The following is a 60,948-nucleotide window of genomic DNA, read 5'->3' on the forward strand; positions in this document are numbered from 1 at the left end:
GTGAAAATTGTTACACGTTTTAAGTAGATCACATTCCGATTTAGTTTTTTAGTGTTTAGTTTATATATGAATTTGGAATTATTTCAAAAGAAGAAAATGAGCAAGAGAAATCACATTAGACTTGCTTGTCCCACAGACACTGTAAAACAAGGAGCATGGGGTGGTTAAGTAATGATCTACCGTGTCTCAGATTAAGTCACTGTGAGGAAAGAGAGAAGACAATAGCAGAGACCACTGTAAAAGCAAAGTGTGAGAAGATTGAAAAGCTTGGAATCTTCACTGAAGTCATAAAAAGTAAATCTGGCAAAAGTAATAAAACTTGTGCAGCCTTTTTACCCAGTAATAATAAGATTATATATTGTTTAGCATTACAGAATCTGAAACATTATTTGAGGAAACTTGTGCAGAAAGGATACCCATGAATCACATCAAATAATAATTAGTATTCACACATCATACTCATACATCAAACTCATACACGCATGTTCATACAAGTTAACTTTCTAAACTCTTTTATTTGTCTCTGTACCTAATAATATACAAATTTATTTACTTTTTCAGATATGTTCCTGTCTACAAACCATATTTGAGTACACTACTCTCAGACAAATCTACACATTAATATGCAGACTGACCTTAGGGATTAATCTAGGGTTAGGTTTAGGCTTGCATGATCAGATTGCTATTGCTTAGAAATGAACTTGCAAAAATGATGCAATGTAGTGTTTCCATATAATTAACCCTTTACCAATTTACCAAGTGTATTTCTATATATTTGTTGCCAGGATTATGTATTAAGACTACATTTCCAGCAGCCACTGATTCCATGTCTTGATCATCTTGATTAGCACATGTATATAGTTTCACAGAACTCTTTGTCTTCATGTTTGTCCCCCATAGTTGTGATTCTTGTTCGATAGTTAAGGTTATGGTTTTTGTTTTTGTTTCTTTGTCTTTTTATTTTGTGTTTGCATTACGATTGTTTCAAACTTTTGTACCTTATTAAAATGTATCTGCACTTATTGCGTTACAAAAAGTGAGACCAAATAAAATCTTAAGAATTATCCCAAAATATCAATTTTCTCTGAGCTTTTTTATAAGATTGCTGGCCATGTTTAAATTTTTTTTTTTTGTAAAGCTGTAACAATTAGCAAATATTACTCCTCTCAGTCAATATGCTAAAAATAGCATAAACAAAAATAGTAACATAAGCATGAACTCTTTAAAGTCTTCAAGGATCTCCTTGGATACATGGATGGATTTGTAGTCAGCTAATGATGTGAATCCCTGCAAATAAGTCCATTTCAGCACCATTTATTTATTTATTTATTTTTAATTTCTCCAGCAGTGTGCAGCAATTGGGTTAAAAAAAGGGTTTTAGAAAAATCTCTTCAATGTTGTGTAGTACCTTGTTTAGCACAAAACATTCATTATCATGCTAACAGAGAATAAAAAAAATCACAGTAATAAAATGATGTGCTTTGATTTACATATATTATAAAGTAAATCTTGTCCTTGAATGCAACTTTTCTACAGCTAATTTGTTGGGTTATCAGGTTTGTTTCTCCATTCCAACCAACCTGTCTACTGCATTAACACCTCTGATAGCACAAACACAACCTTTAGAACAGAAATGTATTTTCAAGCCAAATTGATCTGCTTGTCAAATTTGAAGAAGCACAAGCTCGTTCCTGACAAGGTCAAAAGAAATGTTAATGTAAAAGAAATCACCAATAAAGTTTATGATTTATACACTGGCTTTTCTGAAATGTTCAGTAGCAGTTAACCTTGACAAAGTATTAAATAGGCAGCAAATACTTTGTTGTAGGAACTGATCAAATGCCCATGTGAGAATGTGCACAGAATGTACAACCAAAAAACACACACAAATATGCGCACACTGTTAGTGAGCTGCAGATTAAAACAGAGGAAAGAGAGAAGAAAACAATAGTTCTGTCCCTGACTGGCACCCTACATAGAGGCTATCATTGTTTTCACAGCATTCAGCACAATTCTGTTGAGATCTGAAAGAGGAGCAGTTTCTACTGGTGATTAGTAAAAAAATAAATAAAAGACTGCATTGTCACCATTACACAAATCTGACGGCTAGCAGACGTGATAACAGATTCTTATTCACTATTATCTTTCCTCATTGGCAATTGATCTTGTTTGCGATGCCTCCAAATGCGTCTTCTGTCTCAGCTCAATTACTGCAACTGAATATAACAGATCCTTGTCACCAAAATCGAGATTAAGGTCAACTTCATGCAATTAATACTGGTTGAGAAGTGGTTTATTTCCATTCGTGTTTGAGTTGTGTGCTTGCTGATAATTAGCTTAACCGGAGTAGGCAAGCAGTTGCCACAGCTGTCATAATTAGTCAGAGAATCTTATTCTTTCAAAGGAGCACTTTGTCAAGCGAGAGCTTTGAACATGAGTTCTGCCTTTGTACTCATTAAACACCCTCTGTGAACTTCCATTAATTGTATAATAATCTGTATAAATCAGACCTATCTTAACACACAAAAATCATCTATCAGGCAAAAACAAGCACTAACTAGGCATCATGTTAAATTTTTGTAGTGGAATCGTACTAACACACTTTATATCATTACACATATTGACTCAAATAATATCAAAGCAGTCTGTATAATGCTGAATTTTTAGATAGACAGTCTTTTTCCATTTTATTAGTTTTATTCTTCATTAAGCAGCAATCTCATTTGACATTGTGAAGTGCGAATGTCTGTGTTCCTAAAGGAGTAGTGTAAGGAAGATGGAAGACATGCTTTATAGAGCATTTGCCTTACACTCATCAGTCAAGCCAGTGTGTGCTGTAGGAGATGGCTGCCCAAGCACATTAAGCATGTCACTCCCTATTCCACCAAAAGAACTAAAAAAAAAACAAGAACCTGACAGAAAGGGAAGCAGAGTGAAAACAGTCATATGCTACATTTCAGTGCTTAAATTAGAGCAATTGTTTCAAACCAAATCTTTCAATTCATTATTTAATACACTAGAATTCAATTTATATTTATCCTAATGGAAATATTTAGTCAGTAATAGAACTATAACAAAAACAAATCTCTACAGAAGCCACATTAATTAAACATTTCACAGAAATATCTTCAGAAATCCCCATTAGTCAAAAATAAAAATAAAAACTTTTACAAAAAACATTCATTTTTATTTTTTTACTTGCATTATTGTTGAATTAAGTAAAATCAGAGTGGGATCTATTATAAAACCTAACTGAGCAGAATACACACAAGTATTAAATGAAAGAAGAAAAACAGTAAAACATTTGATTTTGTATTCTGTACACAAACAATTGCACCATGTCCCAAGATTAATATTGTTTTGATATTAAAAGTAAGCCTTCATGATTGCACATATTTTGCTGTGATTTTCATTGACAAGAGACCTGTACCATAAATAATAACCTTTGCTAAACTTGGTTATCTCTATTGCCAGGGTACCCAAAGACCCAAACAGGACCCAATGGGTGAAGCTAGACAAACCAAATGCTAGTGATTGTGGAGTTTGTTTACTTTATTTAGTTTCATTCTATTTTATACAGCATGATTTATTTATTAGTGCTTGTTGGATTTAATTGTCTTTCTTATCAAGCAACTTTGTTACGATGGCTTTAGGAGTAATATTACAAAATGATAATGAAATGACATGTTAAGAGTGACACTAAATTTATTATTCACAATCCATATGAAAACGATACATGACTCAATAAAATATTATTCACTCCCAATGCCTTCTTAAAGAAGTAATAAAATAGCAATAATGTAGTGTTTTTTTAATGCCTGACATAATCCTATTAGTAAATTAAAAAGTGGGCTCTGTCAAGACTGCATTTCTCAAGGACCATTGTCTGCACACCTAATTCACGTTAATGTTAATTTGCACTTGTATTTAAACACACTGTTCAAGCACTTTTTTGTCACTAGTTTGCCTTTTCCTGATGTCTATTTTGTCTACTTTCAGGTCTTGTTATCATGTGTTTAGTATCAAATGCCTTATTTCTTCTCTTATGTGTTTGTTTTCGATTTGCACTTTGTTGATAAATTCCACACAGCTGCATCCGATTTTCCACTTTATTACATGACAGTCTGACAATTTTTGTCCACAACATGTCGTTTTTATTTTCAGTTATTTTAGAGTAGTGCCACACTTTGGTATATTTATATCACTTGTCGCTTTCGAGGCAGGCCAACAGACTTACAATGTCTCCGCTTTCATATTACCTTTGTAAGGTCTCCACTTGTAAATATATTATACATTTGAAATATACAGTATACATTATGTGAAATTTTTCCCAGCTCATCCATCTTCACAGAACTCCTCCCACCTCCACAGATTCTGTGATACTTGAACAGGGTATGGATATAAATGTCCTGCACTGCTGGGTAGAAAAGCACAATTTGTTCCTGTAAACCAAGCCACTTTTGGATGGGTGCTGCCACTTTTTATTGCCTTTGAAGCACATAAAGAGACAGCTGAGATGTAAGGATTGCTCACAGGAAGTAAAAAAAAACCTTTCTATAAAGCAGTGACTTTTGTCTGACTTTTAAGCATGTATCTGTGAAAGTCTGGGTAAGAGCATATCTCAGGCATCAAAGGATACTTTAAAAGAAAATATTGATTGACAGTCTTGTTTTATGTGGACGTTGAGTGTAGATATACATATCTGTAAATCTGAGAGTCCCTGAACTGATCCAGATTAATAGAGGGACGTGCCATTTTGACTTGCAGCTACCTATAAGACATGGCTTTTCTCATTATCCTGACATCAGCCTCCCTACGGCCACAGTGCCAGATCTTTGATTGCAGGGATTTAGTGCGTCAGAGTAGGCTAGACAGAGCATGTGTGGCAACAAGAAAACCTGATCCATGTCTGACTATTTTGTGTTATTGTGAAGTCCTTTTCACCATGTTTTCCAGACTTGCTCTAAAAATTTAAAATAAAATATTAAGAAAGTCTTTATGCACCCCTACTGATCAGTTCTGCTGAATAAAGTATGTCAGCAATGTCTATCAAACAAATCGTTTGTCTGTGCACCCCGAATTACAGAACACACTATTATGCCAACCATAACTCCTTTTAAACTCACCAGCACTAGACAGAAATTAAACATTCGAGTGCCATACTCATTTAGTTGTGATTTAAGTAAATAGTAATCCAGTTAATTAGCCTAGCAGAGTAATTATGATAAACATTGGGTTGAATCAATACATAACTGTGTTCATGTGTTTAGAGTGTTTTTTGAAATACAATAGGAAACTGCTGGTGATCAGTTCTTGCTGAGAATGTGTGAGAGAGAGAGATAGAGGAGGAGGATAGTTGAAATAAAGGGTTTCACCAGCTACTCATTAAGCTGTACGTTTCAGGACTCTGTATGCTTTAATTACAATAATCAATATGTTGAAATGCTTTGCCTGTTTATTTTCACTCCATGGCTGTTTAGTGCTCCAAAGCAATATTTTCCCAACAAGAAATCCTGTAAAGCCTCGAAAATAAAGCATTATTCTGTTTAACCTGAAGGAATCAGTGCACAGTTTTCTCCAAGATATTGCTCTCTCATTATTTTCCTATCTGAATTTCATCTTCCACACTTCTTCATGAATCTCTCTCTCACAAACACACACACACACACACACACACACACACACACACACACACACAGTAGAAGAAAAGGTTCAGCTTGAGTGGACAACCTGAAACTGGCTTTTCTGCAGTGACGGTCCAGCTTGTTACAGATATGTCATAACAGCATCATCTCACACGCACGCACGCACGCACGCACGCATGCGCACACACACACACACACACACACACACACACACACACACACACACACACATCAGAAAATGAATCCACCCACTCAAACTTAAACATGATTCACAATGAAGGCTTTACATTTGCTGTAGCTTTAGTTCTTTCATTTTTGTGTGTGTGTGTTCTTCTCAACATAATTTCAACAACAAAAAAATTCTTAGTAGAGGGAAGTCCAGCTTCTGACATCTATCTAGTATCTAGAAATAATGTCCCACATGGGAAATCCAAAGCTTAGCATGCTGATTAATTGTCCAAACGAAGTGTGTAAAAGGGTCCATTATGAAGGAAACCAGCTGAAGTGTCCAACATATAAATCATCCTAGGGCTTGAAAGTATAAATTGCAGAGCTTGTTATGGACCAGTGGAAGCATACAGTACAAATAAGCACATTTTTATACTTTTTCATATTTCTTTTCTTTTCTCTAGTGGATATATACAGTATAATGACAGATACATTGTTACTTGCCTTGACTTGCAATCTTATAAACCATTACTTGATATAACCCAGCAAATAATCAAAGATTGTTTATACTGACTGAATAAAAAAGTAAAAATTTCTATAAAAAGGGGGCATAATCACATATCTATAGCATGATGTAAAAAAAGAAAAGTACATACTTTTAATCTAAAAATGGGTCTAATACATCAGGTTGTTTAAATTTAAAAGAAATACATCTCTTCTTCTTCTTCTTCTTCTTCTTCTTCTTCTTCTTCTGGCTGCTCTCATTAGGGGTCGCCACAGAGGATCATCCATTTCCATACTACTCTGTCCTCTACATCTGCCTCTTTCAAACCAACTACCTGTATGTCTGCGGTCACCACATCCATAAACCTCCTCCTTGTTCTTCCTCTTTTCCATCTTCCCGGTGGCTCAGAGTGCATCACAGACACTGTAAATGAATCTCTGCATGTCTTATAACTGTTTTAAAATAAATCAGTGGGGTTGTGGGGGCATGTGGCTCTAAATTCTCTCTGATAAGGACAAAACACGCTTAGCACTCCTGTTGTGTCTCTGCTACTGTGCCACTCTGCATGATGTCAAATGTCGGTGCTGTGCTGCTAACATAAGACCAGCGGGGGGCACGGGTGCAGTCAGACACTGAGGTTTGGTGGTTTTATCACACAGTAATACAGTGCACTCCTTAACCTGTTAGCAGCACAACACTCCAGTGGCTTCCGTCACTTTATGTCTTTACTAACATAGTTTTATGACCCAGCTGCGATTAAAGCAACCACAAACTCTTTCCTAAAGCTGAGATTTTTATTTTATTTTTTTAATTTGATTTCTAATTGAAGTGCTGAAACTTGAAACAGGGGGTTTTTGCTTGAGGAAAATTGTTACTTCACCAATTTACTCAGCCTGGAAGACTGATTTATTTGTCTTCCTGACGTCTGCTGACACTCCATTGACAGCCATGTACACATCTGGATGACACTGAATCTCTTCCATGCTGGGCTTTCCCCTTGGGACACAGGCAATCAGAGTAAACCCATGATGGTTCTCTTGAGACAAGTGTACTATTTCAATCAATTAGACTGCCATACAGAAGTATAGAAGAATAAAAATAGAATGAACTACACTGGATAAACAATCTTTTTAGCAGGTAGATATTTTTCTTTATCTGTTAAGTATTAAATTATTACCACCCTGTTAACCCATAGTGCTCTGATGCCTTTATTTAACCATTTTATTTGATTGCATGAATGAAATTATAATTGATATTATCTATGCACTTGTTTTTTTTCTGTGAAGAATGCCAAAATATTCTGCAGATTCATACTGTGCGATTTAATTTACATTGGCTGTCCTTCATTTCAGACGAGTATTGTCAGGGGACCGAATGCCGAATTTCATTGCATAGCTTTATCGATTTGAGTCAGAAACTATTCTCTTCGAAAGTTATTTGTACGGTGGCCGAGAATGCAAAACACATTAACAAATTAACAAATTAGCAAACACTAATAAATCCGAAAACAAAATAACAAACGCAAAAACAAAATAACAAATCCGAATACACAAAGACAATGTAGACAAACCGGAAACGGTAGGTATAGTTTGTGAATGCAACACTTACCGATCTTTGGACGGGACACCTGTCATTCAAGATATACAGGAAGTATGAAATCTTAAAACTTTGTTTCTTGTACATGTGTAAAGATCTCCGTTTACTTAAAACTATTTTTTATTTCGATTAGTGCACCTTTAAATATAACCTTAAGTAATAAAAGTAAACATAAGCAAGCAAGGAGTAACTGTTGTACTTCCTGTATATCTTGAATGACAGGTGTCTCGTCCAATGACTGATAAGTGTTCCATTCATGTACTATACCTACCGTTTCCAGTTTTTCTAAATTGCTGTTGTGTTTTCGGATTTGTTATTTTGCTTTCGGATTTGTTATTTTGTTTTCGGATTTGTTAGTGTTTTCTAATTTGTTAATTTGTTTTCGGATTTGTTAATGTGTTTTGCACTTCTCAGCCACCGTATATTTGTGCTAATGTCAAAAACAAAACTGTTACATCAAAATATATTAATGAACAGATCATTTCTGATACATTAGTGTTTTAGTGTATGTTCCACCCTCAAATAACTGGAAGAAAACAAACACATTGTCCATTTCCAACATGTCAAATTATTTAGATTTTATAGTGGAGAGGATGTAAAAATGGATAGCCAGACTAGCATCTTAATTAGTTCATGTAAACTCAGTGGTCTCAGGACATGGCATGAAACATTCCCAGCACAGTGGGATTGCAACCACTATTGCTTTTTGCACATTCCATCTCCCAAGCTTTGCCACATACATTATTCATTTGAATTGAGTGTCTGTAGTGTTTTACACCTCATAAAGTAACAAATGGTTATTTGGATAACTCCCCCCAGGCACACATTTATATCTTCCCAACTGCACCCTCACTACTTGTATGATGCAGAAATAAACATTCATTATGGAATTCCTGTATACAACACATTTACTTATATTCAAATAGTTAAAGTTAACTAATCTTTGGTAAATAAATGAATGGATCACCAAAAAGTAAGGGGTGACCTGAATCAGATGAGGTTGTGTACCAGTTCAAATAGGGTTTAGGGTAATTAAAATAGATTTTTCTTATTTAATATGAAATGGAAAAACATGCAGTTTTCTGAATTCAATAAATGATATCAAACAAAACAAACAAAAAAACAAAAAAAACATTCTTCTAGTTCTGTATTTATTTGTCTTAATAAAATATCTTGCATATTTTGTTGTCTTGCAGTTCATTTCATTTTAAGGCACAAGCTGCATGCCTCTTTAATCATGCACTTGTCTAATACATGTAACAGTTTGGCATAACCACAGCAGTACATATAATTTTACATTACTTTCCAACTTTCCACTTATCAATTATATGCAGTCTCCAGTTAAGCTGTTAAGCTGCTTAACATAAATCATGACAGTTCTCGTTTTAGATGCATCAAATATATATATATATATATATATATATATATATATATATATATATATATATATATATATAGGCATTGCTGTTCAAATATACACTATATAAAATATACACTCACAATATCTTACATATATTCTATTATATTTGTGATATTTGTGTATGTGTCAGATTAATATGGACTTGACTGTGTTAACTCTATTTGTGCCCTGACCAGGTTCATGTTTTATTCTTTTTTTTTTAATAATTAGTGGTTCACAAATTGTCTACACTGCCTAGGATCTACTGCCTTAGTGTATTTTGAGTATATATTCCATTACCTCCAGGGACTGTTGTGTTTGCAGCATGTGTTTGTTTGCGCCATGTGCACCTTCATTGCCATGGAGCTCCCACTTGCTACAAGCCTAAAGCCTATAGCCTTTACAATAGGAGCAAAACAAACATTCCCTGTATCTTGCAGATCCCAGAATATTGTGTAATATTTAACGTAAGATGTTAGATCAGAATTATGAGACTGATGGTGAATTTATACACTTTAAGATTGATATTAGGATATTCTTCAAAATGTCATAATCCTTAAAATGTGGCTGCCTCATTTATGTGTCTTTATTCAAGTTATTTGTATCTTCAATAAAAGGTCTAATCTAAGGTCTCATACACACGCAAATAGACTGCCAGTGTTTAATCTTTTATAAGCACCATATTAATTCCTGTTTTACACATAATTTTACTGCACTGCAATGAGCAATCCACATTTAAAAAGAATTATGCTTGCCCCAGTTATGTTACAATTGGAATAATAACCCTGTCACTATACCAGTCAGTTACAGAATAAAAACTACTATCATACGTTTAGGGCACTGATATAATGCCTGACCAAAGGTTTGGTTATACTGTAGCAGCCTGACTATAAATAATGATTCTGATTCTGTGGAGATGAACAGAATCCCACTGAACAGTTGGATGCAATCCGGGTTAGTATCTGGACATTCCTTTCAGACAGCTTCCACTTGTTAATCTCACAGAAAGCTTCAGTATCAACCATGTGAAAAAAGTATTACATAAAACAAATTTAAACCTAAACAAACTTCCGTCCTTAAATAAAAAAAATACTTCTAGTAGTATCCGATTTTCACAATATCTGTTTTTTCCCAACAGCGAAATCTTGCCTTTACATTCCTGATCTGTAATAGAGACTATTAATATTTAGCCTCTTTTATTAATTACAAATAGATAAAATAATAATTGTTGTTCTAAATATTGCAGCAAATATGTATTAAAATGCCTCCCTTTTATTAGTTATGCTTTGTTTAAAGAGGTGGAAAAATCAAGAGAGGACATTATTCCACTATTCCACCACAGTAAGCACTTATCCGGTCACATTTGTCAGCACATACTCTGCCTAAACTACTGTTGTGGGCACAGATCATGAAAGATTTCTGAATGTCTTTTAAATTTCTGGGTATCTGAAATGGCACTATACTGTTTAAAATGTGTATAAAGATCAATACATCACCCATGACTAATATTAAATACTGTCCAGTTTATTCAGTTCATGCATGTATTTTATCTTTTATCGATTGGCTTAAGGCCATAATTCCCATATCCCATTTGGAGTGTTCGTTCCCATTTGAAGTGTTGGAGTGCTCGTGTGTAGGTATGCTCTGCATTCACAACCAGATTCATCAGAAGTTTAAGTGGGAGATTCATCAAAACAGCCAGACAAGAAAAATGCCAGGGTGTGGAGATTACACTGTTTACTGTAACAGATAAGTCCTTTTTCTTCTTTACCATGCAGGCCTTATTTAGTACCTGTCATAACACTCCATCATTCAGCCACCTGGGAGTTTCATAGGCTCACACCTACACTTGAACATACAAACAGAAGTTCCTATCTTGTCAGGATGTTGTTTTCCATTGCTACACCAGGCTAGAGCGTGCATGTATCAGTGGCCTTTTCACTTATTAGAGTGCCAGATGCCTTAGAAAAAAAAAATTTGTTCCATTTTAGATTAGCTGGTTGTGATTTTCTCCAGTCAGTCATTTTATGCACACACTGAACAATGGTGCTAAATGTCTAGTGTTCTATATTATAGTTGAAAAGAAAAGGAAAAATATGATCTGCTGCATAAATCATATACAATATACAATCATATACAAACATGCAAAAGACAAATAAAAAATAAATAGATACATGGGACAAAGTTAGTTGCATCAAAACCTAAAAAATTTCAACATTTTATTGTCCTTTCAAGACTAAATCAAGCTTGTAATGTGATTGTCTATAAACAGCCACTCTCACACTTGTCAATATATTATGTCAGTATATTAAATATTTCTAATTTACTTGCACTTGACTTATACTTGACTTGCTGTTATATTGAACACTTTAAATTCAGAGAAAGTTACCTAGCTACAGATCTAAGATGATAAAGTCTAGTAGTCACTGTAGATTCTGGGAGCGGGGCTTGTGTACTTGGGAATGGATGGCAAACAGATCACTTCAATGTTTTTCATAGTTTATATTCTAACCTCTAAAAACGAAATGCTCCCTAATGCACATTTTAGTGAGTATTCTGTAAGGCAATGGACAAGGGTTTCCCAGCAATCCAACAGTGCAACAGTGAATGTGTATGGATTGGCTTTTACATTGTTTGGAGTCACTCTTCCTGTCTCAATATCTGCAAGAAAATCTTCCGAGATTAAAAATGAAAGCAATAAATTTGTGATTAAGAAAATCATGTCTACATCCCATCTATTCAATATATCTTATATTAGACTTACAGTATATATTATCTTTAAATTTCTCTCTGATTAGTAAACACCAAAGGCCTTTACACGATTCAAATAGGACATTAGCACATTATGTGTTTGATTGCTATCTCCTATTAGATCTGCTAATCTTTACCCCTGCACATGAAAAAGTATATAATCAGAGTAAACAATTAATTAAACACAAAATTACGTTAATAATACTGCATTTTTAAAATTACAATGTATACAATGCAATGTATTATGATTTATAGAAGAAGATCCCTGTTCACCTTGAATCTAAATGTAGGTCATAACTGATCTCATGCCATATTGCAGGTACAGCTATATTAGAATGAATATAGCTGTACCTGCAATATGGCATGAGATCAGTTATGACCTACATTTAGATGTGTCAGTTGTGAATTTCAATTTGCAACATCAAGGCCCACAATTAAGGATTTTGTAAGGTGAACTGCCTGATATCTGCTTAAAAACATAAAGTTTGTTTTAATCATCAGATCTGTGTGCACCTGTGTCTCTTTTTGTTTGCAAGTGTGTGTGAGAGTGACAATGATACAAAGAACCAGCTTGTTGAATGAGAATATAAAGTGAGGACACATGACCTCTGCTTTGCACATGAAACAGCGGCTAATTTAGAGACATCAAAGAAGCTTTTAATCGAATGTGCACTGTATTGTATCATGTGGCTTCCATAATTAAAGTTGACGCACTGCTCTATTCAGCACCCTTTCAACATAGCATGGAACACTTTTAAGCAAAGGCCTGGCTTTTAATATTATATCAGGACATCAGCATTTGATCACTATGTATTTACTTGCTGCTTTTTTGAATATTAATCTTTAGTTGTTTGTGATCATTTTTGGCAAAATTGCCCTAACAAGATTTTATTGCCTCTTCCTAATTTTCATGAATAATATTTCGAGTAATATGGATCCGAACAGAGTGGATGATAAAGAGAGGGAGACAGACACACAAATAAACATGCAGACAGACAGGATGTGTCACTAGTCATTGTCAGATTAGGTTGTCTATATATGCAGTGATGCACAGGAGAATATATGTTCTTGAAAAGAGCTGCCTTTAGCATGCGCACACATACACACACACACACACACATACACACACACACACACACACACACACACACTTAATGGCTACATAAAATACTCTTTAAAATAGTTTCACTAATTCTTTCACCGTAATTACTTTTAATTACTATCATTATACCAATCTAGTCTCTCTCTCTCTCTCTCTCTCTCTCTCTCTATCTCGCTCTCTCTCTCTCGCTCTCTCTCTCTCTCTCTTTTCCTTTCTCTTTCTTTTTCTTTTGTTTTCCCATTTACATTTACTTATACTTAGACTCTCATGAAAGACAACGATTCCTCATTAATTATAATAGCCTTTTCTGTTACTGATGTATCAGTTGGTGTTCATTTAAATATATATTAAAAAGCCTCCTCAGTCTTTGTTTGAAGTTATAAAAAAATTAATTTTTCTGCTAGGTTTTGGCACAGGAAAAGGCATTATATGGTTATCTTCTGGGAAAAATTCCCCATTAAAACTATGTATTGTCCAGGTATAGTATGGTATAATCCCTACTGTTTACCAACCCCAGGCTGTACTGATCAGGATTTTAAGTTATTATTTCATTACTGTTGCCATTTATGGATGAAATTGGGTGACCATTGTCGACTTAACCATTTAAAATAAAATATATCCCCAAGCATATATTAATATAGAATTCTAATTAGTTAATTATAGTAAAAGTAAGTTAGATGTAGTATAGTATTTGTATACACTGCAAGATGACAAGACCTGAGATTAATTGCATAACTAAAATCATGGAAGAAAACTTTATTTAGTCCAGTGGAATAAAATCTTTATTGGATTTTCGACATTTTTTATTGAATTGTAAAATGACAGCAATTTTGTCTAGTCAAGGACAAATAAACAAATGCAGTTACCTATAACTGTGTTTGTTTCAAATGATAAACTGATAATGCTTTTCAAATTAGATTTTGCAGTTAAATGCAAAAATGAAATCTAATATTTCTATGTCTGTACAACCTTGTGTTCTGATGTCATGAAACGTTTGTCTGAAATCTTAAGGATAAATAGCAAAATTTCTAATATTTTTCATTACATTTTTAACTATGAAAATGCTAAAAAAAAAAAAAGGGTTACCTGTCCTGCTGCACTGCATATCATGAGCACTGCAGTGTGGAGGAGCCCTGCTTTTAAAAAAAAATAAAGAGAAGCAGCAATGAATTTAAATGTGGAAATCTACAGAATTCACATTCTTATATTTGTCCTTCAGCTTCTCTGACTATGCACAGAGCCAGTCCTACCTGTCCACCCACATCAGGCTCAGGCTTTAGGAGCTTACTCAGTCTATAACTGCATGAAAAAGTGTGTTCTTTCTTTGTGACAGATCAGAGAGTTAATAAGGGAAGAAAATGACTTTTCCTAAAGTCATGCTGTTCCCAAAACAGTGCAGTGCTGATGGCAAGAGCCAAGTGTTCTCAAGGGCACTTGAGAATGTTTACTGCACACCTTTGAAGAGAAAGAGTGTCACAGTGTGCATGGTGTATTTGGATTTAAATTTAGTAAACCTTCCCTGGTTATGGAATGAAATAAAGACTGGTTCAGTTTGATTTGCAGTTAGATGATCTTTATATGGATGCTTTAACATTGCATTTACATTGCAGTGACTCATCACTTAGTGCTTAACTGTCATCATATTCCTTTGACTCTTTAGCAGTAATATCTTTTTATTTTATTTGAATTTATTTTATTTGAATTTAAACTCCCTTAATGTTATGTCGTACCTTACGTAATTTTTTTGAGCAATAGAATATATATATGAAACTAGCCACACAAATGCATTCACTTGCTTACAGATGATTCTAATGACAGTTGTTAATGCACGTGTGAGAAAAAGAGAGCGATACATTTTTTTTATAGAGGTCATGTGACAGGAAATTAATGGATCTATTGCCACATTTTTAATAAGTTAATCACTTGCAACCATTGGTTTTTCATTTGGTTACTTTCAGATTACTATAACAAGGTAGCATCTACATAGAACGAACATATTAATTAATAGTAAATTCATAGTAATGGTTAATAGAGCAGGTAGCCAGCTTAATTAGTGCTTTTTTGGGCTTTTTGGACTATTTCCTGTGCTACTATCTAATATGTGCGACCTTTTAAGTGAAAGCATACTGATATTTGGCAAGTATTTTGGGGAAAGGTGTCAAATTTTGGTCAATATCCTGTTTGAATTATTTTAGTATAGCTGAGTTTGCCTGTCATACAGTAAAAACATGATATGAAAAAGTTATGTGCTGAACCCATGCAATTAAGAAATAGGAATAAGAATAAATAATACATTTATACTTTATTATTTGTTATATAAAGTGCATTGCTTTGAGACAGTGGCTTGGGAGCACAAATAGGGTGTTACGATAATTTAATTAAAACATATTTGTATTACTATTATTTACTGTATGCACTCTGGTTTGAAATTGTCTTTTTGTTGCCAGCTAGACTAGACAACTCTAACACTAGTACAAACCATTATTAGTCTCTTATTGCAGTCATTTCAGGTTAGGCAGATTTGCTGGATGCTTTCCATTTCCACTGTGCATTCAACTAATTACACATTTTGCATTTCACTCATGATAAGAGCTGTGCTCAACGATTAAATGAAAATGTTAAATTGAGTGCAACCTTTACAACCTTCTTTCATGTGCATTGGTGTGTGATATGAATGTGATTTCTTTCTTGTGTGGTGTGTGATATCAAAACTGCATGTTCTTCAGAAAAGTCGACAAGGACAGAAAGCTTTAATTTAGGAAAAAAAAAAGTTGAACGAAATGTTTGGTAAAAGATTTTAGGGCACAATGAATCTTTAACTGTTTTTCACTCATTTTTTTTTTCTTAATTTACTCATACACAACTGCACTTTAACTTAACTCCTTGTCAGCAGTAAAATCTCATTTTCTGTTTGTCTTCCAATGCAAATAGGTGCTCAGTCATACAGTGGGCTAAGACACAAATTGAAATCATACTCAAACATTTGTCTTCCATTCACTGTATACTCAAACGGCTAACTGGAAATCTCATTCTTGAAAATATAATAGAACAAACACTGAGATTGATTTGTCCAGAACTACTCAGATTAAAATTTTCACATTCATTTCCAAATATGGACACTTAGTGATGTCTACTTCTTTTTTAAGACACTTTTGGATGGATATTATTACATTATGCAACCAAAAGTAAGAACATATAATAAATTGAACAATATAATGTATTTTATCAAGTTGAGCATTATTTCCACACCTGTTACCTCAAAGCTTAATCTTCTTGTGCTTTGCTAGAAATGTTTCTGCTTTTACATCATTTCTAATCAAATGGCAAAAAAAGCAGTTTAAATGGTTGCAAAATAAATGGTTTCTGTATTGTATGTCTGTACACTTGATTATGTGTTAATTATTGTCTGCAAATGTCATTCATTCTACAAGTAAAAAAAGATAAACCATAACCAATCAATACATGAGGTAATGTAATCTCAAATCTAGTTTAAAAAAAATAAACTGTTAGCTGTTCTATGAGATACTATTTGTGGCTCCACTACAGTGTACTTCAATTTAGAGAGAGACTTCCAGAGAAGCAGCTGCATCCCTATTGATATCTCAGTTCTTCCCAAAATATGAGGGGAAGCATCTCATATTTTTCAGTATTTAAATCCAGTTAAGTTTGCCTCAGATTAATTATGCACTTTAGCTGCAGATGGGATAGTTAAAGGCTTAGGATACTGAAATGCATGATTTTCATTATTTAGTTGCCATCTCCATGTAGCACCATTATTCCTTTGTGAGAAAATGTAAACTGAGAAATATGCAGCTACAGTATATGTGTTTAGTTTTGTGTTCAAATCAAGGAGCTTAAATAAAACAAATTGTCAGGGACATTGTTATGCTTTACACTTTATCTTCACCCTGTTGGACTGATCTCAACTGTGCCTTAAATGTATGGCACCTCTAAAGCAGAACTACCTTTCAAAACTGTATCTTTTTTTTATTCATTGTTTTTTTTTTTTTTTTTATCTGTAAAGTTTTATCTTTCTTAGGCTTTATGGATGCGTGGAATTCTTTACTGCTAGCTACACACTGTGTCACATGCCTCTTTCTATCATTTGGTTTGTATGTGTGAGATAAATAAGATTCCTGGTGCTGGACAGTACCACTGCAAGCGCTGAAGAATGGGAAAGCAATAAAGTGCTGTTACTGCTCATCTTCTGCCAGCCAGACTAACAAGCCAGTCCTGTTTAGGCAGAAATCCATTTACCTGACGCAATCACATGGAGCAAGAAATGGAGCTGAACAGGGCATTCTGTCTCTTTACTCTTTTCTTTCTCCTATCCTTCCTTTCTCTAATATATTCTATCCTCCCTCTCTCCCTGCAGTCTTACAGGACTCATGTGAAAGAATATGCCAAAGAGAACAGCATCCATCTCCTAGTTTCACATCCATCAAAATGATGTAGTAACGCTGCTTGCTCCCAATGCTTACCTGTTGACCTTTGCACGAGCATATGATGTAACATTATAAGCAAAATTGTGTGGAAGTAGCACGTTTTCAAAACATCTATTTTTGCAATCTAGTAATTTTCCACCTAACCACCAAAAACTGCACAGTTATTGTTAATAACTTTACATTTCATTAACCAGGTCTTAATTATTTATAAATTCTTAATTTAGTTCATGAGTCAATTAATCATGCCTTCAGGGCTACCTGAATATTAAAATCAAGTTTTATGTAAGGAATGGCCCAGAATGCATCGCTGTCTACAAAAATGGACACATTGGTTTTCCAATTCCATGCTGCATTCCAATTTGCCTACAGTATGCACTAAGAATATATGATTTATGTCTTGTTCCATGATAACCTAAGTGTGTGTATATATATATATATATATATATATATATATATATATATATATATATATATATATATATACACACACACACACACACACACACACACACACACACACACACACACACACACACACACTTTTGAAGAAAAATTACAAAAATTTGAATGTGTAGCTGAAACGTATGCACATACTGGGACATACAAGCATGACATGTAATAGAAGTGTTGCCTAGTCGCACACACTATCTCATAATACAAACGTCACACAAGAAAATCTAGAAACAGGGTTAGGATTAGAGTTAGGGTTAGCAAGGAACAGCAATGTTGAACATTGGTACATAGTTGTTCCTTCTTGTTTGTACCTCTAAAAGAACATGTATGCACCCTAGTGATAGAACTGTACCTTTGAGTCTTGTTATGGTTTCAAATTACATTCTGATATTTTTTCCATAGAATTTCACTAATGTTCTGTGTGAAGGAAATGCTATGGAAAAATAATAGCAGAATGCAATTTTAGCTTTTCTTCATTCATTATTCCATATGTTACATAATATCATTTAATCATTTAATTTACAATTTTCTTTAAACAAATCTATCTACACCTCTCTAAAATGTATCCTGTCACAAAGCTGTTCCTCAATTCCTCAAAGACTTGTGGGTGGGATTAGGTGTGTTTATGGATCCACACTTCAAAAACCAACAAAATAACCTTGAGATACTCGTTTCAACATAGTAAAATTTGGGACACTAATTCTGATCTCGGATACTATTCAGGGCAATTGAAGGCCAATTAAAATGCAGAAGAGTCATGTTCACAGTCAACTAATAACTGATTGCACATGCCTGGATTAAATAGGTGTCAATCGGCACTTATTATATAAGCAAACTACACAAGGACTGTCCCACATTTGATATATCAAGTCTATTGTTTTATTATTGCTATCTCTGGTGTTGACCTAGTTTTATTTTTTATCATTTTTTTATTTATGTCTTGTTCCATGATAACATGATTGCCCCACCTTGTGCATGCTGTGACTTGTGACTTTTGTTTAGTGATTTGTTTTTTCTTATACCTGACAGTACCTGCCAAAAAAAAAATCATCATCTCTGCCACTTGACCTCATGTAAATAAAGCTATTTTTGCACTTTGTATAAATAAATATAAATTTTAAAATGAATGTATCTTTCCTTATACGAACTTTTGCTGTGTCAAGCCTACTGTGTTCATCTGAGCAATAATGTAAATACACTGTAAAGAAATGTAATCAGAATATATATCATCTTCCAGCTGCCACAAAAAAAATAAGAGCAATGTTCTATAAAGCTTGTGGCAGCATCTGAGGAAGGTGAATGATTTTCATATGCATTATTTATTTGTATACAACTAATCTATACAACAGGCGTCAAATCAGTTTCAGCTGTATACTGACTGTATTTTTTCCCAATGTAGCTAGCTAATGTTTGCATTGAAAGATGTTCTTTTAAGTATGACTAGACAGGTACATGCTAACATTGCTGATTTTATATAGAAACTCATTCATTTTGATTTATAGTTAGGGGGTCTTAAAATGGTAACCAAGAGACTTAATTTTACTCTATACATCCACCAGAGAGAAAGAGAAAGAGAGAGAGAGAGAGAGAGAGAGAGAGAGAGAGAGAGAGAGAGAGAGAGAAATGCGAATAGCATGTCTTTACAGGTAGCTAAATATGGTATATAAGACATAAGGGAACAGAAGCGAACACACTGGTATTCCTCTGTGATCATGAGCTCTAGCACACACTAATGTGTTTAATCCAGCTGCAGCACTGATGGACCCACAGATGGTGAAAGGGGACAGATTATCCAAGCTTTCCCCAGAAATTAAGCCTTTTTGTGAGCTGCAGAGTGAAGTATTCCATTTTTTCCAAGCTGTCTTGTGATTATACTGTTATCGATGTGCAATGAAATAACACTAATTATCAGAAATAGTTTCAGATGTTCTATTTCTGCCAGTAACAAATATTCTGAAGGAGTTTTCATTCTCATCCAATAGATTTGCATCTCTTCCTTTCACACCTTTTTTCACATCTGGATATTGTGATAATCTTGACGTGATGGCTCCATGCCTGGTTCAGCTCACCTCATGCTTTTGGCAGCAGATGCAGCATGTGAGCCAGCAATGATGCTTAATTTCACCTTCTCCATCCTTGCACAAGCCAAGGCCTAAGCTTTGACCTGCTCTATCCTCCAGTCAGAGCCCAGAGTTCCAATAAGGCAAAGATGATGTCATACTATGATTGGAGGGTGAGTGGTGTTTTGTTTACACCCCACAGTAGTTTATATTCTCTGTATCTTTCTGGCCTCCACCCCAGGCCTCTCCATTAACCTATGCTGCCCAGCTCGATGCTCTGTGCTCTGATCCTCTAGATAGAAAAGGCAAAGTTTTTTTTCTAGACTGGATAGCGCTCTATTTATAATAGACATTACTATTACTTGCCTATTTCAATTACTTACCTAATATAGCTAAGTTTAAAATGCTATCTAATCAATTATTAGTTCTTTTTTACTAGACAACTGGGGAACCTTTAGAATAAATCAGCTGACTACCTTTTGCCAACTTCCTACCAACTAAAGAAGTGAAAAAAGGTCTTACCTGTTCAACAAGAAAAATCTAAAACTCTACAAGTTCTAAATTCTTTTACTTTTCTTTTTTCACTCTACTATATATTTTTATTATTTTTGTGTTTGCTGGTTGCCAGGTCCTGTCTGTCACTGTCATTTGTCATCTTTTGTGCCTGAAGATTTTGAGGTATTTAAGCACAGGATTGTCATGGTGGCTTATATTGGTTTAAAACATCCTGTTATAAAGATGATTTTCCCTTGCCAGTTTTCTATATACAGTGTATTAAATACAGTGTATTGGGATTTTACCAAAGTAAAAGTACCAAAGACAGGTTTGTAAAACAATTTTTTTGGTCCATTTGTTGGGTCAAACTCTGAGCCAATTACTTAATAGAAGCTGCAGAACTAAATCATGATCATTCAAAGAAATCTTTTTTGGCAAATGTTTTTATTAGAAGAAGAAGCCATTTGTAAACATAAATGTTTATGCCTTGTCACATACTCACAAACAGAAAAATGGATTTTGAGTTGACCATTCTGACATATATGGGTTGCTGGTATTGAACCACTCCAGTGTCGATTTGGCTATATATGGTGAACCTACACCCTAGTCCCAAGTGCAAACTTTCAAAATTCTTCTGGGATTGTGTTTAGCTCCATCTTTGCCCTCAGCCTTCACTTCTCCAAAACCCTGCCAATTAAATCATCCCCTCAACAAGATGCTACAACGATCATGCTTGACTGTGGGGATTGTGTTTTCAGGATGGTGTGTGTTTTATAGTGTAGCATCTGTGACAAATGGAGCACTTTTGTACAATGTTACATTTTGATCCAAGTAACGCTTTTTCCACGTTTCCTCAGTCTCCAAAACGCCTTTTCGCAAACTCTAAATGGAATTTTTAATGGCTGACTATAAGACTGCAACATGTTTGAGCTGTAGATATAGGAAGCTCTCCAGTTCTGTCAGTTACCCATGAGTTCTCAGATTTTGTTCAAAAGAAATTATTTCTCAACTGGTTACTGATGTTTTTATGCCAAGCTACAGTTGTGACATATTCTTTATTTTTATTTTTTTACTAATGTTAAAAAAAAATGGTGCACTGCATAGTCACAGCAGTGTTCAAAATCTCAATTTATTAATGCAAATATAATTTTTTTATTATTCAAATGAGTGGAAAGTTTGTGTTTTGTATATATTTAAATCAATGCACAGTAAACATTTTCCGTCAGCCACTGCACCTCATGGGACCATGCCATATGTTTGCTCACCTGAGCCACATTCACAATAATTAGCTTAGCACCTAGCACTTTTGTAAGCAGCCCACAGCTCACCTCACTATTTGTTTATCGGATGTCGTTCACAGTATTCTTAGTTCACATACAGGTTTTTGCTTTCTTTGCTTACTTAGTCTTTTGGGTGTTTTATATGTTCTGTTTTCTTGTAAATATATTGCATGTTTGCACCTAAAATATTTTTTTTTTACATATTTGCATCTGCTTTATAAATCTTACGTGACAGTCAAGCCATAGACTCTTAGTCTACTCTGTATGTTGTGCATTGTTATTGGTCCTTTCTAGGTAACTTTCAAATCCAGTCACATTTTTATTTTGTGATTCATGTGTTTATAGCAGGGATGCTTTGAACTGAGTGATTGTAATGCACTGACAGTAGAAAATAATACTTTGTTGTCATTCATTTATTCAGAACACTAAACTATGTGTGTGAGAGATGCTTGACTTATGAGTTAAGTTTGCACATGACATAACTTGATACTATTATTTAAGTGGCACAGTAATTGCAGGGTAGTATAAGTTGATAGCTCTATTACAGATGAGGAGTAATTTGTAAATGAGGAGTTAATAAGGAGTGTGGCACTTAGATGCTTTATAACTGCTGCTTTTAATTAGAAGGGGTGCAATGCTCTGTCAGGTCTAGCAAAATACATATGCCGTGCACATAATCAACTAAAACGATGGAGACAACTGGTGAAGAAACATTGAAAGTGATATGTACAAAGAAAATAAGGTCACAAGGAGTTTTGTATGGGTAGAGCAGAGTAATCAAGGACAGGAATGGTGTCAGCATTTCTCCTAATATGACAGCCAAATGTAATGTGACATATTGTGTGTGTATTGGCGGGTGGGGTGGGTCGCAGATGTAAATCGACAGAACTGCTGGAGCTGAGATACAAGAATAGATGTTAAGAAAGCAAATCAATAGCAAACGCAGCTGCATCCAGAGAATCATCCCAATCCCTGGTACAAAGTGCCCCTGGGCTGCTGGCAAATCCTGAAACCACTCTCATATGTATTAGAGGAGAATTAATTTAATGCTGGAGATGTGGTGTGGTGCAAGTGCTTTGTCTGTTAAATCAGACACAACCAGCTCGCTGATGTATGAGTCCTGTTTAAGAGCAGTTTCCATTAAAGGTGTGTGAATATTCATGGATAATTTCTCTTTGTGGTTTTGTAGCATTGAAAAATGTAAATTAAAGGTATGCAAACCTTTTTAGGAAAGGTACAGTGATGTGTTAATTGGCCTTGTGGGATCAAATAACTTTTTTATAGTCTTCTTTTTTTCAGTACACTCCCTGTTTTGTGTAATATACTAAATGAAGATATAAGTGGATTAATAAAAATATTTATCAAGAAATTTCAATAATCTGTAAAATAATTATTAGCACTAATGGGATAATAATGAGACTAATATAGAGGAAAGCTCTAACAAGAATCTTTGTTCATTTGGACGCTGGAGAGGTTAAGACTTTTGCAGAATGTGCAAAGTGATGAGTGTGAGTTAAAAGCAGAAGTGAAAGTCTGCATGTGTCACCATGGAGACAAGTGTCCAAGGAACAGTGACAGTGTACCCTCCAATGTAACCTTCCTGCTTGCTGGCACATACACACACTATTACCAATCTGAGGGGGATGGGCACTCAATCACTTTAACATCAGGGCTAAAATACCAGTGGCCACTGATCATCAAATCATATGATGACCAGGAGGAGGAGTGGTACAGACGAGATGAAGCGGATACATTATTGATGAAACAATGTAATGCACTAGAAAACCATGAGCTCTATTTTCCCCACATGACCACTCAGTATATTGAGCAGTGCAATGCTACCTCGCTTGAGGCTATATTGCCTCTGGCTCTCATTAACTCCCAGAATGCTCTCTGCTAAAGGTCTTGGAAAAAGCAGCAGATAGATGACTCAGCCCAGGTCAAAGGTTTTTTAGATTATATGCTGTGTAATAACACAACATATTTTCTAGGAGAAAACAATGTAATGCCGCTTTTCTGTCATGTCATGAAGTTTGTTAATGCCACTTTAAGCACGCATGAAAGGTTTTTCACTGAACAGCAGGTGACTTTTAAACAGGTTTCAGAGCCTCAAAATTATATCTGAACACCAAGAAAAAAAAAAAACATGCATATAAAGCTTTTTAGTCTCCGGTGTGGCAAAGCCATCTGTGCTCTTACATAAATATCAGACATCATTTTACTACTAAGTAGACTTAAAGTCAAGCTTATTAAACTTCACAACTAATTCAAGAGATTTCTGAGAACATTCTTTTACCATTATAAGTAATTATATTTGTTTTCTTTAGCCTGATACATGTTCTCTTCTGGTTTGCAATTTGAAATTAATCGAATTTAGCTAGTTTCAGTTAGAAATTGAGGCGGCACTGATGTAAAGTATATAAGTCTTTGGCTAGTTTATGTACAAAATAACACAAAATCATATGCAACAGGTGATAACCTCAGTCAAAAATGCTATGAGCCAGTAAGAAACATGTCTGGATTTAGACTGAGATTTAGCGAACTGTAAAGGTTTTAGGTTTATGTTGTTTTTAGCTAACTTACAGGATTTCAGTTGTTTTAGTGTCCTCTAAAACAAACTATTAGGTCAACCGCTTAAACCACAGGATCCATTGGGACAGACATATACTTCCTTGCAACTACATTAAAACATTCATCTACAGCAGAGGTGGAAAGTTAGCAGTACAAATACTTTGTTACTGTACTTAAGTAGATTTTTCTGGTATCAGTACTTTACTTCTATGTTTATTTTTCAGACACCTTTGTACTTTCACCCATTAAATTTTTACACAAATATGTGTATTTTCAACTTCTTACATTTTCAAAACAGGCTCGTTACTTTAGTTTTAATCTATCCGGTAAAATGTCAATATTTTTTTCTTGTCACTGCACATTTTCAGACCATCAACCAATTTTTTGTTTTTGCACGTGTTTTTTTTTTTACAATCTACCACTGGTGTATCATTTCCTTGCTCTCACACACCACACATGTAGGCTAGTTTATGATGCTAACAATAAGCAAGGCAGAAGAGAACAAGAAGTATGGGGTTAACATGGATGAGACAGAGGGAGTCAGCGATGTAAACATGACTGAGAACAGATACATTCCTGATCACCTGATCGTCATCTTTTCTCTGCGTGTGTTCTATATGGTGAATGTTCATCCTGGATACATTCATTAGGAAACAAAATTTGAAATTCGTTTTTGTATAATAAATGAATAAGGTCTTTTCCATTGTTTCATTTGGTGTCCTGGTGATTTATGTAATTTACAAGAATAAAAACATTTACAAGAATATTTTGTCTTCATGCTCTATGTTGATGATGGTTTCACTAATAATAAACATACATTTGCATAATGCATCAATATTTATTTGGATATAAACAAAACATGATGGTTGTGCTGGTCTAGAAAATAAAGAAACAGCTGTTGACTAATCGAAATTCAGAATTCAATTCTTCTGTAGTATGATAATAATAATGATAATATGACTAGAATCTACCAATAGCCAGAAATCTTCAGAATAAATGAATGCCACCTAAAAGTTATTATGCAATAATTTGCTTGGTCTCATATGAATAGCTATAATATAATTAGAATAAAGAGACTTATTCCACAGCAAGTGTTTCTTGCAGTACTGGCTCACACCCCAGAAGAATGCAAACACAGTATGCTATATTTCTCCACCTCAGCATTTCCTATTTATTTGTCTTTGTACAACTCTGCAATTTTTTTGAAGACTTTTTCGCAGCTCACACTCTGGCTGGCTTTTGGTTTCTCCCACAATCTTGGCTCTAAATACCAGGTTACATGCACATCCAGTATGAAACATTATCCCAGTGATTGGTACAGATCTTGAGGTTCAGTGTGTAATGTATGTGTGTGAGTGAGAAGTAGAGATCGAGAGAGATAGAGAGAGAGAGAGAGAGAGAGAGAGAGAGAGAGAGAGAGACAGAGAGAGAGAGAGAGAGAGAGATTTATAAGCCTTTAGGTTTCCCTTGGTCTGATGGTTGTGTTGATGGATTGAATGTTTGGGTCAGGCTGACACACAGGCCAGCTCACAGCAAGACTTCATTGTGTGCTGCATTGCAGTGAAAAAGAGAAATTCAGACTGCATGTGCATCTAAATAGTCACATACCTAGATGTTTGTGAATGTGCTTGTGCGCATGTTTGTGTGTGCATGTGTGTGTGTGTGTGTGTGTATGTGTGTGGTCCTGGTTCCTCTTAGACATGCATCTTAATCAGAGTGCTCTTTGACCAGTACCTTCTGGCTGATATACTTACCTAATTACCATAGCAGAATAGAACCAACATCTTTAGCAAATTTACAGTTTACACACACACACACACACACACACACACACACACACACACACACACACACACACACACACTCACAGAAAGAAATACCTGCTCTATCCCTTACAAGCATTTCAGACCCTGACTAATTCTAGTAATGCGTTCACCTAGTTGAAGGTGGTATTTATAACAAATGTGCTACAGCCTTCATCCCCTGAGATGCTACATCCTGAATTAATACATAATACATAATACAGGTTCATTCTTAGAGACAATTGGTCAAAATGTGATCAATATATTTTTTCTGTAATATCATACACAACAGGGTGAATGCTACAGTGGGGAACTGAGTGCTGAGTAATGGAGTCGATACTTACTGGGAAACTTCCTCTTCTAGAAAAAAATTTGATTTGATTAAATAGTTTTTTGTCCAGACCAATAAGTAGTTATCAGGATCTATATAATGTCACATATTAAAGCATAATATATAATAGAATTGTATTACACATCATATATATTGTTTCTGAATTTGTAGGAAGTGAAATCTTTAAAATGAGTATATGTTTAAAACTATCTAATAAAATCTATAAAACATCTATGAGTTTCCTCACTTCATTTGGAATTAGATAGATACATGGAATGATGTCATTATTGCTAACTAACATCCATTTCTGTTGGTCTCTCACCACTGAAATAATTAGCCATTCTTGTTCTAACAAGGAGTTGTTTGACTAAGCTAAGTTTTGGGTTCTCCGATGTACAGTTTTTTTTTACAGATATAAATAATAATCTACCTTTGCAGTGATACACAATGCACAGTAAATTTTCCTTATTGGCTATGTTAATGTTCATGCTTAGTCTCCTAAATAGTTGCCTTTTGCATTTTCTCACAGGATATGATTACATTTTTTTTTTTTTTTAAGCAGTTTGATTGTTGAATTAGTTAGCTGATTTTTCAGTATAGAAATACTCCTATCAACAAGATCTTTAACTGATCAGCCCCCTCCCCCTTGCATATTAATAAGGATAACACATATATACCATTATCATTTACTTCTTTATGAAATTAGTTTTTCAGAAAAAGATACTTACACACCTCCAACCTCCTGAACAAAGTTTTCACTGCTAATATTGTTATATATCATTAGCATTCATTAGCTGATAAGTAAGAAATAAAATATTTGTTTTAGATAATTCAAAATATTGTTATTTATAAAAAATAATAATAAATGAAAAAACAATTGGATCATTTGTGTTTATGTAGCAATACCAAAAACTTTGAAACAGTGTACATGTCCAGTAAAATGCCTTATTTTTGGTATAGATAATTATACAATTTTCAGCTTAGCATAATTAGTAAGTTAGTAAATTAGTAAAAACAATTGTTTTTATACAATACAATATATTTAATGCCCAAGAAATGCCTAGAAAGATCTGTGTTTTGAAGATTGCCCTTTAAAATATTAATATTATAAACATTAGATATTAAAGAAACAAGATAGATAAAAAAAAAGCCACTAAGCACCAAGTAAACATTTTAATTGTTGCACAAATATAGATGGAAATTTCAACAGAACAACTCAATTTAACAACTTTAGAAACTTGTGTTATGTATTAAATCTTTGTATTAAACATCTTATGGTTTGAATATTGGTTTATTCTCATAAACCATAATTTTTTTTTACTAATTAATTAACCAAATTACATTTCTATATTTATTTAGTCCTTAGAATTATAATACTCTAAATTCTCTCCCCCTATTCATACTATATATGTGAATTTACTACAAACCCCTTGTAAAATCTCCATTTGGCTACTTTATTGACTTACCTAATGAAACTGATGAAGTGATATTACAAATTACAATTACATACAAATGGACATGAAGTGTGAATTTCCAATCCATCACAGGTCACCATGCACACACATTCACACATTTATTATCACCCAGAGACAATTTAGCAGCACTAGTCCACCTACTGGTATGTTTTTCAACGGTTGGAGGAAACCAGCGACCCTGAAACTCCAGTAACAGTAAGATATTACATAATAAATAAAAGTAATCCAAGTAAAAGTGGTTTACATAAAGAAGACATTTTTATTTTATACATACAGATCTCTCATAATATATATATATATATATATATATATATATATATATATATATATATATATATATATATAATACCAGGTACGTCAAAAATAATAATCATCATATTTAAAAAACTAAGCAGATAAACTACTCTTTACTTTTTTAAAAACATAAAAGTTTTTATATATTAATATTGGTTCTGTTTCATATAATTTGTCAACAAAAATAAAAAAGATCACAGGTCAAAGAGGTTACAAAGTAGCTTGTATGGTATGTAATACTGATTTATACTGAAGGATCAACGGTTGGCACACAGGACTTGTGATCTAGGCCTAATAAATAAAGGGCTACCAAAAATCACTTACGCAAGTATACAACTGTGTGCTGTCCAGTTCTCCCACACTGAAGCATTATTCAAATATAAAATATAATGTGCATATGATTTGTGGGTGTTCATATGTGTGTTTATGTGTGTGTAATTGTTCTATTGTCTATCAGAGCATAAGTTCACAGAAACACCTGGGCAGAAGCAAGGCATGATGGTACTTAGTTACTTAGATGGTACTTTTTTTGTTGTTTTTTGTTTATTTGTTTGTTTTTTGTTTTAATTTGAGAATGTTTGCTATGTCTGACATATTTGCCACTTTGGAATGATCCATTTATATTGACTGAGGAGGGAGGGAGCATTTTAAGGTCGTTTGTGTGCTTTCAATAAAGCATTGTATTTTATTCCCCACTACATCTACCACATAGTTCATCAGCAGTCACTGGTTGATGACAGATAAGAGCAATGCTTTGTTTCTTCCATCTCCACTCTCAATAATGTGACTTACATTGTTGTAATAATGAACTTATGGTTGCCACAAAGCTCTTAACAGAAGCAAGGCAGTGATTGCTATGATAACACTTTTCTTTTCTTTTTTCGTATACATTTTCTGTTACATAAGAAATCCAATTTTATCTACCAATGGATCCAATTAGAAATACTTCTATACTGTTCATATGACATTGTATATGGTATCTGTAAACAGGAAAAGTGTTAGCCTCTGAATCCCATTTTACACGATTATTCTCATTTTCAACTGCTTTCATTACAAGGAGGTAGGTCTTTATTGTTGGCAACATAGAGAGCATCTTTCATCTCCCATGACAGAATTCTTGTTTAGGGGTTCTAGCATTCCCTCTCCTAATGAAACCCCATTCCCATATTTTTTTCTTTAGTTGTTGTTGTTGGTGTTGTTGTGCAAAGCTCTAACAGGGGAAACAGGACACCTGAAACCAGCATGAGGTGGAAAAGATACAAGACACTGGCTGCTGCACAATATTGTGCACTCTCTTTTCCAGTGCAAAAGACAGCAGAGATCTGGGCTCCTACAAAGCCAGGAACTCAGCATCAGATCCAGTCAAGGCAACGGTCAGGAGGCATCAAAGCTGCAGAGGGAAAACAGTGCACTGTTTAGCATAGAGTTCTTCTGTGTGTGTGTGTGTGTGTGTGTGTGTGTGTGTGTGTGTGTGTGTGTGTGTGTGTGCATGAACAGGGATATCATTTATCAGATTTATGACAGTTTCTGACAGAGTCTTACCTGTCCCAAAGCTTGACACTTCTACAGGAGGTGGTGCAGCAGCCAGCAGAGAGCAGAGCTGTGTGTGAAAAAATAAGTCAACAGTACAATACTGACAAAGCAAGAGTACACTGTAGCAGTAGTATCAGTGGCAGTAATCAATCAGCCATGAATCGTGGAAATTGCACAGAATTAGCATTCTTTAGTAATGTAAAATTAGTATATGAGGGATGTACATGTTATATTCACTAAGTAGGCAATGATTAAGTCTATGTATGTAGTGACCTAAACTCAGGACCAGCTGGCAAAAATAGGCTTTTAAGGATAAGACCATCCCCTGTTTAAAATAGATCATTTATTCAATAAATCAATAAAGTAACAATAATAATAATTAAAACAAATGTATAATAATTGAAAGAAGAAGAAAAGAATAATATTTTTTTTCATCTATTTCATTTTATTGTCTTTTAACAAAATCTTTAATGTGGACTATTATCTATTTTTGTAGATTCCAGAACAATGCAAACAAGTATACTCTGACAGGGATGCCTTCACCACCATCTAGTCCTTCCTGTTGCTAGATGTATGACAAAAATTTCTGTAACATATATTTTCAAAAGGGGCAAGGCTATTGAATTCATGGTATATTATATATTTGACATTGCTTTGACACTCTTTGACTTAATTTCAAAATCTAATCAGTTAATCTTTATTACAATGATAACGTCACTAGGCTACATATGTAACGTCTCTAGGTTATGACCGTAACCCTAGTTCCCCGAGGGAACGAGACGCTGCGTCGAAAACGCTTTGGGAACGGCTTACGTTGTTCATGCTTTGAATCATGTGTATGTCGTGATGTCATTTTTAGGCGACGTCGTGCAAACCAGGTAGCTACAAAATGGGAGCGCGATGGGAGCGGCATCACCTTCTGAAAAAGGAAAATGGTAAGCGCTGCAGGGATGCAGGGAGTATGGCCCGTTGATACAGCTCTCGTTCTCTCAGGGAACGAGGGTTACATACGTAACCTAGTGACGTTCCCTTTTAGAAACTCGAGCTGCGCCGAAAACGCTTTGGGAACTAGTGTCCAATCATGCCACACTGACCAGTCCCTGCCTAGTGTGTCTGAGCACAACCTGCATGCAGGACAGAGGAGCTGGGAGTGGCTCTGATGTTGAGGTCATGGAACCAGACAAAGGTCAGCGGGGTGGACCAGCCTTAGAGGAGGGACAGCAGGTCTGTACACCACGGTCTGCCAACGAGGTGGAGACAAGCTCCTTTCTGGTGGATTCTCTCCAGAACTCCCAGGAGCAGCACAATAGCCCCGGCCATGTCTGCACCATGGCGTCCAGCCCCAATGTTTAAAGCATCTCCCCATAGAACCCTACTATATTCACATATAGCAAATGTGGGAAAAAGGTACTGGCCACATATGGGGTCTTCCAGAACCTAGACACCTCGGTGTGTAGTAGGCCCCGGAGCAGAGGCTGTGCCGCAGGACACAGGAAACGCTCATCCAGCTTGCTGGGAACGCGTTGCTTCCGCTACTCGTCAGGCCAAGCTATCTATAGCTTAGTGACGGCCCACATCACTAACTCCAGGAGCTCTCGAACAGCACAGGCTGTGAGAAGTCCATGGGCTCGCTAGCACCCGAAACTTCTATTCGGAGGAGGAAGAGATCCGGAGCTTCACATCACACGCACCGGAAGAAAGGACCGCCAAAACAAGTGCCCAGCAGGAGAGGCTGGAGAGGACTTATCCGTCATTCATGCCTTCTGCTAGGTCGGCCTGGGAGCCCCATGACCTCCAGCACCACTTCCCCTCGGTGAGAGTGATCTCTGAAGAGTGAGGATAGCCGATTAAGCATGCTCCACTTACAAGCAAACAACACAAAGCTCATGTGTGTGTGTGTGTGTGTGTGTCCGTAATAAAATGGGGGGGACACACATGCATCAAGACTGCCTATTGGCCAGATTTAACATGTGATTCAGAGCGTGAACAACGCAAGGCGTTCCCAAAGCATTTTCGACGCAGCTCGAGTGTCTGAAAGGGAACTCCACAGTAATTCTACACACATAAATGCAGAGTCTCAACAAGACAGCATTTTTTCATACCTGATGCACTCAAGAAACAATCAGTAATGGCTTTGCTTGTCTTTCAGACAGTGTTTTTGTGTATATGCTGCAAGCCTTAGTCTTTAATGCCTCATAATAGTAATTTCAGTTACTGAAAGGTAATGTACATTTTTAAGTTTAAATCCAGTGACCAGCTATTACTCCTACACTTGCATTTGCTGTTTACTTGGCAGTTGAGGACTGTGCGCTGCAATTTTTAACCCTGGATGCATGCAGTGGAATATTGCCAAACAAGACAGCATGTATGACTCTAATTAAGCTCGTTCACAACCTGTCTGAGTACTTTCTCTACCATACCCACTTTAACCCCCCTCAGTTTTAAAGCTACAGTGGGCCAAACCACCCACATATCTGACACTGTCAGCATTGTCACAGTTCTCTTCCTCATCCAGACCAATTGAAATTACTTGAGTTTTTTGTTTTAAATTGAGTACAGCGTTTAGTAGTGATACGAATGGCAAAGCGTTTGGCTAAAACAACTTTTTTCTTTGCGCAGTCATACATTTTCTTTGTGAGTCCACAGAGCTATGGTGGAAATGGCTTTTTATATTCCCGCTGGTCCTTTCACTGTGTCTGTGTCTGATGTAAAACCAAGCTGGGAGACAATATGTGCAGTATCTGTCTTTATTAAGGCTTATATAGCAGGATGTCCTGAAGTTTCACTGCCATATAGCTTTAAGGTTTCCTAACTCTTATGCCACCAAATTCAGCTCATCAACTAAGTGTTATTAATTCATTCAGAAATTAGGGCAGGACCAGGGACATCTTTAAAATGTGCAGTCCCCGGACTGTAATATGTTCTGTAATTTGTAATTGTACATGCAAAAACAATACTGCACTGACTTGCCCCTGAAAAATACATGGTTTAAAGGCACAAACAATTAACAATGAGTTTTAAAAATCCCATGCTTATGCTAGTCTGGTTTTTATAGTTATATGGTTTGCACTGTTTAGATCTTACATAACTTACAATCCTGTGCTATATATAAATAATTTAAATATTGCATCATGTTCTGTCAATCTGTTTTGAAGAGGTATATTCAACACACAAAGCAGATTACAGTTATGTAGCAAAACAACTCGTTAAGCAATTGGTAATCTTGACTTGCCTGGAAATGCAAATAACATTTCCTAATTGCATAAACATTAATTATGATATGGTTTAAAATTAGAAAAACACTCTTCTAATGAGTTTATTTTTTACAATATCATAGTATTTCATAAAGGTAATGCAAGCATTCTGCTATGAATTGTAACACTAATTCTATGCAGCAGAGAATATTAAAAATAATATAAGCTAAAATGAGAATGGTAAATTTAGTATCTCTCTCTCTAAGCCTACCAGTTTGGACACACCTTCTCACCTTGTCCTGTAAGAAAACAAACTAATTGCAAACTAGATGGGATGGCATGCCACAGCAAAATGCTGTTGTAGCCATGCTGGTTAACTTTACCCTCAATTTTGACTAAATCACCAACAGTGTCACTAGCAAAGCACCCACAACCCCTATGTAAGTCTAACAGAGAGAGTCTCTTCTAACAAGCAGAAAAGACATGGCCCAAGCAAGATTCTTTGACTTGCTTTTCTACCAAAGTTATGTTTTCTTTTCCACAGTTCCACCATGAAGGCCAGACTCACACAGTCTCCTCTGAACAGTGAATATTGAAATATATATCCGAGAAGCATTTATGTAAATCAGCGGTTCCTGAGGCTGGAAATTCTAATAAACGTATCCTCTGCAGCAGAGGTAGCTCTTGGTCTTCCTTTCCTTCGATGGTCCTGATGAGAGCTTGTTTCAGCATAGCATTTGATAGTTTCAAAGACTGTTCTTAGGGATACATTTAAGTTATTCAGATTTTTCAGATGGAGCTTTATTTCTTAAAGTGATGATAGACTGTCTTTTCTCTGTATTTAACTGAGTGTTTCTTGCCATAATGGATTTGTACCATAGTTGGAGTAGCACTAAACTAGCTATTGACTCTGTACTTACCCTTTCCTCTGCGCAACATAACATATAGTCTACACTGATGTCTATTTAAAAAAAGCAAAAAAAAATCACAAATTTAACTCTGGACAAGGCACACCTGTGAATTGAAAACTAGATGACTAGCTCATCAAATCTAATGGTAGTTTCTTTAGACAATCTAAATTGTAAAACATATTCTGTGTACTTACTGTGACCCAAACTCACCCATTTATTCTTGCCAAACATTGTGGCAAATCATACTGATAATTTTGTCTGTGTCAAACCATTTGCTTGTTTAATTAATTACACTTTTGGATTGTCTGTTGGCTAAACTGTAATTTTACTACTCTGACTAATGACATTGCAATGGTTTGTGATTTTGCTCAAAATTTGTTTTAAAGCCTCTTCCTCTATTTGAATTAGGTCTGCCACAAAAGTTAGTGTGCTAGTGATATTATTTTATTCTATTAGAGGTTTTCTTCTTCTGTGATACTCCACATTCTCATATAATCAGAAGCAGATTAAGGTTCAGTTTAAAGAATGTAATCATACAATCATTTTGTCAAAAATATAGATCATCTCATCTAAGGACATCACTCTTTATGATATGGTGTATATATATATATATATATATATATATATATATATATATATATATATGGTAAAGAAACAGAGTTCAGCATGTGGAGATAAATGATGGTATTTAGTCTCTGGCTTTCCTACAGTATGTGCTACATGTGTTGTTAGCTCTAATGAAACACCCCTGATCTCACATTGAGTGTGCCTTATTCTGAACTTATTCTGAAGTTTCTCAGAATACTTCACACCCACCCACATGCACACCAGGGTACTGACATATGTAGCAGCATGTTCTGTCAGATTTTGAGCCATATAGCAATGTATTATTCATTAGCATGTATGACTGAGATAGAACAGGGCTGTTTTGCCAGATGGAAAATACACACTAGTAGTTTTTAATCAACTTTGTGTGTGTGTGTGTGTGTGTGTGTGTGTGTGTGTGTGTGTGTGTGTGTTTTTGCAGAGTAAGACTCCGAATCTTACCCTTTTTTTTGCATTCCTCCTTGTTTTCGACAATCACTATAATGAGAAGACTCATTTTTTTCATCCACTGTCTCTGCTACTATAATCTATCCTGTTCTCTCCAGGTGCTCCAGACTCCTCCTGTTCTCATCAGAGACAGTAGAAGGCTTCCTGTTGACCTTCACAAGGGCATCCACTGGGTCACTCAATAAACAAACACATAAGCTCTTCTAGCTGTGCTGAACTCTATCTTGGGCCTTCCCACAGGGCCAGGTGAATGAAAAAGCATGAATATTCTTGTGGGAGGGCAAGTAACCAAGCAGAAACACACAACATTGTTACTTATTCCCACTGATTCCTGTGGGTCAGATTATTCTTCCTTCAAGCAAACCAGGCTAGCACTCAGCTAGCACTCCTATTATTTCAGCAAATGTTATTTAGAAGGCTGAGTAAACATCTGAATTGGGAACTGATGAGTTAGGCCCACTGGCATCAGTTTTGGTAAAACTAAGCAAATATTGTGCTAATTATATGCTAATGCTAACTAATGTTAGATAAATACAACAATGCAATTTATATTTAGTGACTGAATAGGCAATACATACAGGCTTTCCAGGCAGAAAAGTGATTATCTTTCTCCTAACAAACATTATATGAACACATTTTCTGAACAGACAAAGAAGCAAGATGAGAAAAGGGAAAATGTGAGAAATGCATGCATGTAAAGTCTGTTCAACTTAATTCTAAGGCCAGATTTTTGGTGTAATTTTATAGCTTGTTGCTTTTAAATGAATCGATGTAACTTAAAAAAAAGCAGTAAAAAAAAAAAAGGCGCTCCTCTGCTAATGACAATACAATATATCTAGTACATCAAAGAGCAAACACACATACAAACACATAATCAGAGGCATATCAGACACATCATTATATAAGTGAAAGGTCTGCTCAGAAAGGATCACAGGTCGTTTTTTTGCTGCAAAGAACAAAGGATGGAAACATCTGTTATCCCAGACTTGCTTCTGTACACCTTCCGCTGACACTGAAAACTTTAATAGGATATAATTACATAAAACCTTCCTATGGTAAAACTCTAAACATGACTTTTACATTTTTCTTGCAAAAAACACTCCAGTGACAACAGGCAAGCATGCAACAACAGGTTAAAATGTGTGCATGCATATTAATGTATTAAATATCTTTAGCAAAAAATAAAATAATAAAATAAAATAAAATAAACGGGTGTATTTGGCTTCAAAGTAAAAATGCTAATGGAGAGAAGCAGCTGTTGGCCTACTTTACAAGCCAACATTTAAAGAAATGCCTGACCGTTCTCTGTAGAGTACTTAGCACCCTGCCTGTGGAGAAGTAAACTGAAAACCTTAAGCCCTCCTCTCTCTACTGCCATCCTCCTTGGTTCTTCTGGCTATCCCATGATGCCTCACTTAATGAGATTCTCTCCACAAAAATATAGACACTGTTTTTCCAAGCAATAAAAGTGGGAGAGTATTTCTTTTTAATATTGCTATTTCATATTGGAGTTTTTCCCTGTTTGTGATACTTTAGTGGAACTCGGTGCACAAATAAGTTTAAAATGCCAAATAAAATTAAAATAAAAAATGACTAAAAGAGTATTTTCTAAAAAATCTAATGGCTTGTAGCTTATGGTTGAGTCTCCTCTCAGGAAATTAAATTATCTCATAAACAGCCAAAACTGAGTATTTTGGTGAAATATTTTCACCTGAAATTGGGCAGTATTACTAATCACAGAGAGGAATGGGAAATGCTTTGCTGTAGAGGAAGTGGTATTACTCTTAGTTAGTCTTAAAAACTGGTCAAGAAAAGCACCCATACATCGTTAGAGAAAGGACTGAGGTCTGACTGAACCCAGCTTCCAGAACCAGCCACTGCCATCCTTCTCTACTCCATTACAGCAATCATCTGATCTGATTCTTTTTCTGAAATAGTTGACCACAATTTAAACATGGGATTTCATAACAACAAGGTCATTAAGAAAGTATTAGATAAGAATTCTTTGCTCACTTAGTGCAAAGCGTACATTCCTTCAGCAAACTCATGAGCAGCCCTGAAGCACATAAGCAATGTGATTTACAATAAAAGTAATTTGCTGTTACTGCTCGAATGACACTGCTAGTCAAACTGAAGTGGATGCCACTTTACAACAGATGCTGAGGGCTTTTTGTACAGGGTGAATTGACTCTTGTGGACGCTGATCTAAACTGCTAAGAAAAGCTGTGTTGCAAACGTGTTCATCAATATGGAATGGTACTACACTCTGCAGAATATTGTGAAGTGTAAACTGTGAAGTGTGTGTGTGTGTGTGTGTGTGTGTGTGTGTGTGTGTGTGTGTGTGTGTGCCTTGTGTGTGTGTCCTTTGTGATGTGGTGTTGGGCAAATGGTACACATATAAGTTACAGAGAAAGATTACATTTAAAAAAATGTAAGACATACTGTATAAGCTCATGTTACACAGCAAGGTCCAGTTTGCTTTCAAGGGACAAATACCATGCATTTGTTTTTTCAGCTAAAGCAGCCCTCAGACCAATCCAATATAAAATTCACCCTGCAGAAAAGTCAATTTACTGAAAGGTGAACAGACATTTTCAACATTTATGTTATTTTGCAGATGCCATTATTCAGAGTGACTTACAATTACCTCATTAATACAACTTAGCAGTTAAAGATTAAGGGCTTGCAGCAGTGGCATATTGGTGGTGCTGCGATGTGAAATCACAACCTTCTGATCAGAAGGCAAACATTATAATAATTAAGCTACTCTTTTCCCACAACTAATATGATAGATCCAGTAGCAGTAGTTTCTAGTAGCGGTAACTTTCCCTCCTTGCTGACTATATGTATCTAAAGCCATGCAAAGGGTGGTCAAAACCGCCCAACGGATCACTGGCACCCAACTACCTGCCATTGAACACCTTCACCACAGCAGATTTCTGCTCAGAGCTCACAACATTATCAAGGACTCTTCACATCCCAGTCATAAACTGTTTAACCTCCTTTCATCAAGAAGGAGATACAGAAACTTACACACCAGAACCAGCAGATTCAGGGACAGCTTTTTTCCATCCACCATCACACTACTGAGCTCTACACTACACCACTAGATCACTACAAAACAAACACAAAACAAAACACTGTATATAACCTCTGTACTATATATCTTATAACCTTTCACTTCTGCACATTCCTCTTCAATGCCATAGCCTTAGAACCAATTGTCTGTACTTCTTAATGATGTCCACACATCTCTGCACTGCTATAGCCTTTTTTTATTCACTGTACATATGCTTACATATATATCACATGCTGTAAATATGCTACATATTTATCTGCACTATTTGCACGATTGCTACATTTTGCACTTCTGGTAGATGCCAAACTGCATTTCGTTGCTGTGTACCTGTACTATGCAATGACAATAAAGTTGTATCTATCTACCTATCTATCTACGTAGGAGAGTTCCAAAAACCATGGTCTTGTAAGCCAAAAAAAAAAAAAAACGCAAGACTGTTGTCTCTTTGTTGTCATTTAAAGCAATAGAGCTGCTATTTTTAGGTAGTGGCAATTTAAATTGTAGAATAAACAACATTTTAGAATTGTTATATATTTAAAACAAATATTTTATCTTGAAATCCAATTCTTAGGAAAAATTCATTATAAAGTTATATATGCTAGCCCATATAAAGTCCATGCTAGCTCGATTGCATGCTCTCATTACACCAACAAAGAGAACGTACCAAAAACTTAAAGAAAAGAAATAATTTTACTTTTCTTTCAATTTGTTTGAATAATATACTGTGTAATGATTCTAGTTATTAAATTCAAGACAAATGCAAAAGAAAAGCATTTTTATTAGTGCTCCCAGACTGCTGGTCCCCACTGTATATCTGGGCAAAACCAACACTACCACTATATTTGCAAAATCCTATTAGCCATTAAATGTAAAACAAAAAATAAATGGAATATGTGCTTTACCCTGACTGGGATAGAAAGCTTTTATTTACTTCAGCACCAGCTTCAGCTTTGAAAAATGACATTCAAGTGTGTCTCCAATGTTCATTAATTACAACCCTTTAGAGAAAACCCAGTAGGTTTTGTGCAATCCTATTTTATAATTAAACTATTTATTTACCTACAGAGCTTAAATTATGTTTTTAGGCAGTTTTAATAATCTAATAGGTTTAATAGATAGTTGTAATACTCTAATATCTGTTTAATACTCTAGCATATTTAAAATGATCCACTTTTTCCACTTTATTGTGAATACAGTTTTGGTCACTTGAGCTTAATATTTGGCTAAAGATAACTTTTATAAAAAAGTTACATCTCTTTTCGTACAGTTCTAGACAGCTTTTTTTTTTTTACTTCTTCATAGCATGGACATGGGCTAGACTACAGAGCAGATATGTACTTTGCTAATTGTACAAGAATTATATGGAACACTAAGCTGTTTGCTTGATATTTAAACATTTCTACAGAATGCAATAAATCTTTAGATTAACCAATACATGTGCTATCTGTAATGCTGATAGGATGGACCTGTTCCATTTGCTTACTAGGATTTTTGTGTTAAATGTTGGCACCACTACTTAAAACTTATTAATCTTTTCCTACCTTTACTATGTACACACAGCTTTAACAAGCCTATAAGAAAAGACGACGCATTGCAGATGCAGCTGCACAGAACAGAGAAGAAATTCCAAGCACTGGGACAGTGAAGGATATAATATTGTCTTTCATACTCAGTCGATCTCATTGCTTTTTGGAGAGACGTTTGTGTTCCTATAACCACCTTAACAACACTGTAATTGCTGCAGACTTCTGATGCTTTGAATCATTTATGAACGTAAAATGAAAGAGGATCATTTGGGCGAGAAGGCTGCATTTGAAATTCAGTCTGCATATGAGGTCAAAGTCATGTGCACAGATGATAATATAGGATAAACTGTTTATGTTGATGGGAATTCACAAAGTAATGCCAGCAGGCTCCTGCCACTGTGACAACTGCTCTGTCTTATGCTTGTTCCCTCTGTCCAGAGCAGCTCTCATCTGCATAAAAAATTTCATTTATTTTAATTGCCTTGGCAATAACCTAGCTCGCTCCTCAATTTCCTTCAGCCAAAATGCCTCACTTCTCACTCCTCAGCAGAGACTGTGGTAGATGGTGGTGCTGACTCGTCCATCCAGCTGAGCTATGCACTGTGCCTCAGGACCTCTGGGCCTCTGGGCAGATTTTGCAATGGTTTCTGTACACCACACCTAAATTTCATAAGAATAGTTTTTGCATGTTTTACATCCGTGTACATGAAAGTTGATATTGGATAACGTTAAAAGATTTAGATTTAGAAAAAGAAAAATCCTGGCTTACATATACATGCAGTACACTAACAATCGCACACACACAAATGTGAGTCACAAACTGCAGTTTTGTAGAGAGTTGTGTGGCTGAGTTTGAGCTGAAGCAATTTAAAAACTTTTAGCATGCATATATATTGGCGATATACAGTGCAACATGTTTTATGTTTTTAAGACATCATCAAAATGCTTATTGAAATGATAATAAATAAAATATGCTGTTGCAAATAAGTCTTTCCACATATGCTTTCTTTCATTAACATTAGTCTAAAACAGGTCCATCATTTTGCTTATTTTAAATCTTATCATGAACAAATAGACAGCACATTTTTATTGTAAAAAATAGCATCTCTGTTCTTTCCTGTATGACTCTGTCCTTTCCTGCATGTCACTATTACAATATATTCACTTCAACACAAAAATCTGCAATGGCACAAAAAAGGGGCATGCCTAAACTCACTGCATTACTGGTTCCAGCTAAGTTATGCCAGCTCTCATGTTATTCTTAACAGCTGACGTTTCACACTTTTCTGACAACAAGCATCAAAATGTTCAGAAGGATGAACTCTGATTGCCTGTCCAGGTTTATTGCATTTTCAAAAAAAGATAATCAGGAAATTGTCTGTACTTGGTCATGCAAATTCACAAACAAGTTAGCTATAGGACATGTAAATTAATATCTTATTATTAACACATTACTGTATTATTATGTTCAGACAAGATTCTAGAGACTATATGTCTAAACAGATACCTAACCATTACACACATATGTGTTTTTTTCCCATACTGTTGCCATAAAGTTGGAAACAATTGGGTAGATTATTTTGTATGCTGTAGCACTGCTATTCCCGTTTACTGAACCCAAGAAGGCCAAACCTATTATAGCATGATGATGTCCTGGTGCATAAACTGGGGAACATAAAGAAATGGTTTGCCAACACTGGAGTGAAAAAACCTGATTGGCCTGCACTGAGCTCTATCCTAAGACCTTCTTGTCTGACCTCACTAATGCTTGCACAAATCCCCACAGCTATGCTCCAAAATCTAGTAGAACACCCTCCCAGAAAAGTGGAGTTTATTATAACAGCAAAGGGGGACAAAATCAGAGGGAATTTGGTCAAGTGTCTAAAAGCATTTGGCCATACAGTCTATCATTAGGCATTACAGTTATGCCACACATACTATATCACACACACACACACACACACACACACACACATACACACAGAGGTACACCTTTAATAACACAATCACAGTCAAAGGTTTATGATCGCAATCCCACCGAACAGATAATATCGCAAGAAGAAATTAAAGAAAATGGCCCTTTAAGACAGGTAACAGAATGCCAGTAGGTACAGCTTCAATTGCATACATATAGTATAGTAATTCATATGGTTGCCCATGACTCAGCAGAAAACATTCCTGTGGCCAGCATACATATAACTGCTTCAAATTGACAAGGACATGGCTAAGTGTCAATATACAGCATTCCTAATGTATGTCTCCCATAGAGACTGCATTACTCCAGACTTGCACTGGATGATTCCCATGTTCTTGATATCCTGTCAGACATGATGACTTTCTTTGCACACACTGCTTTGCTCATTTAATCTGTTCAACCATGCATGTACTTTTACATTCAGCTTCAGCAATTACTTGACTTTCCAGCTTCTGTCTTGCTGGTTTTCTGAGGTGAGTGAGGGCAAAGTCTGAGGTGCCTCATTGCTAGTGATTTGCAGTGGGTGAAGTTTTCGCTGCAGTAAAATAGCTGAATATGCTGGATGACTGGCCATTTCTTTCATATGGATGCGGTAGCTTCTCCCACACACAGGTAAAATGTAAACTACCCCATAACCTGCCATGTGTATTACCTAAGGTTATTTATAATGACTGTTTATGTAGAACACTATATATAAAGTATTTACAGGTACAAATTAAAGAACATGCATTAAAAAAAAAAAAAAAAAGATTTAGCCACATGAAAAATGTTTGTACTAGTACGCTATGTGGTATATGATTAAATGTAGCCTACAGTGTAAGAGGATATAAAAAAAAGGTTAAGTACGAGCTCAGCAGCTGTCTTTCTGGCGCCATTCCTACACTGACCGATCACAATTCACGCCCACACACAGTAGGTACTCTGGGGTTCTGGGTAATGATTTGACCAACAACTCCTCTCTCTTTTAGAGACCATGAGCCCAGCAGGTGATTCATCTATAGATATAGCATAGCGAGATTCTGGCTATATGTAAAACACAGTTTCACGATGTTCCAGAAAAAGTGAAAAAATATATTCTATAAGCAGTAGTCAAAACAGATAATGGGAATTATTTTAATAGACCAAAAGTAGACAGTTGCCCATTTAAAGCTGACATATATTAACATACATAAACATAAAGAGGTCTGTGTTAATAGCATGTAAGTCATGTCTGCAAAAGATTTAATGAAGGATGGATTCTTTTTGTTATTATATAAAAATATACTTTATGTCATTTCCTGGATATTAGCTGTGTTATTAGTAAAACAAAGAAACCTGTACTAAGCAATAACACATATACAAAAGCTGTTAGTGTTACATATTCATAGCATATTACATTTTATAAGATATTAATAAATATTTCATATTATTTTGGCACAACCTGATATGTATTACTAATATATTTACTATTCCAAAATCTAAATTTATGACCTTACAAAAAAGCAACCTAAACAGGACCTTCTACTCCAATATGGTATTGGAGTATCTATAATGATGTCATGTCACCTGGCATTTATATATATTTAATTGTGCAACATTTGTACTTCATTATAATATGATGATTATTAATAGCATTTATTTTAGTGATACATATTGAATATAGTAAAACAACTTGCAGGTCTACATTCATCTTGTGGGTATGTTAAATACGATTTACATAAAAATTTCTCAAAAGATTTATTATTTAAATGCATTATTAATATTAATTAGCCTATAATTTCAGCCTACTCTTTGCAGTGAAAATAACAAGGAAGCAATAATTGTTTTAGTATATATTTATTATGTTTTAATTAGGGCTGTCAAAATTAATGCATTAATAACGCATTAACGCAAGCTCATTTTAACGGCAGACATTTTATTAAATGCAACGCATTTCTGTTCAACCATTTTTTATTAATAAATATAAATAAATAAAGAGGTAAAATTAAAAAGTTCAACATCATAAAACACCATAATTACTTTACAACATTTACAAGAATAATTTGTTTTCATGCTCTATGTTGAGTTTTAGTTTAACTAATAATAAAAATACATTTGCATAAAGCATCCAAATTTGTCTATGTTATTTAGAGTATTGAAAACTTGAAAAGTATCCATTTAAGGTAGATTTAGAACAGATAAATAATGTGCGATTAAGTTAATTGTGAGTTAACTCATGGCAATCATGTGATAAATTGCGATTAAATATTTTAATCGATTGACAGCCCTAGCTTTAATATATATTTTAAATCTACACTAGTATTTGTATTTATGATATTTGAAATGTTTAAATCTATTAAGTATATTACATCTTTTAAACCTTCCAATGTTGCAAAGCCTAAATAGTGCAGTATATTCCTACAAATATAGTTTTTGAGATTAAGCCACAAAAAGAAACTGGATTACAATTGCTACTTGCAACAAATTGTTATATATGTATATAAATTATTACAAGTAGGACCCTTGTTTTATATTTACATATTTTGTTGTTAGTTCGCATATGTTCAGAGCCACTGGTAATGGTTATTTTTGAAATATTTTCATAGAACTATTGTAAGGCATGTTACAATATAGTATTAAAGTATTTCTGCAAATCAATTTTGTAACACAATAAGGTGGTGGGACTCAAGGCATCTTAAAGACATGATAGTGTTTACTTTAGTGTTAAACCCATAGTATTCAAGTTAACTGTTTCTTACGATAAAGCAAGTAAAGCTTTGAATCAAATGCTTACTCCTGAGCTAATGAATAATCAATGACCATTGAAGCATGCATCTATTCTTTATGAGTTTCTTTTTTAAGGCTCATTCTCCACACTGCATTTAGATATTTTTTATGTAGTACACCAGCAAACTGTACATGCTGTAAACCTGAAAGCAAGCAACAATGGACATCAGTAAATATTTTTTAATTAATGAAATGATCAACAAAAGGATCTTAAAATTGAAATATGATAATACATTCAGGATCAGTTAGGGATTGTCTGGATTTTAAGAGCTTGCTCAATTGAGTTAACACAAGAGACTTCTGGTCACTAATCCATAACTGCTATAAAATGAAACCAGAAAGGCCTCCTTTGGATGGTTTTGATGGTATGAATTAAAGGGACAGACAAACAAGACCAGGATGACGTGATGAGAAATACAAGCAATTCATTTAAATCAATTCGGGTTAATCTTAAAAGCAAACATGCAGAAGAAGCAAATCCTACTTCACATTTCCTAGTGACCCAACCTGCAAACAGTGTTTGTTACATGTCACATTGCCAATTCAAATGCTGCATATCTCCACCATTACTTATTATTTACACCAGGCACTGTCAGGACTGTTGATTCATAGACAATTTCAGATTTGTCAGAAGACCCTAAGGAACACATACAGATGCCCATTTGAAACCAGTTCTGGTTTGTACAGTTATATTTAGCTGGAGCTTGGTCAAGGTCACAGTAGTGTCCTCTGTGAGCGAGAGATGCAGCTCAGTCTCTGGAACTCTGAGAACAGTGTAAAGGAGATTGAAATAAGATATGATCTAGGCAGACCTAGCACTGACACTGACTAAGAGGTTACAGTGATTAGCAACTGAAATGATAACAGAATGATGTACAGCCAAGTACTTTAGCATGATTTTAAATCGCATTTTCAATAGAAAATCGACTTAATATCACCTTAATATCACCTAAATATTCACTTAATATTTACTTAATATTACATAATATTTACCTAAAATCGACTTAATATCACCTAAAAAACAATATCAGTTGTGTAGATTTCATTATGTAACTACAAATTTCAATGCAACCATAACACTACACCTGACATTCCCACAAAGATGCAACAGCACTCTGTCTATAGTTAGGCCTACAACTGAGATCATAATAAAATCTAAATAAATGATAACTAGTACATATATAAAGATGTATGATGTAATGTGTATTGGTCAGGTGTCCACTAACTGTTCCCTATATTGTGTCTATATAGGTGTTCACAATATGCAGTCCTACTTCCTAGTTCTAAACATGTTAGTGACATAATCAGTAGACATGACAAACAATACTTTTGAGGAATATAATTGCTTCAGCTGAAGATACGCCAGTTTACAGAAAGCACCTTAAATAGGAATGTACAAATGAATGTGAGCAAGCTAGTAGTCTAGCTTAAAGGCTATAAAGTGAGCACAGCCTAATTCCAACACTAAACAGAACATTTGGTCATATGGTGTCCAAAATGAATACTGCATAATAATTTCTTGTTTATAGAACCGTTGTATAAAACTAATATTGTCTAATTGTACAATATAGAACAAACCAAATGCCTAGTTTATAACCTTGCATGCTCAATACAGCAGGAAAAAAAATCTTTTATTTTAATAATCCATCATGATTAGCCATGGACACAAAGTAATTTTCTCCTCATTCTTGTTTGAGATTCCACTAGACCAAAAACAGATGGAAAATTTGTTGTAAATTCTTATGCTATCTCTGATAGAGCCAGCTCAGGAACTGTTTATGCGTGACCTGACTGGCTTCACTGGGGAGCATTTTCGAAATGCACTTCTGAGAAAGCTTAAGATTTAAGAAGTGAGAAAGTACTGGGTGGTGATGGTGTCTGGGACCTAGGAAATTCACTCAGTGTCTTCTGGGAAGAGCTTAACAGGATCAGCAAATTTATTAGAATTTGGAAGAGGAAGTATGAAAATCCAAAATAGACAGACTTGAAACTAACACAAATACAAGTACATTTCATAGGTGAACGTTTTCCTTCAATTTGCCCTGAAACCGTCACTGTAGTGTAGACAGGGAAATTGGAAATCCAACTACATTCGGTAAATCAGATATTCTGTCTTTGGTTCACAACAGGATGACTGATCCTTAGTAACCTTAGTGACCATAGACAGTGTTATTTTTCCCTTGGCCCCATTTTTGCTAGCAACACATGAGTTTACATAAAAGCGCATGGTTTATATAAAGTTCTTGGCTAAGTTAGGCCACATCTGCACATGCTCAATCCAGGCATTTTCTTCAAGTTCATCCCTGACTTTCAGTTAGAGCAGGAAAGCTTTTTAAAACAGTGTTAATCTTACTAGTGTCTACAACATATTGCAAGCATGCTCCTATCTCTGTTTAGATGTTTAATATATCACCTTCTAGCATTTATGATTGGATCTCACTGTACAAAGTCAAAAGCAAATTTTGTCTTTGTGTAAACCCTCTCATTAGACATTAGACATTGGACATATCTTTCACTGCAGAGCATCTGTGAATGCCTTGCAGTTAAATGCAGTCAGGTGTTAATTAACTGCTGTTATTTGTCTCTGAAATCCAACGTAAGGTAAACAGAACTGCTTCAGGAAGTGTCCCATGGTCTTGGCTAGCTCCACAATTCAGCACTTTCCCTGCTCAGAAAATCATTAGCAGCCTCCTGCTGGAGAGAATGCCTGCCACACACCAACAGAAGCAGCTGATTTTTCTTTTTTTTTTCTGAACACATTCATTATAACATTTACTAAGAGACAAAGGCAAATCAAGATAAAGGCAATGGCTCTAGATCATTCAATGGCACCAGACAGGAAGCTGCTTTATACCTTAATGGGATTTTGTCAGCAATGTATAGTCACATTACCATGCATACGATTTAAAGTGGTATGAATTACATTTCAGTCATGTAGAACTACTAAGTTCCGATTATGTTTCAAAGGATTTATTGCACTTTTTGCATTCCACTGGTATCGAGTTTTTTCTACAATATACAAGGAAACATTTGTTCTCTATTTACAAGTTTTTTTTAAACAAACAGCTTTTGCCTGATAACACAGATAAACAAAGCATTAAACACCCTAATATAGCCTGCAGCAAGAGTTGGCTACAATAATATTATTTAGGATTAGTAAAAGTGAGTGGACCTTGTTGTGTTTTATACCTTTTGTGTATATCTCTTTTTGGGATCCACATATTACTGGATATAAGTTTGTGCAGCAAAGCTTGTATATAAAATATTTATGTAAAATGTGTGTGCCTTACATTGAGTTAGAAAATATTCATTATTAACCACACACATTCCCATAATGGGAGCTTGAGTCTCTTGGGGTATGCCTGTAAGAGGGTGGTGTTAAATGAAACTAAAGCAATACTAGAAAAGAAAAGAGAGTGGAGAGATGACCCTGTTTCTCATTACTGCAACTGTTGAAGCACTGTTTCAGCTACAGTCTTCAATTTGCCACGCCACTCACCTGGAAACATATGGCAAAAACAGTGGTGTCCACTCCTGGTCCTGCTGGGTTGTATTGTCCTCAGGTTTGTGTTGTGCCTCTGTACTTTATGGTGTGCAATTGCTTACAGTTCCCTCTGTTGAGCTCCAGTGCATAAAAAGACTTCCAAAAAATAATAGCACAGGTAGCAGCTAAAGCCTGTTCAAATCATGGCCCTTTGAGAACCACGACTGGACACCACCGACCTTTACCAGCCCTGCTCTACCTCTTCAAGGCCCCCATTTGAGCTGAGTGAGCAAAAACTAAATGCAAAAACTAAATGCACACCATTGCATAATGTATAAGTTGACTTAGCGCCTGGCTATAGGGCATTATATTTTGAAACCGATTCCCTTCATGGTGACCATGTAATATATTGAAACGGGCCTCCATGTGTGGCTGCTAGAGCAGGCTCCAGTCAGACCCACCATTCATACCACTGTAGATGCTCCTTTGATGTGGAGATAGCTCCTCTGCTGCTGACCTCCTTTGTGCCACATCTCGCCCAGGGCTGCCAAACTTGCCATGATCTGGACTGCCACTGTACTGGTGCCTTAACATCTCAGGGCTTCCTGTAATCAAACGACCCTTCTGCAGATGTTCAGGAGTCCCTGATAGTATCTGTTTGGGTTCTGGACTGCCACATAGACTTCCAATGCTTGCCCTGTGCTTCTGAAAGAGGTCAGGGCTACCAGGAGGCTGAGAAGACACTGGCAAGTGCCTAGAAAACTGCTCTGGATTGCCTCGCTTCCCTAGCTTTTCTGGGCTGAGACCTCGCATGCCCTTATGGTCAGGACTAGAGAAAGAACCACAGCGAGGCCGGCACACTTGAGGAAAGGTGTGGGCAGCATACTCTGGACTTGTGCTCCTTCTGCGGCTCAGTTGCTCTGGAACTGGCATCTCCTCCAACAGCCGGGGCTTGTGGACATGCTCAAGACTGCCTCCAGCTGGACCAGCCAGCAGCTGCTGCTTGTGTGTTAGATGATCAGGGCTGTCGGTGCTGCCTGCACTTGAAGTACTACTCCCATCCCCAACGTCCCTCAGCAGTCCTGGCCCAGGCCCGCTGGCATGTGATAGGCTGCTCTGGCTATCTATAGAGTTCCTGCAGCCTGCTGGACCTCCAGTGCTCAGTGAGCCTCCTGTGCCTCCAGAGCCCTTTTCCTCATCCAGCATGAGACACAGCTCCCTCAGCTCCAGGTTTTCTTTCAGCACCTCCTCCTGCCTCTGTTCAAGCTCCTTCAGCTTCTGCAGGTACAGGGTCACCTCCTTACGCATAATGCCTGCACTGTAGCGGCCGAGGCGCTGCCACTCCCTTGACACCTTTTTTCCCTTCTGCCGGTCATCGTCCAAAAAGCAGCAAAGGTCACGCAACTCCTGGTTATCCTCTTGGAGTTTCTGATTTACCTCCTGCAAAAACAGAAAATAGAAATAATAATCTTATATACAAAGTAAAGGGCAATCCCTGTGTGATACCAAAGCCATTGTGAGCATCATAACTACACTGCAACAAACAGGAGGTGTGCTGCATGCACTGAATATGAAACAGAGGAATTAACATTCTGCTATGCTCCAGACTTTTTGTCTTATGTCTGAAAAATAGCATAAAGTAATATAAGTATGTTGTAATTAGTACAAAAACTGCATGAATGATAGTGACTTTAAAATGAACATTAACATTAATACTAATACTAATACTAATAGTAATATAGGATGGTGCAAGTGGTACTCAAAGACTAAGGATAGGATTGTGACCAGAACATGGTGAATTTGAAACGCAGAATTCAGAGCCTCTGATAGGTCATTGATAGATTTTTTTAAATGTTTAGATTCTTTCAAAGTCACTTTGAATAAAATTTATACCAAAATCCCTGTTACTGATACATTCATATTGCTCCCCAATTGTATGATTTCTCCACTCCTTGCTTTTTTTTTTTCTTTCTCCAGTAGCATTTTTTTCGAGGTGGGTGGGGACACTATACTGCAACATCTACAAACCAGCTCTAAAATATACTGCCCCATAATATAATGGCAGGGAAAGAACATTTGACCTCCAGGTTAGGCCAACATCCAAGACCGCCTGTGGTCCCTGGTGTAACCACTGAGCAGTTGCCTTTCAAACATCTATGGCCAGCATCTCTGGAATGCTAAGTAATCTGAGATCCAGGCATTGACTCATCTCTGCATCTTTTCCTGGTCCAGAAAACTTCTTTACAGAAAATGAACGAGAATAGCATATTATCCAACATATTTAAGGAAACATTGAACTAAGGAAGAATAAATGAACAAATAACCAATTTAATACTATACATGTTAATTCAATGTATCAGTGTTAATGAGGCATTGTAATAGTTCATTTGAACAGTGTAGGCGTTAACAATGGGTTCTTCTTTGCATCTATGCGATTCCCACACTGCTTTTCAGCAAATATGAAAGTTTTTTTAATATCAAGTTTAAATCATTCGTGGTTTCTTTGCGAAACGGTAGAATTGTGAATCTTAAATCTGTATCCCCACCAGTCGCAGCGTTTTACCTTCAGTCCCCGGATCTCATTCAGGTGCTGCTGGAGCCTGCGGTTCACCTCTCGGATCAGGTTTCCGTGTTCCACTATGGCGCTCATCTTCTCGGCCTCGGCTTTACGCAGCCGCCGCACCAGCTCATCTTTACTCCACTTCAGGAGCTCCTGGTCCGTGACTTTGGACAAATCCTCGGTGCAGCTTTCCGCGCTCTTGGCTGCACCTGACTGCAGCTGTGCTTGGGCCGGCTTCTCCATCACCTTCACCAACTCAGTGGCGCACAGAAAGCGCCCCGCTGCCGCCGAACTGTGCAAACAAGACGCAAGACGCCCAGCGCAGACGCTTCTGCAGGAAATGTGCTTGGATCCGAATCAGGAGACTCTCATAGTGAGACTCCCAGTGCGGTGCATGCGGTCCGTATAAACCTGCAGCTGCAACCTGAGAGTACCGGGAAGAACTTGTCTTCCTTCTGCTCCTCCTCAGGCTGGCTAAAGCCCGTATTTAAACAAGAGATCTTGATCCTCACCTCTTGTTCCTCCCGTCATGTCTCCATTTCAGTGCTCAGTATGAGAGCAAAACCCGCCATGGAGGACCGACACTGACCACTACAGCATCACACATCCGTAGCGCAGGCCAGCAAACCGGTGCACAGCCCAGTCTCTCTCTCTCTCTCTCTCTCTTTCTCTCACACACACACACACACACACACACACACACACACACACTCTCTCTCTCTCTCTCTCTCTCGCCCACTTCCTCATAATAGGGATGGCCTAGCACTTTTTATTGTCGAGCTCCACCTGCTGTTTTCATTTTGAGTTTTTACATTTACATGCAAACACAAAGCTTGTGTAGAAATCCCCTTAAAAAATGAGTACCACCTTTCCATCCCTCCCTCTCTCCCCCTCGCCCTTCTTCTATCTCTCTCACACACCCACACCTAAGGTTTTCTGTTTCTGTCATTTATCAGAGTGTAATAGGAAAACCTGGACTTTTTCATTTACTTACAGACCCATCAAATGGCTTTTAGCCTAAAACTGTTTACATCAGAGGCAAAGTCCATTATAAACAGTGGTGCTTCTTCTTAACCTTTTGTCAAGAGTGGAGAAGCTGGAATTTAGGACAACAGGAAACATGTGTTTGGATTGGTTACATTCAGGAATTGGTTTCTTTTTATGTACGTAATAGAAAGTGGTCTTACAATGTAGGTCGGAATTAACATGAGCTAACACAATAAAAACACAATATTATTATCTTATTAATTTAATTGATGGTCCACCCCGACCTCCCCGACCACTTCTTTCACTCTTTCTTCTCGTTTCTTCAATTCTCACTTTTTAACTCTCTCTTGCTCGCTCTCTCTCACTCTATTTCTTACTTTTAAATAAAATTAAAATACAAATAAAACATGTTCCATGTTCCAGAATACGTCACTACTTTAAAATGCATCCATAAAATGCGTTGAATGTTAAAGGTGTCGCGACGCCCACATTCCTCACGTGACTCTCCTTGTGCTTGAACACTGTCTCCTTAAGCATGTATAGTGTTCATTACAATTACGCAAATAATTGCATTCTTTTTTTTCTTTTTTGTAGAGTGAATACTTATGTGCATTATTTTATTTTAACTTTCTTATACTTGTTTATATTTCATCCACCATTGGGTTTTGGTAGGAAGCAGAAGCAGATGATAAGATAAGCTTTTCCCCTCCTTTTTTCACTCGTCATCATTTCTTCCCTCTTAATAAGTAGAGCAGGTGCGGTGTTGGTAGTCGTTTGTTTGACCGCAAGTGAGTACATCATACTATTACACATATTCTTTTGTTTGTTTAAGTATGCATAACTGTTTTCAAATGAACTTAATTTCTAGTGTTCACTATTAATCTTGCGAGTACAAAGTCTAATTTGATACAATGAGCAGGGAAGCAACCAAGAAAACACATATAACTAGATAAAACACGAACCTGAATGCGTTTAAAGAAGTATGAAGTGTGTGTGTGTGTGTGTGTGTGTGTGTGTGTGTGTGTGTGTGTGTGTAATGCAGCATTCATACTTTCTTTTTTTTTTTCAGGATCGAGCTGTTCACATAACATTCCAGCTAGAACTTCTGGTCATTTTGGAAAAATGAAGACCACAATGATTTTCCCATGCTGTGTTCTCTTTATGGCCTGTTTTTCTCTTGGAGGATGTTGGGAAGCACCTTGGTTTTGTCATGATTACATATGTCCAGCTTACACTGTTGTAAATACATATGAGGTAGGATTTGCCACTGAATGTTGTCCACTGATGTTTTGAGTTTATGTAAATCATCTATCTATTAATTTTCTGATCGTTCAATAATTAGAGTTTTGAGGAGCGTCTGTACGAAGCCAGTCAGTGGATTACTACGGATATTTCAAGCACCAAAGGCAGTGACGTCCAAGAAGGCTTTTGGAAACTCTATGACTTTATGCAAGGGGAAAATAAGGAAGGTAATGGCAATTCTGAAATATAATAGTGACAATTGTGATGCTTGTGATAAAGTACATCTTAAAAGCTTGCAACATTTTTTTAGGAATGAAAATTACTATGACCAGGCCGATATTGGTGTCAGTACTTGAGGGAGTTGAGAATGGGGATAGTCAAGTGTCAGTCTCCTTCTTCATCAGTGCAGACATTGTCCTCCCTGAACCTAATGATGAGACCATTAAGTATAAAAACCTACCCTCTGCAACAGTGTATGTAAGGTAAGACCAAGTATAAACTGTATATTATATATATATATATATATATATATATATATATATATATATATATATATATATATATATATATATATATATATATACACACACACACACACTGTATACATATAGAAGATGTTTAAAAATTTCCATATAAAATATTACTAAAATTTATAATATATATTTTTATTACTTTTTAAAACACACAGAGTTGTCGCCAGTGTCATGTCCTTGCAATTATTATTGTTAAAGTGCATTGAAACCTTGCAACAGCAACCTGATCCAGCCCTGAAAATTATTTCACTATGTTCTTCTTTTGTCAAGGGCATTTTTAAATACCAAGCTGTTTTGCAGCAGTAATACCAGTGACACAATTCTCTTAATATCAGTGTGTTTGGGTGAAGGTTACAGATTACATATAAGGTTAAGATGACTGATTGATCTATTTGTAAAATACACTTTAAATCATAAGGCTACAGTTTCTTCGATTGTGTTTTATAAAGTGACTTCCAGACATTAAAAAATACCTATAGTTTTATACCAAAATATTATTCCAAGTCATGTTTAACTCTTCTAAAGTAATCCAAAAATAAACAAAAAGGCAAAAAATACATGATCAGAATTGAATATTTCCAGGATTCTTTTATGAGGGCTTTTTTATCTGTCTGTCTTCCGAATCTTCTCTGTATATCTTCTAACTGCTTCATATTAACATCTTGAAGAGCACTTTACAGTCTTGACCATTGATTAATTCCATTATAATAATAATGGTCTTCTTTCTCAGGCTATATTTGAAATACAGTATTCCCCTGCTTTACTGCAGTTCGAATCTCGCGCCAGTTTACAGCGGAATTGCATTTGCCACATAACTAATTTGTTAAGCTGATTTTCTTGTCTTGCGGATAGTACGATAGACCAAAAAACTTATAGGGAATTGTTTTTATGGAGTTTTATGTTGAAATAATGAAATAAAAATATAATTATCAATTATAAAATTAAATAAATGTTAATACAGTACAGTACTGTATACATAAAATAGCTTTTTTTGGGGTGGTGTCCGTTTATCGCAGTTTTTTATTTGTTGGTGGTTTAGGAATTTAACCACCGTGATAAACGGGGGATTACTGTACTGCTTTCAAACTAATGCCTTATATCCGGCAGGGTGTTTGACGGATTTGCATCTGAGGTCAATGGGCTGGAGAATGTGGACAAACTGAAGAAGGATGTGCAAGCTGCAGGGAAACTATTTGACAAGACAAGGTTTGAGGGGGCTGGATATGATTCTCCATGGACACTCATTAACAGACACAATGAAGTATGGATCTATGCTGTCTGAGTAGCATTTTACCAGTTGTGAATCACAGATATCACATTACTGTTACAAATGAATAATCTCTTAATGAACTTATTTTTCCTATGTGCAATAGCCTGTATTACTCATACTATAATTGTAAAAACTTTAAGGCAAAACATATGTGGATAAAATAGTTTTTAAAAAATGGCTTCTGCCAAAGTGTTTCTTTAAAATTTTAATTCAAACAAAGGTTTGAATCTTCTTTTTAGTATTTTTTGAAAACAGACAATAACATATTACGCGTGGTTTTATTGGTATTTCCTTTACTGGCTGCAATTTGTTCTTGTAAAATGACCTCTCTTCAGTTCATAAATTAGTGTCAAATGTTGACCTGTAGAGCCTGCAGGACCTGTTCAGCTTGACTGTCAAAAGTCTGTTCCTGTAGTGGATTTGTTATTAAGTGTTTAAGCTTGTTGAAGACAGACCCTTTAAAAATCCTAATTATTATCATTTTAGGGGAAGTGTGTTGAAAGGGAAACAGTTAAAGCAGCTGAAATTTCTGAATGAAAAGCTGTGTAATTATTCATGATTGACACACATGAAATGTGATTGCATACATTAAAAAAAAAGGTTTGGACTGAATTCTATAAAATATATTCTTATCAACTTAAGATTGATATAAAAATAGACCAATTACAATATATATTTTTAAGATGTCCCTCATGGTTTTAGTTTTACTATTTTAAAGAAGACATATTTTTCAACAAATTAACAGAAAATTAAGAAATATACAATGTTTTTTAGGGTGTTTTAATTTGGTTACAATGAAAATGCCCGAACAACAAAAAAATAATAATATTAAAAAAAAAGTTTGTTGTGAAGATATTTCTTGACTTATGTGTTTAAAATGATGAGTATGAAAATTATGTAGATCAGTCAGCTTTATCAAGTCTGACCTGAAATGCAGTGTTGAAACTTCTCTATCAACAGACTGATCTGTAGGTAAACACCCTGATGAAAATCTCTAGGTTAACTCTGAGAAAACAAGACGCTGCGTTGAAAAGCTTTGGGAACATGCCCGAGTGTTCATGCTTTGAAATAATGTGTGTAATCAGTCAAATATTAGACGCTGGCCGTTACCGGTGGGGTGACGTCTCGACCAGAAAGTATTAAACGCATATCGTGTTAAGGCAGTGGCAGCTTCTATAAGGGAGAAGGAAGCACTGCAGGACGCCGGAGGTGTGGCATGGAGACGCAGCGTCTCATTCCCTTAGGAAACTAGGGTTACATACATAACCTAGAGATGTTCCCTTTTAGGAACATCCTTTCAAGCTGCATCGAAATGCTTTGGGAACGAGTGTTGAATCACGCCAGACTGACCAGTCCCTGCCTAGTGTGTGTCTGTCGAACAAGCTAGAGGAGGACTGAGGGGCCAGGAGTGGCCATGCGGTCTAGGTTATAGAACCGCACAAAGATCAGCGGCGTGGACCAACCTGCAGCGTTACATCTGTCTTGGAGGGGAACTCCAAAAAAAACAAGATTTTGAGGCAGCCACACTCTGGATGGATTGAGCTCTGACCCCGAAGGAAGCAGGGAGACCAGAGGACTCATAAGAAGATGTGATAGCATCAACAATCCACCTGCTCAGAGTCTGTTTATTAGATTAGATTAGATTAGATTAGATTAGATTAGATTCGATTAGATTCGATTCGATTCAACTTTATTGTCATTACAAATGTACAAGTACAAGCCAACGAAATGCAGTTTGGGTCTAACCAGAGTGCAATATCAGCAAGTGCAGGATATACAGTGTTTACATGATTTACATACATTAAATCATTATTAGCAGGGAGACCTCTTTTGAGAGGGCCGTAGCAGATGAGCAGCTGATCAGTCTGAGCCGATTCAGTTTCTCCTGGTCTGGGGCCTGGAACAGAGGAGGATAGAATGCCTGTAATCTTATGGTTCTTGGGACGACCGAGGGCACCTTGGGGATGTAACCTGTATGGGGTACAGGAAGGCACTAGTCATACCTGGGGTAAACTCCAGGAAGGAGGGGGCCACAGAAAGGACCTGCAGGTCCCCTAATCTCTTTAAAGAGCAGATGGCCAACAAGAACGCAGTCTTGATTGAAAGGTGCCTTGGCTAGAGGCTTGAAGGGGGGTTTAGACAGAGCCCCCAAAACAATGGTCAGGTCCCACCCAGACACTCTAGGTCAGGGGTGGCCAACCCGCGGCTCGCGAGCCGCATGCGGCTCTTTGGCTGGTTTCATGCGGCTCTTACGTTCATATCGATTTTTGTGTGTTTGATTTTTAATGTGCGTGTTCGCTTTGCTTAAGTTCAATACGGTATTTTTAAGACTTAAATGAGCTTGCCCCTACTGGGAAAATTTGCGGTATATTAGACCTTGGCATGAGGCCAATCATAAATTACAGGGATGCACCGAGAATTTTCGGAAATACCTAAATCCCCGAAACAACACGCAGAAACACAATTGTAATGACGCAATAAAAAGCGCAGCAGCACACGGTTATCTGGATAAGAGCAACATGTCTGCTGTGTGCGGATAGCGATGTGCAAAACATGCAATGCTGAAATTTCAAGAGGGGGGTGTATCTGCAAAGAGTTTCTCCAAGTCGGGTTTAATTTATCACCTGAAATCCAAACATCCCGATTCTAAATATGAGAAGAACGCGGCGCAGAAAAGTATAGTCAATCCGAGCATGCGCACTGAACTTTTCACAGTGTGAAAAGGCAGGAAAGTTTTCCAGTGATGGTGCCAAGGCAAAAGGTATAACACAAAATTATGGATTTCATTGCCTTTTGAATTGAATTTTCATTTCGGTGCATCTCTAAAATATTATCGTTGGTGTGGCCCTCTGACACAAATCAGGTTTCTCATGTGGCCCCTTGTAAAAATTAATTGCCCACCCCTGCGGTATATTCATCTCACGCGCATGCGCGTTTGCCGAAAATACCGTATTACACTCAAGCGAAGTGAACGCGCACATAAAAAAAAACACACACAGAGTCCTTGTTTTCTACCCTGAAACACGTGAAATCAAAGCATCGATCTGTTCTGACTGACACACGTGTAAAAGAATTGCTTCGAGTGGCAACAACGGGATACGAGACAGATTTGAAGAGGATTGTTTAAGGCAAGGATGCCAAAAGTCCCACTAAGTAGCATGCATAGTAAAAGAAAAACGCTATTGTAAATTATTATATTTTTGTTTGTGGACTTGGTTAAACAGAGTTTGTGTGTGTGAGACAGTGCACACAATGTTCATTGTTGAAAATGACTGTCCTGTGGTCTTAGAACTGTGGGAGTCAATTTCTGTCATTATGTTGGTGTGTGACATTTACAATAAATCTGGCTGAGCAGAGGTGTGTGTGTGTGTGTGTGTGTGTGTGTGTGTGTGTGTGTGTGTGTGTGTGTGTGTGTGTGTGTAAGAGGAAGGGATGGGTGATCATGTGTGCCCATGTGTATGATGTGGCTCTTTGCGGTAACACAGTGAAAAATGTGGCTCTCGGTCTCTGACTGGTTGGCCACCCCTGCTCTAGGTTGTACCGGGGGCCTCAGCCTCCTGGTGGCGTGGAGAAAACGTGTTACCATTGGGTCTCTGCCCAGAGGTGGCCCCGGCCACGGGGACGTGATTAGTCGAAATGGGGGACGCGTAGACAGGGTGGACAGAGCCAACCCTTCAGTGAACTGTCCCTGGAGGAAATCCAGCACTGAACCAACCGGGCAGTGGACTGGATCCATCTGGTGGTGCTCACACCACGAGCAGAACAGACGCCACCTGTCTCTACCACCTCGAATCGTTTTATACTTTCTGTTTGTGACATTACCTCACCGGTAATGGCCAATTTTTGACTGATTACACACATTATTTAATTATTTGGGTGCGTTCCCAAAGCGTTTCGACGCAGCTCGAGTTCCTGACAGGAAACCTTATAGCACTTCTTTCTTCTCATTTAACTGCAAAGAATCAATCGTAAAGTATGAAAACTACAATAAACACTTGTCAGTGTTGCTAGCATGCTGTCAGCTGTCATTCCAGGTGTAGACTAGCTGAAGCTAATTGGTCAGTGATGGGCTGTCTATGTTTATGAATATGCGTTTTTCTCTTTGTTCGTATGTATACTCCTTGCTGAGAAGGAAAAAAATGGGTCAGGCCGCTGGAGACTGTGTGTCACCGTGACTGATCTGCAGTCAGCCTAATTAGTCCTTGTTCCTCTCCCTCTGGCAAAGCAGGAGAATGTGATGAGCCTGCAGTTTACCTCGGCTGCAGTTCCACGTGTCCTCTCTTAGCTCTTAGAACAGGAAAATTGGATACATCTCATCTGGACAGAACATTCTAGGGCCATCTACCATCTACCTTTGTTTATGTATTCATTTATTCTGGACATGAGCACTTGTACAGAGCAGGTGAGGCCATTTTGAAACTGGATAAAATGTAGGGAATGCAGAATTTTTGTCAGATGTTTCCAGATCCTGCTCCCACCGAAGAAAATTTACTGTACTGAAATTTTCCTCTCTAAAATGTGAATCCATTATTATGTATGCCTTATTTTAAATGAGTAAAGTAAATCTTAGAAAATTATTTAAGGTATATAATTGGACGTTATGGCCCATAGTTTGTCCTTATTATTTAGAGTAATGCTTTGAAAAGTATAATAGGTGCTACAAGACACACTAAAGTCACAAAAGATATACTCTTGAGGGTACCACCTCAGACACAAAGAAAGCTTTTTCTGGGATTGTAAAATATAACAGCCTTATTCTACGAAACACTTTTGACATGCAAAGTAACCTCCTGAAAAATATATAAAGCTTTCTTGACACTTGTAATTAAAATCTGCCATGTCTAAAAGCAACAGAATATTTGCTCATATTTGGTGGAAATATTTTTCTAATTTTTTTAATCTAATTTGAATGTATAATATAAAATATATAGAATATATATAAATGTATGTTTTTGTACATATTAGCTATTTTTTATTAAAAGGTACTTGTGTGTATACATCCAAGCACACTGTATGCTCCTGTACACTAGATGGCGGTGTTGCCTTTTACTGTTCTAAATGAGCCCATCAAATTACACAACGGTGTTTTGAAGTTCATTTTAAATTTTACAAGGTATTGTGTATTGTGTCTAGTTTGGACAGCAATGTCAAATCTTTACATTTTCATTTATTAGGGATTTATGTAAATTCCAAATTTTAACAAAGAGTAGAGAGTGTTAGATTATAGTATCCTTTGACTCTGACAGATCTCTGACAGCGCAATCGCATTTGGTTACTGAAGCCTGTGGGCAGTAGCTCACTTTACTCATGTACTGGAACAGCACTATGCAGACTCTTTCCTTCTCACAATGGGAAGCTGGGCATGCTGTGGCCTCCTCATATACCGACTCATGGTCTCCATGGTTACACCTCTATAGCAAGAAGCTGGCCATATTAGTCAGAAACGTAATTATACCTTTATGTACATGCATCCGTAATAGCCCCAAGATGTGTTCCTATGACTCATACAGAATGTCTTCGTTCACTTATCGTTTGTTTCGATCTGGATCACGGCTGTCAGGTATATTTGTAATCTGGTCTGAAAGGAGGCTTTCTGTTGCCTGGCTGCAAAGCGGGCGAACAGTCATTTTTGCATTTGGATCAAGAATAAGCTTGAAGTCCTGAATGCATCCTTCTCTTCTGAAAAAGCTTGCCTAAGCACATCAGCTTTTAGTCGGTCATGGTAGACCTTTTTTTACATGATGGAACGTGTTGGAAAAAAGAAAACAATTTCACAACAAATACCAATTATTTTTTTAAAAGAATGACAATTTATTAATCAATTAATTCAAGTAATGTGTCAAAGATGGTCTACCAGCTTGACCAGTTCGGCCTGTGATTGGCACCTGGTCTCTAGTAAACAGAGAGTTTTATATATAGTTTGCATATATTTATATATCTTTACAAGCACTGTTTGGAAATATTTACAAAATAAACTTGCCACAGTTTTTAATGTTGTTGGATTTTTTTTAAAGCCTGAGCCAAGAGTTGTTTAGTAGTAGTCATGGGAAATAATCTTATCAGAGCTAGTTTCCTGGAAAATGTACTTATATGGCATTCTGACTGATAAGGTAAAGTAAGAGCTCAACACTCAACCATTCTTCCTTCTCCATTTCTATGCTGTTCTGCTGAAACATTTCCATCTCCATGACTGCCTTTAATCTCGTTCTCCCCCACCCCCTCCCATTTTGTCTCATTTTAGAAAGTTACTAGATCACAGCCCACCACTATCTCTAAGTTATTAAATGTATTTATATTTATTTTAATTATTGTGTTCTTATAGTTACTAGCTTGACTAAACAAAATCCTAAAATTAGAAAAAGTAATGTTCTGATGTTAACTTAGACCTTAAGCTTTCTTAATGGAAAGTTCAAGAATAAACTGATTTATTACAGTTTACAGTGTATATATACAGTGCATATTCTGTGTTAGCCTCTCAGTTGAT

At 36.2% G+C, this 60,948-nt stretch overlaps 2 protein-coding genes across 3 annotated transcripts; one reads left to right on the forward strand and one right to left on the reverse strand.

Moving 5' to 3' along the window:
* Nucleotides 1–28,440: 28,440 nt before the first annotated feature.
* On the reverse strand, nucleotides 28,441–51,099 carry ccdc85a (coiled-coil domain containing 85A). Of its 2 annotated transcripts, none has more exons than XR_006924157.1 (4): nucleotides 50,436–51,099; nucleotides 47,888–49,312; nucleotides 29,915–29,972; nucleotides 28,441–29,762 (listed from the first exon to the last, which is right to left on the reverse strand). XR_006924157.1 is itself a non-coding variant. In XM_046837582.1 (4 exons), exons 1-4 carry the CDS (start codon nucleotides 50,673–50,675, stop codon nucleotides 29,747–29,749), a joined length of 1,293 nt encoding a protein of 430 aa, XP_046693538.1. In that variant the 5' UTR covers nucleotides 50,676–51,099; the 3' UTR covers nucleotides 28,441–29,746. The 2 variants fall into 2 exon arrangements, 1 of the variants encoding a protein (XP_046693538.1); XM_046837582.1 differs by having other exon boundaries at nucleotides 48,334–49,312.
* An 838-nt stretch (nucleotides 51,100–51,937) lies between these two features.
* Nucleotides 51,938–54,642, forward strand: soul2 (heme-binding protein soul2). The gene is made up of 5 exons (XM_046875498.1): nucleotides 51,938–52,207; nucleotides 52,489–52,673; nucleotides 52,762–52,888; nucleotides 52,972–53,143; nucleotides 54,302–54,642. Exons 2-5 carry the CDS (start codon nucleotides 52,542–52,544, stop codon nucleotides 54,474–54,476), a joined length of 606 nt encoding a protein of 201 aa, XP_046731454.1. The 5' UTR covers nucleotides 51,938–52,207; nucleotides 52,489–52,541; the 3' UTR covers nucleotides 54,477–54,642.
* Nucleotides 54,643–60,948: the final 6,306 nt, after the last annotated feature.

This window comes from Silurus meridionalis, chromosome 2 (genome assembly GCF_014805685.1).
Source record: "Silurus meridionalis isolate SWU-2019-XX chromosome 2, ASM1480568v1, whole genome shotgun sequence".
Lineage (NCBI taxonomy): Eukaryota > Metazoa > Chordata > Actinopteri > Siluriformes > Siluridae > Silurus > Silurus meridionalis.

Excerpts from the sequence above, each read along its gene's own strand:
- ccdc85a (XM_046837582.1), bottom strand. The coding sequence starts at position 50,675 with ATGGAGAAGCCGGCCCAAGCACAGCTGCAGTCAGGTGCAGCCAAGAGC. Across the intron at positions 49,313-50,435 it reads ATGAGATCCGGGGACTGAAG|GAGGTAAATCAGAAACTCCA; the intron begins GTAAAACGCTGC and ends CTGTTTTTGCAG. Across the intron at positions 29,973-48,333 it reads CATCTACAGTGGTATGAATG|CTCTGCTCTCTGCTGGCTGC; the intron begins GTGGGTCTGACT and ends TTTCACACACAG.
- soul2 (XM_046875498.1), top strand. The coding sequence starts at position 52,542 with ATGAAGACCACAATGATTTTCCCATGCTGTGTTCTCTTTATGGCCTGT. Across the intron at positions 52,889-52,971 it reads GCAAGGGGAAAATAAGGAAG|GAATGAAAATTACTATGACC; the intron begins GTAATGGCAATT and ends ACATTTTTTTAG. Across the intron at positions 53,144-54,301 it reads TCTGCAACAGTGTATGTAAG|GGTGTTTGACGGATTTGCAT; the intron begins GTAAGACCAAGT and ends TATATCCGGCAG.